Raw genomic sequence first — 71,456 nt, forward strand, 5'->3', positions numbered from 1 at the left:
GTGGCATGGACCCTGGGCTTTTTAAAGCCCATCGTTTCCACAAACTCGGAAAGTCATTAAAAGGCCCATCGCTCCATCTTCCCTCTTTACCTGCCTTCTGCTACCTATTATCACAACAGGGTTCAATAATCGGGTTTATGGGAGCTGAGCTCTGTAAGCAGGGAAGGGTCCTTGGGCACCTTTGAAGTCCCTGTATACCTGTAAGGGCCGAGAGTGCTGGACATCACTGTGGCCCCTGGTCCTAATCAGTGTTGTCTTTTGGCTTAGGAAATGAGGCCTTCTGCTGAGAGAAGTGACAAAACACGACTTGCTTAGAGCTGGCCCATTTCCTGCAGGCCTACAGACTGGTAAACGCTTTGTAAAGATCTAGTGCTAATCAGCTCACATAAGACCTTAGTCTTAGTAATGTCATCATCAGAATATTGTGGGATGGGAGATATGCCCGAGTTACAATGTGGGGTTATGTTGGGTTTACTGACTTCAATCCATTACTGCAAATGTGGTGTTGTGGATTAATTGAAACCCAACAGTATCCCATTGTATAGGTGTGGATTATAAATACCTCTCATTTAAAAGAGCAAAATAACATATTATTGCACCACTGAGATTGATTTTGTAATTTGGTGTTAAGGATCCTGGCTATCTCCATGGCAACAAAACGGGTTACACGAACACATTAACAGCACATTAACTCATGCCAAGAGGTTTGAGAGTTTAATCAAACAAATCAAGAGAAATTTTACAAAAGTAATGTGCAACATTTCATCTAGGTCCTGGTTCAGTCTGTTATCCTGACAGGATACTTTCCCTAACCAAACCTTTATTATAACTATTATAAGAGAAACCCAACAAGATCCACCAACATCTACCATGACAATCAGTGCAAACAGTGCAGTTGCTAACTGGACCCAATCTGTGGTGCTGACATATGCACCTCTACCTGTTAGCTTTTCCACAGAGGCAAGGGGTTTTGTGGATGATTTCACTCTCCTTAAGGGTCCTAAAGTCCCTCTTACCCATTTAATAGCACAATCCCCTACTGGTTCCTGGAACCCCATCAAACCAACCCAAAGACCCTAAAGTCCAATTAACCCACCAGGACACCCAACAAACCCAATCTCCCTATGCCTTGATCCTGGCGTTTGTAAAAAGGTGCTGTTTGCCATAAAATGGGGGTAATGTTCCAAGGCCCTGCTACTTCCTGAGTGCCCCGCTACTGTAAGGAAACCCTCATTGTGATTCTGACACGTGTCTGCTAACACGTATGTAAAGCCTCAAAGCACGCGTACACTCCACACATCTTCTCACAGTTAAAGTTTGCCTCTGTTATGTCTCTGCCACCATGACGTCTAATTACTAACCACAGTTCTACAGTGATGCAGAAATTTCTGCTTGTGGAGGGTATTGTGGATTTGGACACAGCCTTTGTACACCCTGATACATTATATGCAAGCCCAAAAAATTGGATGATTTGTTCAGAGTCTAAGGGGACTATCTGATCCGAGATCAGTCTGAAAGGGAAATCCAGGCAAGTATACTCAGCTCACAGTAGCTTAAGTACTTTGATTTATATCCTCACCAGATTAGATTCAGCAACCTCAATGGCAAATTCAGGACATCAACTTATAGTATCTCCAGGACACTGTGTGAAATCCACATCACCAAAGTGATGCTTTCAAATCTTTAAAACACATGTATATGCTGGGTCATTTACCGGTCATCAGGTACACCTTTGTGGGCTGAATTAAAATGCGGAGGGTGCTTGCAGCCAGTGGCGGAGCCAAAGGGGGGGCAGGGGTGGCAATCGCCACCCCCAACAGAGCCCTTGCCACCCCTAGTGCCACCCCACTGGAAATTGTCATTTTAAGAGAAAATATGTGTTTCCTTTCGTTCATCATGTGTATATGGACCCCTCTGATAAAGCCTTGGTCACCCATTGGCCACCCCTTGAAAAAAAGTCTAGCTCTGCTACTGCTTGCAGCAGGGAGCTATTAGCTGTCACTTTAGAAGGGTAAAGCTCCCAAGAATCAACAGAGACTGTTTGAAAGAGAGACACATTTGGCATAATGTTTTCCCATCAGGCCTCGGCCTCATGGAACCCTTCTGGAATGCTGAGGGAGGATTCACCGAAGCCAGCACCATCACAAACTAGGGCTCCTCTCCTCATAATAGCTGCAAATGCCCCTGCAGTCACCGTTCATCAGACAGATACAAATTTCAACGAGTGCTTCACACCTCCATTTTGTCATTTAGTTCACTGTCTTGTGAGAATGCTTCAAAAGTAAACTGTGATATTAATATGTTTTTATATTGATATTCTCTAAAATTACGAATATTTGTCTAATAGTTTGCCTTTTACTGATATCTTATTAATGAAATATTATGGTTGTGTGAATGCCAAGGTATTATAGAGTCTTCAATAATTTGTAATTGTGTAATAATTTGAATAGTTATCCTGTGGTATTATATGGTCTTTATAGCCAAATACTAAAAGAAAAATTCCTTGAAGAAAAGTCCAGCATCTCCATCATCCTGTAGCAGCTCCTCCCTCCTGATAGAGAAGACTTGGACGAGACTGAAGCATTTTTATTGGCCTGCACTTTTCAAAGTACAGAAGCTTCTGGAATCCTTTTAGATGGAAGTTGAGCGTTTAACCGGAGGGTCTCTGTCTTGAAATCCCTTTTTCCACCTTCTTCCCCTGGATCGAGCTCATCATTCATTTTGGGATGGTGGCGCTAGCTTCTCCCAGAGGCTGTGCTGAGGCGGGGCCATGTGGCAGACCCTCGTTCTGGTTGCTGAGGAAGGTGGGCCTGTCTGCTATTGTCGTCTGATCTGCGGGCTCGTCTGAGAGCCAGTGTCACTTTCTCATCACCTGATCTTACCTGACTGGGTGTTGCGCTGACCGATCTGAGGAAAGAGAGTTTTTGGCTTGTGGTTGTCAGAAGATGAGTCACAAGTTATTACCGATTTTATATTTATACAATTCTAACATGTCTGACCACCGCAAGATCTGAGAAGAATGTAGTTCATGTCAAGGTCCATAAAACTGCCCATTGAATTCAGTGCAAGTAAAAGCAACTTTTTATTTTAAAGACATTGCTATTATTTTGCCAAGATCTCAATTATATTTAGAAATCTTTGTCTATTCCAGATACTCTTCCATAGCTTACAATTTCCAAACAGAATATTAAAGGAAATAAGTTACTAGTAGAAGATGAAGCAATGTAGAGAAATAGTGAATTGTAGGAAAGGTGATTGATATTGGCTGAAAATGAACCAGATCAGTGGATAACAGTAAAGGAAGGATTGAAGAAAAATAACTGCTTGGTTTCAGTCCAAGAGAAAAAAAAACCCAGAAAAACGAAGAGTGGGTGTCAGAGGAATAAGAGGAGAGAAAATGGCAGCCTTTCTTTCTTTCTGGGGTAGTCTCTCTGTCTGATGGCAAAAACAGAGTACACTGCCCCAGTATAGTAGAATTTGATTTGGATCAATTCATTGTTAAACTGAGTTGGATTCGGGTTGGTTCATAACTTAAATACAAGAACAGTAATCGTGTCAGTTTTCAGTAAAAGCTAAACTTCACACATAAGGGTCAAAATTGCAGTTATTGAATAAAGTTATTGCATCGTCATTAGAACACTCTTTGTTGACCTCTTAAAAAATGTCAGTCTTTGAATGGTCCTGCAACTATGAGGAATTGTGCACTATTAATCTGCCAAAAAAATAACAATATTACATACTACACAAATATTTACAAAAACATGCCTAAACATTTTGGATGTAATTTTTAATGGTCTTTAATATAAAATTCATCAGCTCCTCTTTACCAAGTGTTTGTGGTCTGTATCATCACTTAAAGAGGTCCAACTCTTAGCCCAAAGGATTTGCTGAGTATTAGTTCAGAAAGTGCTGCCTAATATGTACAGTCTGAAGCTACTTTAAGACCTCTAAGATTTATGTTCAGAATCGTCTTCTCCAGGAAATACTCGTCTCCCTCTTCTCTTCCACTCTCCTCTCATCCTCATTTGTCTTTACCCTTCCTCTAGCTCTTCTTTCTTTCCTCTTTGGCTCTTAATCGTTTCTCTTCGTTGATTGCCAGGAAGAGAGAGAGAGAGAGAGAGAGAGAGAGAGAGAGAGAGAGAAAGAAAGTATGAGAGAGGGCGAGAGAAATAGAGAGAGGGGGGGAGAAATAGAGAGAGAGAGAAAGAAAGAAGGAGATAATATGAGAGAGGGGAGAGAAAGACAGAAGGAGAGAATAAAGGGGAGAGAAGTAGAAACAGATACAGAGGGAGGGGAAGACAGAAGGAGAAAATATGAGAGAGGGTGAGAGAGAGAAGGAGAGAATATGAGAGGGGGAGAGAAATAGAGACAGAAGGAGAATATGAAGGGGAAAGAGAGAAGGAGAGAATATGAGAAAGGGAAAGAGAGAGAGAGAAAAGAGCTCACAGGAGGCCCATGGTCAGAGCATTCTGGGCCGTTGGCCTATACTGTAATCTGTGTGAGGCTGAGAGGTGCAGTTGCGTGTGTAGCCTCTCATTTTGGTTTATTTTCAGCCCTTTATTGGGCGTCCTTTCCCTCTGCCAAGGCAAAGACAAGGCCCCTACCATTACATCGTGCTTGATTCTCTCTCAGGACCTTTGACAGGCACAGGCTACCAGCTACTTCAGTCCCCCAACTTCAAACAGCTTCGCTATTTTCTTGCCGTATGAGGTTAATGAGTTTTCAGAGTGCTTTTGAATTAGAGCCTAAATTTAGAGCAAGCACGCAGACAAAGGTTTGAGTTGTTTTCTGTAAAAGCCTTCAATTTCATTTGAGCCTTTGACATTTTGCTGGTATATATATATAAATTATGTATAGTGACATTCAATATCTTTATCTTAATGAAACTTAGTGAAACTTTCAAAAAGAGAAGTGGTGGAGACATAGTCAATATCTTTACACACTAGAAGTGTTGACCATAACTATAGTGCACATTCTTCATTGATTTAGTGAGTACTCTTGTGTCCATACCAGTGAAAAGCAAAATAAATCATGTTCAGTTGCATCAGCTCAGCCATTATAATAGTCATAGATTGTTAGTAACTCAAATGACTGTTTTACCATATACTAATCATAGCTGCACTGGAGCTTCTGCACTGAAACTTTGGAAGGAGGTGCAACATGGCGACACAGGACAGGAACATCTGAACATGTGCAGAACAACATGAGCATGACAGGGCAGAGGGGTGATTGGTCAATATGGTCCTGTGTGAAAGGTGAAAAATGGGCACATTTGAATCTATTGACACTAACAAACAAAACACAGAATATGGACTCATTTGAAGGTGTCATTCTACTAGCCTGTATGGCTATCAAATAGACATCCAAAAATAATTCCCCTCTGATGTCAATGTACTGTATGATCAAAGGACATGCCCTTGAGATTTCAACATCTTTCAGATAGTTATGCTTAAATCGCCTTCTCTCTGAAGGCTTTGAGGCCAAATATGTCACCTTTTAATGTTCATAATGTAGTGTAAACGGCCACTGATTTACGGTTCTCATATGGTTTCTGAGTGCCATGTGTGCAGTTAGAATAACTCGAAGCTTTAAAGGACGAATAGCAGGGGCAGATAATTGGAGCCAGTGAAGAAGTGTAGCTTCCTGTTTGAGGCAGATACCTGCACGTAATGACCACCTGTGGGCCACAGTCCAGGTGTGCTGTTGTAAAGAGAGGGGTTCACTCCTCAAGCCCCCGAAACCTTCACTTAACACAGGAATGTGCTAACAGTAGCAGCATTAAAACAAGGGGTACGGGAAAGGGGTTGTCAGGTTCGCGCCCCTATCTGGGTGGAGTTGCCATGTTCTCTTCTATGTCCATGTGGGTTTCCTTTGGGGTCTCCACTTTCCGTCCACAGTCCAAAAATATAGAGGTTAGGTTAAAAATGGCTTCCCTCACAAAACTGTCATAATATGTATATGAATGACTGCATACCTGCATGTCCAGTGATGGATTGCGCTGTGTCCTGGGAGTTGTCTTCTCTCCCGTTCCTGTGTTTTGTGCAGTCTCCCACGGGGCTGGGTTTCACACTTTGAGTGCCACTTCTCGCCAGTGTGTTGACTGCATGTAAACGTATGTTGTTTGTAAAACATCTATATCTATATACAAAAGGCAGAAACAAAGATTTTTCATTCAAATTAGGAGGTTATTATGTCTATTTATAGCTCCTTTAAAAGGTAGCACTCTACTCTTTAGTGTCCTTTCATTTGAGTGCAGTGCACCTGTTATGTCTCTCTGTGTCTTCAGGTATTTTTGAGAGGTCGTAGAAAAGTGCATGAGGCAGTTTGATTTAGGGCACGAGAATAAGTCCAGTTAGAACAGCTTCCAAATCCTAATGGGAAGACCTGCGAGTTTTCCACTGCGCTGGTGTCCGTGAGTGGGAGAACGGGTGGAGAAGCAGAATTTTACCTGAAAGCTGGCCTCTCTTTTCCGGTTGGCCTCAGGAGATCCAGTCCTGGATAAACACATCCTATTAATACTGTTCTCACATTAAATGTGTATGAATGCTGCAAACATTATCAAGATTTCCAAAGACAATGTCAGAGTGGGGATGACAGTCATGTTTTTGCAGTTTTTCCTTTAAAAAACAAGATTTCCTGTTCCCTTCCTGGCTATTGTTTAAGACCAGGCAAAAGAGTGCTTGATGATTTTATGCTGATTCACTCACTTTCTGGACCTCTTTGTTATTGTCCATTTTGATGCTTCTCTTCTGGACCTCTTGCTATAGCTGCTCTTCTGTAACCTGCACAAAGTTCCACGATGATGAGCTGTATGTCAGGGTACCATCTGCAACGATGGGCAGTGAGAGAGGGTAAATTCCTGCAGCTCTTCTGCCTGGCATACCCTGACACCTGGTGTGGCCTCTTCCTGTGCCTTGAATACACCTAGACCTCCCTGCAACATGCCTTGATGGGGTTCACAGCATTCAAGAGTATGCTAGGATTGCAAGTGCCACTGTGTTCTTGCCCTCACCGTCCTCAGAGCTACCTGTGCTGTAGTCCTGGCTCGGGGAGAGCCAATGATTCTGGGAGGGGACACATCGCTGTGTCTTTTCCACCATCAGTGCCTTGAAAAGACAGGTATAGATGTAGTAAAGAGAGGCCCTTACACTTGCCAGGAGATTGGGTGTCATCAAGGATGGCAGGGCAGGCCGTGGCAGCAAGCTACACCCCAAGTATGTTGGCCTACGCAACATCACATCAACAAAAGTCATGTATCACGTCAACCTGCCTTTGGGTCGCCGTGTTTACTCCTCCTTGTTTGTATGCTCAAGATTGTTATTCCAGGTCTCCTTGACTTCACTGACCTACCAACCAGCCCACTGATGTCACAGGACCCGCCTAGCTCTACGCCAGAAAGATCAGGGCAAGCTACAGGTAACGGTCAACTGGGAGGCGTATAGACCAGATTACAGTTACCTGAATTCCACCTTGAATCCATCTTAAGTCCACAAACAGATAAGGAAAAGATGTAATCAGCTGAAAATAGACTTAGAACAGAGTATAACAATAGAACAACACATCTGTGACCTAGGTCAGCACGGTTGTAACCTTACGTGTGTCCATATGTTAAAGAATCATGTACAAAGAGCCATTCAACATCTGGACTCAACTTCCTGGAGGGCAAACCTTCTTTGGTATGCCCCATCTCTACCTCTAACCTTTCTTCACCAATCGCGTGCCTGTTTCTCTGGAAAATGACAGGGTTCTCCATGGGTGTGTGCTAATAAAAATGTGCATTTCTGAATGCCCGAAATATCACATTAGGACAAAAACCAGACGTCCCCTCTAGTTGTGTAATTCCTTATACTGATGTATTTATATTGCCTGCCCGCAGACAATGTGAAGCAAAAAAAGGCTATGCATGAAATTTTATTTCCATAATATTAATTTATGTGTATCAGCCAGCATATAAACAGTAGATTACTTTCATTGTTTCTCTCTAAAAGTGGAATATATAACCTTTTCTAAAAATACATACATTTTTCTCCCCATTTTCCTCCTAGTTTTAGCCAGTTCCCAGTGGCATTACCTACTGCTGTTTATCTACCGTGACAGTAAAGTGTGTACTTTTGCTGTATACCCAAGCTCTATATTGAAGATAAAAAGGTAGGTAAAAGGCAATAGTCCATCCTTTTATTTATGTGTGGTTTTGTGCATGTGGGTTTAATCATTGTGGAATTTCATGTTGTTACAAGTGAGAGTCTGTTCAGAGTCAGTTTTACTGGTACCCTCAGGAAAAGGCATATCACAAATCACAAATGGCAATCAAACTTGATTGCCAAAAGTAGTATGCAGTTCTGCACTGTTATCGCCTTGAACCATCTTTGATAAACTCATGGGTCTGAGAAATATTAAGACACTCAATCTAAGTCAATTAGATTTTTTTGGGAAGTATATACGTTTGGTAAGTGTAAACCTACTGGTAAACAAAATGATAAATGTAATGCGAAATTTAGTTTTTTATATTTATTCTGAGATCATTGGTTCTTAAGGCATGTGCAGTTTGGCCCCTGTCTCTCCTAGCTGAGATGCCTAGCGAGCTCATCGTGCTCATGAAGAGAGAGAGGCTGCTGTAAAAGCAGCACTCTGTCACTTCCTCATATAAACAAAGTCCATGCAGTGACCCTTTTTACCCATGAGATCCTGCCAAATAAACAAGAAAGGGAGAGACAGAAAGACAGACAGACAGAGGAAGAGAGAGAGAGAGAGAGAGAGAGAGAGAGAGAGAGAGAGAGAGAGAGAGAGAGAGAGAGAGAGAGAGAGAAAGACAGAGACTAATTAAAACAGAAATATTATCAGAAATTAAATTAGTTCTGAATGGCCAGAGAGGATTCCTATAAAATAGCAATAGCTAATTATATATATAAGAGCAGGTAAGAGTTCAGATTGTGAAGTTTCAGGTTGAGTTCACATTGTGAGGTTGGCTTCCTGATTGGTTGGTTCTGAGAGAGGTTGGCGAGTTTATTGCACAGCCACCACAGAGCAGAGCTCCTTACATAAAGCCCTCCCACCTGCAGCTACCATCCAGCTGCCTGTGGTACACTCACCACTAATATTTCAAATCAATAACCCAAACAGTGTTGACATTAGTCTCCAAAAAGCTACTGCATTTCAACCCAAGTATGGATGAAAATATTAGCCTTTTTTTTCTTTTGGAAGAAATTATAATTTTTGAATTTGCATTAATACTGAGGTGTTTAGATTTAGAAAGACGGTTTTGCGCTTAAAAGTCTCCCCTGTCAAAGGCCTGAGTCCCCTGTCTAAAAGCACTGCAGCTCTGTCTCTCTCAGTTCAGACCTGGATGGCCATGTCTGCTCCGTGAAAGCATTATAGTGACAGAACTTGGTTTTTGAAGTCGTGTGGTTACTAGTTAGTGGAAATGAAATTTTACGTATGGACTTCTGCATGTTGACCGTGTGAGAGCAACGATGCATCAAGGCAAATGGTTTCAATTCACTAAACTCTTTGTTTATTTTCGATAGCCTGTCCATATAGCAAAGTGCTACCACATTGTCTGAGCTGACATCCGGAGCGAACTGCTGCAGTTTTCTTTGAGTTTCTTTACCTACCTCGAGAGAATGAAACAACCACATGAAAATGTGAAAGACGGGAGAGGACAGAGGATAGATAGGGATGGAGGAGGAGGAGTGTGTGAATGTGTGTTTGTTCAGAAATGGTGAGAGGGAGAGTCATTGGTATGGAGTGAGTGGGTGAGAGGGGTTCAGAGTGATGACGATACCCAGACATCTGCCTTTGTTTATGTTAGGATGTAGTGGGCTGGTCTGAAGCACAGATGACCACAGGGGCCGGGCTAAACACACAAGGCCCTCCTCCTGAGGTGGCTATACAAAGCAGCCGGTGCTGTTATCAGAGTCCTGCAACCCTCCAATCACATCCAGCTCCACTAATTTAATATCAGGCAGGGATTCCTCACGGGTCACTTCAAAATCAGGTTAAGATTTTCCCCTAAAATCAGCAGAGAAAATCCAAAATAATTCATATTTTCAGGTTTACCATTTTTTGATCATCTTTGGTATGAGCGAGCTGAATATGAGCGTTTCCAGCCTCTGTTTGCCACGCCCTGTTCACATTTCATGCAGTTTGCTATGAATGAAAACAGTCTGCAACCTACAAGCTCAGTGAGCCAAAGGCAGCATAACTTCCACAGCTTCAAAGATGTGACATATCAGTTAATAGCACTTAGTAAAATCCATTAAACATGGGTCATTGGTTCAAGGTTAAAACTAAGAAAAACTACAACAAAAATGACATTTAAAGTCCGTCTTTATGCAACTTCAATGTTTTCAATCTGCAAGACAACAGGCAACAGCAGAACCCTGATGACTGACGTCATCAGTGGTCTCCCCCCATTAAGTGGTCTTAATCCATATAATAATAATGTGTGATGGTTTATTAAATAAACTAGTTTATGTTTAAAGGTGCTTGAATTCAGTATTATGTCCTTTATAGTCTATAAGAATCTTGTTTAGTAAATTTAGTTCCATCAAGTTTTAGGATTTAAACACCATCAACTAAATCTCTGCTGCCATTGGAGATTCAACGTGTCATGCAAGTCCAGACTATTAGAAAGTCTTGTACTTGTGTAGGATACATACACATAAGCGTTGATTTGGTAACTTAAGTTGAATCTACTGGACTGCAGGCATTTTCAGTACTCAGCTCCCATGCTTGCTCTAGATCTGGAGCTGAAAATATATTCTGGTTCTCTATAGCATCTTCTACGCTGCACTCGCTGGGTGAATCTGCATAAAAACAAGCCATTTGGAACGTTCCAGACATCTCCCCAGGCTTCATGAATGATCAGCACAGTGATTAACTATGGCTAAATATACACAAAACTGAACCAGAGCTGATTTCTGGTAGCCTCCCTTCTACCGTAAGGGGGCTCGAAGGAGCTAAGAGCAGCAGGGCATCATGGGAAGGGTACAGCGTCAGTGACGGCGTCACGGAGAAGTAGCACAGCAGCTCAGATGTGGAAGGCTGCGTCTGCTTGTACCGAGCTCCCAGACTGCTCACATCAGGCAGTAAACGGTTGACCTCAATGGAAAAGAATTCAAAGCCTCTCTCCTCCCCTCTTCTCTGCTCTCTTTTAATTCAAGCAATATGTGTCTTCGGCAAAGCTTTTTCGCACTGTAATGAAGAAGAGTGCTCATTCGAACAGGAGCTTTGCTGTGATTTTGCTTCATCTCACTCTCAGTCCTCATCAGCACCCCCACACCCAGTCTCTCTTTCTGTGACCCGTGGTATCTTTCTCACCCTCTTCCTTTCTCCCCCTCTCTTCCTTCCTCCCTCTTTTTCCCCATCTCTTTCTCTTTCTTGAACTTTCTTGCTCTTTTTGGCTCTTTTTCTCTCCTTCCCTCCTTCTCTCTTCTCCTCATTTACCTTCTCTTTCTCCCTCGTGCACTCCTCCCTCTCTCTCCCTCCCTCCCTCTCTCTCCCTCCCTCTCCCTCACTCTCACCCATCTGTCTTGTCTGGATTTTCTCTTGGGCTCAGAACGTCACTGCGCCACGTTATCGGAAAGTCACATTTTTTAATGGTATTTTTTTACAGACGGAAATTCAGCATGAACAGACCAGATTTACACCATTTGGAAGAGCCAAGCCTTGTCTGGAAGGACTCTTCATTGAGTCAAATGTACTGAAATACATAGGAGATGCTCTTTCCTTTATTCTGTGTGCATGCATGAGTGTTGTAAAACATGTTTGTTTCTGACCCAGTTTTTAATGCTACAGAGATGTGTGCTGTATTTGAGTGGTAAAGACAGACAGAGTAAAGGTGGGGGTGGCTATTCAATTTGAGTGGTAGAGACAGAGAGACAGACAGAGAGTAAAAGGGGGGGGGGAGTGGCTATTCTAGAGGGATAAAGCGTTCCTTACATTTCTGCGGTATGGTCAACAGAAGGTTCTCCCTACTTAAGACACAATTTGAAAAGCCCAAACCTTTTTTTATCCTTAATTCACCATTTATTCCATGGCTCCTTGCTAAAATACAGGCATTTAATGGTCTGAAACTCTATTTATTCCTAGGTGCAGTAAGGATTTGTAAAGGACAGCTATGCTAACTTGTGAAATTATTTCTTCTTCTTCTCAAAATACAGCTTTGAAGTTATTAATTGTGTGAATGCAGAATCAAATACATGTTAAATATTGTTAAATAATGTTAAATACTGAAAACAAAAAAAATTATAGTTGGCTCCTAATGATCATGGCTTTATTCTGAATGAATTTGTATAAGTAGACTGTGAATGTTACCATTCAAAATAATTTACAAAATAACTGTATATGTTTAGTTTTGGACTGATATTAAGATGCCTACGTTGGCTTTGTTTTATTAAATGGACTCACAGAAGTTATATGTCTATGTTATATTTATTTTTTAGTCTGGTCAGTTCACTTGTGGTTATCCAATCCTCAGGTGTAATCACATGCTTTTCAGCTAAAACATTTACTCTAAGGCTATATATAGGGTTTAGTTTCTTTGATCATGGCACATAAAATACAAAAGCAATGCTTTACTGTGGCCAGGAGTGACCACATGGCCCTCTGTCAGTGAAGTCAGACCATAGAAGCTTAGACCTTGATTATATGACTCCTGTCGTGTGGAGGGTCATCAGATAGGTAGGAAGCGCTTTGCATTGGAAAACTAGCAGTCCTTTGGCACAAAATGTCTCAGAACAGAACTGCAGGCTGTTGTATGGCTCAGTGTTATGGTAGGGTTATGCTAGAAGAACAGGGATAATTTATACTTTAACATTTCATTTAGATTTTTTCTCTCTACAATGCTCATTCCCTCTGTTTGCATCTCTGGTTTGGAACCTTCCCCACCTACAATTAGCTTCGATGGTTGGCTCAGATTAAAGGAGGTGGCATTTCTACACACTTGAAAAACTCTGATGGCCATGCATGGCTCAGGAGATGATGGCCGCTCGCTTTGACCTTAAAGGTGATGAACTTTCACCAGTGCACCGTTGTAACCCAGTATCAGTGTCTCCCATCCCCCACTCCTTCCAGCTCAGTCTGCCAGTTCTCTCTGAGGCCTGTTTCCCATAATGCTTCGCTGCTTAAGACAGATGAGATATATTCTTGGCAGTGTGGAGCTAAGTGCTAGCAGATGTTAGTGGAAAATAGACAGAGAAAGAGGATCTAACTTGAGGCATTTGGATGCAATCTTAAGAGGCTGCATAGCCTGGAAAAGTACAAAGATGCATACAGATTGTAAAGACTCTCTATAAATTCCTAATCCTCGTGATGTCTGCATAGACGGTCGTGGCAATGAGAGCTGGATCCGACCTAACGGAGGAAGTCTAAGGTGCAGTTTAGCAAACTTCACCCTGCTATTGTCTCCCCGAAGCCCAGAAACGTCCAAGCAAGACGTGGCTGTGAAGGGAGTCGACTCCAGAGAGCTACTTCCTGTTGAGTACCTGCCAATGGGAGTGAGGCAGGGATGTGGGCTGGCCGTAAGCACAGTGAGTGGGCAGAACTAATCCTGGAGGGCGTTTCACTGGTTTGATCTTCTGAGTAAAAATTTAAGCTGGGGGGAAATAGGGGCTGATCCAGGGAATTCCACTGCAACACGTCTACTTCAACTTTTTCTTTTTCTGTCAATCTGTCCCTCTGTCTCAGGTGGAGGTCAGGTGGCTCCTTTTAAACTAGGGTTTCCTTTGTTTTCCTAACAGAATATAGCCAAGAACGATTGTGAGGTCAGGATGACCCGGCTCCAAAGTCCATATTCGATAGAAGGTTTTGGGACCACAGGCTACACCATCTACAATATTTTCATCTTAGATGGCATTAGCATTGGGAATAGAATAGAGTAGAGTAGAAAAAAGTAGAATAAAATAAAATGAGAGAAAGGAATTTTTAAAAGACAAGCTGCAGGCTCTCTCTCTCTCTCTCTCTCTCTCTCTCTCTCTCTTTCTCTCTCTCACACACACACACACACACACACACACACACAACCACACACTAGTGCTTGGAGCTTACTCAGTTGTCCCAGACTATCTGTGCCATCAAATCGTCATTGAGCAACAATTTGAAAGATGTGTGTATTTTCTGTTTACAAAAGGAAGCAAGGGATGCCAAAAGAGGCGGGGCTTGACGTGCTGAAGGAAGTCTAACCTGACAGCTTCCGTATGGGCAGCACTTGGGTAGCTGGTGTCACTGCTTCTTGCCTTACTGATTGGGCCTGTGTGTCTGTGTGTACAATGTAGCACCTCCTATCTACGATCATCTCCTTTTTGCTCAGTTATTTTGTTAATTTTCAGCAGGGTTTTCCATTTTCCATCTTTCAATTTCCTCCAGCAGAGCTCCTCAGTTCTTATGGTCTTGAAGCCAAAAGGTCAGTCAGGACCAAACAGGTGTCAGTGGAGCAGCATTGCCTAAGACACAACCAACTATTTTGGCAATAGGTGAAAATTATGCAGTTAGCAAACACTGCCTTCCTACCAGCTGCAAGCTGTCCATCTGTGCCCGTCTTAGTCCATTTACAGTCTGAAGGGACATAAATCAGATATAATAGAAAGTTTGCTTTCATGGACAGAGTATAGCAATTAACAAGGAAGAAAATGCAGAAAAAGAGAAACTTGTGATGATTTAACGATGTCTTCCTAAACACTATTGACCAGTGGTTACACATATCACAGATGTTCTCCATAACCATCGGTGACCTGAAGTCAGTAGTTATGACGATTAAGAGAGCTGTTTGCTTAAACAAGGCGCCTCAGAGACCTGAAGAGACCTTCCAGTGAAACGAAACAGTTGGACGAGCTAATTAAATGCACAGGAAACGGTGGTCTTCTTGGCTTTATGAGACATCATTATTGAGCCCTACCTACCAAGACACTTGACATGTTCCATAAATAAAACGGGCCAATGCAGATGGCGCCTTTGACACAAAGTCCATCTAGACAGCATCCTATTTTCTGAAGGATTTAAAGCATGAGTTTGTGACACAGGACCAGCAAATGTCTCTCACTGATAGTATATATATATATATATATATATATATATATATTAGTGGTGGGACTTTAACGCGTTAATTTCGATTAATTAATTACAGGAAAATTAACGCACTAAAAAAATTAACGCATTTTAACGCATTTAACGGACGAGACACTTTTGCACCGTGGAATGTTTCTCAGTGCGCGAGTTCCGGGCATACAGATTATGGACACACAATAAGATGATCATGATGGAGATGACTGAAGAGGCTACGCTGGTGGATGGGAAATTTAAATATAAGAAACTTTCAGATGGAAGTACAAACAAAAATAGTGTTATTTACACTTTATGTAGGAAGGAGTTCGCTTATCACAGGAGCACTTCCACCCTTCGTTACCACCTCAACGCAAAACATGTTGCGGCTAAAGCTGGGCGTACACTGTGCGATATTTTAAATCGTGTACTCAGCTCCAGCTCAAACTGTACGACTAAATCGCAGGGAGAGTCGGCTCGTGGAGCTGCTTCAACAGTGCGATACTCTCACGAGGAGCGATTTGAATTTCAAACATGTTTGATGTTCTTGCGACGCTGCGATTTCTGATCGGGAGTTGGTCGTGAGGTGTGAATCGTTCCTCGTTTACCTGTGTAAACTATACGATGCACGACACGCGACTGAGCCGAAACGAGTGAAAAATCGGCTGAAAATGGGCCAAAAATCGCACAGTGTACGCCCAGCTTAACGCGCAGGTCAGTAATGATAACTTAGCTGCTAAATGTATTCCTAGTACGATAGGGTGACCAAACGTCCGTAATTCACATCCTGTGAGGAAACGTCCTGGTTTTTAAATGACCTTCATTGGACCATTAAGACTGGATTAAACTTTCGCGAATGGCCGTAGCGCGCGACTCCGCACGCGTTTAAACATGATGCGTCACATTATTTGTGTTGTCCGCTCTCTGTGGTCGAAGATAAATGCTTACAAGAAGCGCTGCGAATTGCGTCAACTGATGCAAGTTACGAACTACCGTCCAGGGGTGAGTTTCCCAAAACGTTCTTAGCGCTAAGTACTTCTTAACCTCGTACGTAAGAACGAGGTGACGAAGTACTTGGCACTAAGAACGTTTTGGGAAACTCACCCCAGAAAGACAATGTCGAAGAAAATCCAGCAGCTGTATGATGAGGAAAGAATTAAAAAAGGTTATTGTGAAGAGTGCCACAAATGTGGCTCTGACTGGGGATCACTGGACCTCTGTTAGCAACAAGAATGATCTTGGTGTGACAGCTCATATTATAGATGATGAATGTATAGATGATGAAGATCCAGTCATTTGCTTTGAGCATGCAGAAGACCACTTCTAGGCACTATGAAGATGCCTATGGCAGAGGCCTGGGAAATTAAAGAAAGTCTACCATCTAAAATGGTATTAAAAAACATCTTCTGATTTACTTAAATTCTTCCAATAGCCTGAGCAAAACCTCCTTAAATTTAACAACATTTTTGGTCAGAATTTCCAATGTTCTGAACTGTTTTCTGCACACTACACATATATTGGTCTTCGTAGTAGACTGGTGGAAAAATAAACAAGATGTTGAAGTTTATGATTATGTTCATTGATTCATTCATCATTCAAACTTAAATTAATATTTCTCATGTTAAATACTGAAATGCGATTAAAATGCGATTAATTTCGATTAATTAATTACAAAGCTTCCAATTAATTCGATTAATTTTTTTAATCGCGTCCCACCCCTAATATATATATATATATATATATATATATATATATATATATATATATATATATATATATATATATATATATATATATATATATATATATATACACACAAAAGTGTAATACATTCATATAATAATCTATAGTAAACATTTTTAACAGTCTACTTTGCTAATGGTAACATAAAACATGCTAACATAACAGATTATGAAAGTTAAGTTAAATTTGCATTTCTGTAATTCAAATTAGATTCTACACCCTTCAATATTTTTTTTTTAACTTCAGCTTGTTTAGGTGAAGAATTTATTTAAGAGCTAAGAGAATATAAAGGAACGCTATGTCTTCCTACTCTTTATAGTAGTACCGCAAATGGTACTAATTGTGCCTAGATGACTTCAAATATCATTGATTTGCTTTCCCATATTACATTGGGGCTGATAATACATACTGGATACTGAAAGTGTGGGCAACATCAGAAACCCTGACTGCTGACACACGACTAGATAGCAGGTGCTACTCTTGTATTGCTGCCACTGTTCTCAATAATGGAGTTAAATTCTCTTGGCACGTCTGCGTGCATCTGCATTCCACCTCCTTTACTCTGCAGACTGTTAACACATGATCCATATTCCGGCCGTCGGCAGGGCTGAACAGACGGATCTGAGCAACTAGCCCTGCACAGCAGCACTGATGCTAATAGGAAGGCATGATTTGTGCTGGATGATGCAAATCAGGAACAGGACAATGGCAGAAATGGCCTGTCTCCCTTCACCTCCTCATTTGCATATTCATTCATCATTTCATGCCATTTCCCTTGCACAGCACTACAAGGTCCAGAGGGGTTGTGTGCATGGTCACATGGTCAATCATGCTGGACCCCCCCCAGGAGGACCTCAATGTTTACTAGATAAGCACGCCAAAAAGGAAAATAGTTTTGGGAAAGGATTCCTGCAGCAGCAAGGAAAGGACGCTAGCATCTGACGCCTAGCTCTCAGGACCCTTGGATGGCCATGAAGGCTTTGTCTGGTTGAGTCTGGTACCCCAGTTTGTGTAAAATTATAGTTTTCCCTTTTCTGTTAGAAACGTGACACTGCCCCGATTGTTGTATGATTGTCTCAGTGCCCTTGTGTGTACAGCATACATCCCCCTCTGACAGGAGAAAAAGAGAGGATGAATGTTTTGCTGTTAGTTCCTTTCTCCATTCTCCTTTTTCTCTTAGTCTATTTTCACTCATTTTCTTCTCTTACTCAGAAAACGTGGAAGCCCAGAACGAGAGAAAGAAGGAGAGAAAGGGATAGATGAGAGAGTAAGGGAGGGAGACAGAAAGAAAGAGTGAGAGAGAGAGAGAGAGGGAGGGAGAAAGGAAGGGCAGTAATGTGCTCTCCAGACGTGCGGCTGAGCTCACTCTCTAACTCTCTGACTAATTTTCCCAACTGGAACACCACAGACAGGGGGAAGGGATCACTCTGCTGTGAGAAGTTTTTCCAGCAGAGCACAGGTCTGGGCAAAAAATATTCTGCAGGCCAGAGAAATAAAATTGTGTGTGTGTGTGTGTGTGTGTGTGTGTGTGTGTGTGTGTGTGTGTGTGTGTGTGTGTGTGTGTGTCTCTTCTTCTTTATAAGAGAGAGAGAGAGAGAGCGGGGGAGGGAAAGAGAACAGTCACATTTATGCTTTGTGTAAGCCACAGATATTATACAAAGTACATTTTCATATTTCATATCTAGCTAAGATTTACGGTTACTTGCAAATATGTTTTTGCAAATATATACCAAATTTTACTATATGCCTTATGTTATATGTCTATTTGCATTAGATTTGACTACTACTGTGTTACGTCAACTGTGTTGGGATGCGTACAACAAATCAAACTGTAAACCAAAGAAAGAAATTGAATTACTGTTTCTGTAAAAAAAAATGTGATGCAAATAAGGCATTTCAGAATCAAAAATATTACAGACAGGAACTACAGTGATTGAAGTTAAAATATGTGATGACCTGACCAGGAATATTTGCAATTCTTTGGTCATAAGCCATGCTACTGCACCTGATATGGATGCTAGTATGGTCATATTCTAACTGTAGGTTTAGACTTTTTTCGAGCTTCGAGAAATGATTACCTGTTAAAACTGGAAAGCCCAAAGTCTGAAGCCTCATTCAGTGGGAACTTAGAAGGGATTGCAAGCCCATTTCAGTTCAGTCATGTGGTAAAGACATTTTGGTTCGTCCATTTGCTTGTATGCTGTGTGACGTTAACCATTGTCTCAAGAAGAAAACTGAAGGACGTTCAAGTGTCCCTGAACTCAAAGGCTGTGGATATTCTACCAGGATTGTTGTTACAAAAGATGGAGTCAATTATCAGTAAATAAGGGTGAATCAGTGAGGATTCAAGAGATTTTGGAAGCCTTGTCTGACTGCATGAAGACATGTGCTCTCAATAAAGGAATAACTCCTGTTGTATACCAGGGTTATTCACCTGCTTTCTTCATTTAGTCATGAGCATTCCATTACCCTCTCTGTGCTGTTCTTCTCTGTGCTGCTCCTCACTGTGCTGTTCCTCTCTGTGCTGTTCTTCTCTGTGCTGTTCCTCTCTGTGCTGCTCCTCTTTGTGCTGTTCTTCTCTGTGCTGCTCCTCACTGTGCTGTTCTTCTCTGTGCTGTTCCTCTCTGTGCTGCTCCTCACTGTGCTGTTCCTCTCTGTGCTGTTCTTCTCTGTGCTGTTCCTCTCTGTGCTGCTCCTCTCTGTGCTGTTCTTCTCTGTGCTGTTCCTCTCTGTGCTGTTGGTCTCTGTGCTGTTCCTCTCTGTGCTGCTCCTCTCTGTGCTGTTCTTCTCTGTGCTGTTCCTCTCTGTGCTGTTGGTCTCTGTGCTGTTCCTCTCTGTGCTGCTCCTCTCTGTGCTGCTCCTCTCTGTGCTGTTCTTCTCTGTGCTGTTGGTCTCTGTGCTGCTCCTCTCTGTGCTGTTCCTCTCTGTGCTGCTCCTCTCTGTGCTGCTCCTCACTGTGCTGTTCTTCTCTGTGCTGTTCCTCTTTGTGCTGTTCCTCTCTGTGCTGCTCCTCTCTGTGCTGTTCCTCTCTGTGCTGTTCCTCTCTGTGCTGCTCCTCTCTGTGCTGTTCTTCTCTGTGCTGTTGGTCTCTGTGCTGCTCCTCTCTGTGCTGCTTTTCTCTGTGCTGCTCCTCTCTGTGCTGCTCCTCACTGTGCTGTTCTTCTCTGTGCTGTTCTTCTCTGTGCTGCTCCTCTCTTTGCTGTTTGATTATAAGAAACCATTTTGATACATTAATAGTGTGAATGAACTCTAGCATTAGCATCTGAAAACATTTTATAACCATTACTGGTTGGACTGTGAGGTTCTAGATGCCCAGGATTCTTTACATTCTGAGATTTTATCTGCACTCTAACTGTAGTAGATGTAAGAGAACTGAACACAGTAATGTAGGTTTAAGAGAACTGAACACAGGTTTAAGAGAATTGAACACAGCACTGTAGGTTTATGAGAACTAAACACAGTACTGTAGGTTTATGAGAACTGAACACAATACTGTAGGTTTATGTACCCCATAGTGCCACATTCAGCTTGTGGCAGAACCAGGTTTATCTCACCACAGTTGGAACCTACTCATGTACAACCTAAATAAATACAACATGTTTCTACCAGGACATTTTATTTGACAGCATATATTCAAAGTATATAGAATTTTGGCATGATTACAGTGTCACAAATGACACTGAGATTACTTCCTGCATGTGTTAAAAGTTCTCGTGGACCTATTTCCATTTAAGAAGCCCCACTCGTTCCTTAGTCCTCCCCAACATTTTCATTTTTCACATCTCCACTTCTGTCAAGTCAGATTCTGCCTTTTCATGCTCCCTCCCTTCCCTTCTCCCTCCCTGCACTACTGCACTCTCTCAACGCTCTCGCAACGCTCTCTCCCTCTCCTCTCATTCCTCTCCTGCACTGTTGTTCGTGGCAGTTCAGGCACAGTCATATTTTCCATAAACTCCATTGCTCTTCTGCCTGCCTTCTAACGTTCACTGTGCACACTGGGTAAACGACTGCAAGGAGACCCAAGGGGTGTGTGTGTGTGTGTGTGTGTGTGTATGAGTGTGTGTGTGTGTGTGTGTGTGTGTGTGTGTGTGCTGCTTTCACGTGTTCAGCGTCAGCATAGGATCATGGGAAATACACGAATGCCATTAGAAGTACATGCATATGTGTGGGAGGGGCAGTGGTGGGAAAACAAGACCCAAAAAGCGTAGCATGTATTTTCCTACTCTGCCAGGCTTTAAAACAGCGTTGACCTTACTGTTCTGCCACTGTTCCTTTTTGCACTGGAAATATAACAAGAAGGTTCGTAATGGTGTGGCGCTGGCAGCTCGGTGCGTTAGACACATAACAGGCACTAACACAGCCATATGCCACTGTAATATTCCCCTCGGGAGTCATGGCTACACATCAGTGAGTGTGGAGAGGGGGCTGCTGGAGGGGGAGGGAGGGGCCTCGGTGAGAGGGGGCGCGGCTTTGGAGCTGTGACTGTACCTATAACACGTAATCAGACACAGTGGAAACTAAATGATTCTCTTTCCTCCTTTTCGAAGCCGCCTCAACAAATTACACCCTCTCCATCTCACCCATTCTCTCTCTGCTTCTCTCTTTCTCTCTCTCTCTCTCTGGTTCTCTCTCTCTCTTTCTGGTTCGCTCTCTCTCTCTCTCTCTCTCGCTCTGGTTCTCTCTCTGGTTCTCTCTTTTTCTCTCTTCTTCATTATTTGCTGAAGCACAGAAACACATATAAACATAGTACACTTACCTGAACACACTTGATCACGCATCTGGCCCAAATGCCACATGCTGCCACATGAATTAAGGTTCATCTGGTTCTGAATGCTTCACATTACAGGGGCCATCTGAGATCAGCTATAAGAGGCACCACTGACTGGAAGGTCACAGAGAGCCATTTTCTGTCCTCATGAATAACATGAGGGCTGAGTGTCCCAGTGATCTTGATGTGTTCATCAGTGCAGACTGGATGGGTTGAAAAGTGCTCTGTGCTGAGCAACAGAAACATGTCCCATACTGATCACAGCCCATTCCTGCTTCAAGGGGATGGAACCCCAAGGACCAGGAAGCACAACCTCCAAGCCATGCCAAATGTAAAAAAAAAAAGCACATTTAAAAAAACTCTAATTTCCTCTGTTCCGCCGGTGAACTGAGAAGACACCCTACAACCCTGTAATTGGGCCCCACCCAACCAGCTTACATTCCCCTCTCATTTCACCAAAAACACTGCTTTGGTTGGGCTGTGCTGGCATGGGAAGAGTCTCGCTTCTCACACACACACACACACACACACACACAAACGCACGCGCACACACATCTGCATGAGCATGGGGAGTTTCCATGGCTCGGGCTTGGGGTCCTCGTTGGCCTAATCATTAGAGCTGTCTGTGCTTGTGTTGGATAGCACAGTAGCAGGTATCTGGAGCAGCGTGTTAAACAGGTGTGTGCCAGGCTGGTGGGCACTGCCTACAGAGCACAGAGTGAGTGTGTCAAAGTCCAGTCAGACAGGAAACATCTTTAAATTTAATCACACATATAAGATGGAATCTGATAGGTAAGTTATCTGATATATCAATATCAAACCTTTAAACCTTTGTGTTCGTTGAGCTCACGTTGGTTTCATGTCACTGAGTCTTACACACGTGGCCGTCCAGACACTCCATGTCCATGTCTGCCACACCACTGTCTTCCAACCAACACAAACAATACGTGAGGCAGAGACACTCTGGAATTATCCCATACTCTGGGTATACTGGAAAGCCATACAATGGGTATACTGGAACTCCAGCATAGAGTCCTGGCTCGCAGACACTCTCTGAATGTTAATGTTGGGATGATTTGCTAGAAGAGTGAAGACTGCCATAACCATTTCCCAACACAAGGAGGTAAAGGGCAAGGGGCAAAGTCTTTTCCTGGAATTTCATCCCAGTTTTGATTTCAGTGGTAATATCAGTGGCATAATAACCAAAACTGTAGTTTGTAAACATTCTATTGTTGTGGCTTGAGTTAGCTGAACTAGATGCTTCTAATTCAGCATTTCAAAAGTCATCATCAAGCTAGCTAAAAAAATACAAAATGCGATAGTTCTGTTTGTTTTTTTATATGATCATAGACCAGTCATAAATCTTTTGTTGTTTGAATGTATTTTATTCAACATTACAAAGATAATATTGTGCCTTGTGTATAATATATTTTCTTCTTCTTGGTCTGCATCTGTGTGCAGCTCAGAGGTACGCCTTGCTGGGTACCTGTAATTGCTACAGCTGGTCTTACCCCAGCACTAATGACAGACGTTTCCAGTCGTCTCCAGAGCTGGGGTGGCTCTGAGAGAACGGTTTCTCCCCCCTACTCACCCTGTTATTTGTCTGAAACGTGAGGAGGTCATCAGAGTGGCCCTGTTGCATCCAGACATCCCTCCATGTCTGAACTCGGATTCATTTTTTTCTTATTTCCCATTTTCTGATTATGTCTGTAAATACATGTTTTTTTTGTCTTCCCCAAGGGGAATTTCAAATATGTACAGAATTTGGATAAAGTCACATGGAACTCTTACAACCATGTCCTCCGATTCCAACACACACGTTCACACAGAAGCAGTTCTGCCTCATTCAAACTGTGCCAACATCACTGTTCCTGATGTAGATCACGCCACAGTGCAGGACTGATAGGAGTACAAACTGTGAAACGGGTCTTACCACAAATGGTTTTCAATGGAATCCACAACTGTCCTTGGGTTTAATCTTACCCTGCATTGGACGAACTGAAAATAACACTAAAACGTCTGGGTGAAATCGTAGTATAGCAATGACATTATTCAGACACTCACTGAACACTTTGGTGTAGCAAGACAGCTTGCCATGAGTTTAAACTGTCCCACCTACTCCTCGTTTCTATGTCTACGCCGCTTAAAAATCTATCACCCAGTCTCCGTCTCCCTCACACACACTTACCCACACACCCAGCCACACACCCACCCAAACACCCACCCACACACCCACCCACACACTTACCCACACACCCACCCACACACCCAGCCACACACCCACCTAAACACCCACCCACACACCCACCCACACACTTACCCACACACCCACCCACACACCCAGCCACACACCCACCTAAACACCCACCCACACACCCACCCAAACACCCACCCACACACCCACCCAAACCCCCAGCCACACACCCACCCACACACCCACCCAAACACCCAGCCACACACACAGCCACACACCCACCTAAACACCCACCCACACACCCACCCAAACACCCACCCACACACCCACCCAAACCCCCAGCCACACACCCACCCACACACCCACCCAAACACCCAGCCACACACACAGCCACACACCCACCCAAACACCCACCCACACACCCACCCAAACCCCCAGCCACACACACACCCACCCAAACAAACACCCACCCACACACCCACCCAAACACCCAGCCACACACCCACCCAAACACCCACCCACACACCCACCCAAACTACCAACCCACACACCCACCCAAACCCCCACCCACACACCCAGCCACACACCCACCCAAACACCCACCCACCCACACACCCAGCCACACAACCACCCAAACACCCACCCACACACCCACCCACAGAGACCACTCAGCTGCAGGCGTCGTCTCGGCATGTCCAGCGACATGGCGTGCAAGTTTGAGCCTGCACACTGCAGCACCCTGTACTGGCCTCTTCCCTGCTCACCTGTGTGTCCTGTGGTAGAGGCTTCAGTCCTCTGCCTGAACCTTCCATGAATGCACATGAATGCAACGCAGACATAAATAAAACAAATATGCACTGTAGCCAAGGAATACAGCTTAAAACCTAATATCCATCCTATGTCATTAATAAAAGTATATCAAACAGACAGACCAGCAAAAGCTCGTTTTGCCACCACTCTTTGTACACTACGCCTGGAGGTTTATTCCCAAATTTTTGTCCTCTGTAGTGAAATACACTTTCATTAATTAGACAGCAATAGATTTTAATCTGGTCACTTTTGCAGCTCCTTACACAAGCACTCATGCTCCTTTAATCAAATGGTGCCTTCTGTGACATGTTGCTGAGCGTGATTCTGCAGGCTATGCATTGCACCGTGGTTCTGCAGTGAGGCCTGGTGCTGTGAAATCTGTATGTGTGTGCGTGTGCATGCAAGCATGTGTGTGAGTGTAAGTGCATGCATGAGGGTGTGAGTGTATGTGTGTGCACGCATGTGTGTGTGTGTGTGTGTGTGTGTGTGTGTGTGTGTGTGTGTGTGTGTGTGTGTGTGTGTGTGCGTGTTGTGTGTGTGTGCGTGTTGTGTGTGTGTGCGTGTTGTGTGTGTGTGCGTGTGTGTGCGTGTGCGTGTGTGTGCGTGTGCGTGTGTGTGTGTGTGTGTGTGTGTGTGTGTGTGTGTGTGTGTGTGTGTGTGTGTGTGTGTGTGTGTGTGGGTTCGTCTGCTCACCTGCTGGGCTACAGGAGTGCTGGGGGAAAACAGGCGCCAAGTGGCTGATCCTCCCCGTCCCTTACGTTCCAGCAGGAGCTTGTGAAGTGTGCCTCACAGCTTGGAGCTAACCGCTCAAACACACACACGTGTATACAAACTATCACCACACACAAACACTAGAAGTAGCTCTGCCCCATACAACCTGTGCCAACATCACTGTTCTCGATGCAGAGCACTTAGGAGCTGCAGGAAGGTCACACAGATCATGCCACGGTGCAGCACTGAAAAGTACTTTGCAGAATAATCGGACACCGGTATGTTATTTTCGTACACTTATCTTTTAGTTTTGGCTAATAGCGGTTCAGCTGCGCAATCTACGCATGGTTTTCTCCTCTTTGGATCCGATTGTACAGGAAATAGCATTCGTCTCACAGTGCTGATAAATGGAGCTGAATTCAGGGGCTGCCGAGAGAGAAAGGTACAGCTTTTTGAGTGTTGTTCTTTCAAAGAAAATCACACGTCCTTTCAAACCCACATGTGATTTTTTTTTTTTTGTTAATTTTAAATGTAAATTAAGAGTGGTAATATGGTTTTATTGGGGAAACATACATCTAAAGATGCACGATAGCATAGGGGAGTAGTGCTTTAACGTCACATACAGTAGCTTTACAGACCCCTGCTAATGAGGCGGCTACATGCTGCCCATCCTAAAGCTGTGCAGGAGCTTCAGGAGTGCCTTGGGCAAACGCCTCGTACTGAAACATCTGCACACAAGCTGCTGCAAGCAGGGAGCTGATTCTGCCAGCATCTGCCTGCAGATATGGGGCATCTGATGGTGAGGGGTTTAAATATGGGTCAGTGGAAGGTGTTAAACATCATGTCATGGCCACACTTAACATAATTCAATTAAAATGACTGATATTTGATGTTGATTTAAGCCTTTGCTTTGAATACTTTGTTTTCAAAATGTGTTTGTAGAAGGTACATTTGATCAAGAAAAATGTTTGAGGTGAACAATATGTGAATAAATGTTCATAATAATATCCAATTCATTAAAATTAATTTACAAGTTTTTGCGTACTACTGGTAGGTACATCTAACCTTGTAAAAAAATCTCCATCAGATTATCTCCTATGGTATCCTCAAGCACCAGCACCAATTAAAAGAATCTTATTCAAAGCATGCGAATGTCATTAAGATCACAAACTGTTATACACATTAGCATAATCAAAGGCTACAGGAAGCAGGTATTGATGATAAGTTATGCTGATTAAATATGACAAACTGGGAAACAAGGCCATACACTGGTCTACTGGTTACAACACTGGTCTAAAACCAACAGTAAGTCATAGCTAAAGAAGTAAAGATATGGGAGAATAAAGGATTCTGTTAAGTGAGGCTTTATTAAAAATGGCCTCTAAAGACAGACATACAAAATATCCAACTTATGGTTGTCCTGTTTCTTAGATGTGAATAAACTGTGCAGGGTGTCTGTGTCTCTGCGTTGTGTGTATGTGTGTGTGTGTGTGTGTGTGTGTGTGTGTGTAGTGTATGATTATTAGGCTTCAGTGTTATGTTTGCCCCTCCTACAATCTCACAGCTACTCAGCACTCTCAGCAAACACATATGGCTTCTGACAACACTTCAAACGACAGGCTTCCGTTCATAAAAGCAGGGTGCTTTTAAACAGCCACCTTTCAGGTCAGGCGGTTTGTGAGCACGGCTAAAAATTTACTCATTAGCCACTTCTTATTAAGAGTGATGAAAAAACAGCTGTCATACAGCCATCCGCATGTCGTATGTTATTCACACATGTCCACGTGCCTGTAGTCCACTGTTTTAGGTCATAGGTCAACTGTCATCCCAACCACACTTCATGACTTCTGTTTAAGCCAGATTAGAAAATAAATCCCTCCGTCACATCCTTACACCCACACCCTTCATCCTAATCTCAATCTGCCTCTACTGTTTCTTGTGTTACACATGAGAAAGTGAAAGACAGAGAGAGAGAGAGAGAGAGAGAGAGAGAGAGAGAGAGGATGAAGTAGAAACTTCCTTTTGGTAAAGTTCAGCTCCCACATGTCTCCGTCAACCTCGAGCCTGCTACACAGTCTAGCAGCACTCCACCCATAATCACCAGTCTGGACACTGGGAGGCACTGACCGCAGAACACGAGATCACAAAGACCAGGATCCGATGAGGAGGTTCTGTAAAATGGCAGTTTCTATTTCCACACAAAAGCCTTGTTGGCCTGCTCTGCTCCCAGCCTGGAACCTCAGTTAGCCAACGGGGAGGAGCCCAGGTACCAGGGCCAGGTGCACAAGTGGAGAAGAACCATCCTTACCATGTGGTTCATGTCATCACACCTGGATCACCTTGTTTAACACTTTTCATTAAATAGCTTCATCTCAGACGAACTCTAAATTGCAATGGCAAAACGCACCAGAGAAGTGGCAGGAGATGCCTGATCCATTCTTCAGATTCCCCACCTGACTTTCCAAGACGGCCACTGCTCCTGTTGCTGGCATGCCAGAACTCCAGCATGGAGCATTTCTTCATGCAGTCTGCACTGAGCCAACGTTTATTCCATAAATCCAGACTACTGTAACCTCGGGAGTGTTGCATGTCTCAGCAGAAAATCACACAAAGTAACTCATTAAAGCATATAGATCTCATTAGGACAGAGTTGAGGGGTCTGACACAACCAGCAAATATTGCACTGAAATATATAAAATATATTTTAGTGTGAAAACTAAAAGGGCCTCCTGAAACTAGATTTGGAACAAGGATCCATAGCACTAAGCCAGTGACATTCCTAATTAGCTATGGCCAAGATAAGTGAAAAGATTCATGAGCACTACTTGTTGAAATTCACACTGAAATGCAACATACAGAATCAGTAGCAAAGGTTTGAAAGGATCTGTGCAGGAATAACCTTAAATGTCATTCTCTTATGCCTTGCCCAATACAACAGCATTCTGCCAGAGTTTTTAAAGGATCCTATTTTCCAACCTATAGCACAGTTAGCATGGCAATGCAAGGTTAATCATACTGTTTGATGCTTTTTTTAGTAGCCATTTCATGCACAATGCAAAACACGAACTTTCACATATGTCAAAAAACATAACGCTATGAAAGCACAATAATTAAGAACATCCTAAATGTTTTCTGAATGTTTCTGATGCCAAAAACAAGCTATTTTGGAGGCTGGATGCTTGTCCTTTAATTGTTTTTTTGTGTTGGTTGGTTGTTTTGTCCAGGACATTGACCACTGTGTGTTTTTTTACTTACTTCTCAGACTAGGGAGTTGCAGCTGTGTGTTCTACATGCCGGTGCCTATGATTGTGCCGGTGCACAAGGGAAAACCAAATGTACCACATGAACTCACTGAAAATATCTACACAAACTGAGCAAAGATGAACACCGAAAGAGTGTCCAAATAAGGTGAGTTCTTGAGCTCCCTGCCCACCCAGACAACACCACTACTGATTCTGCATCTAATATTTCACATGCCATATGAGCCTCGTTTATTCGGGTTCCTGGACATTCTTCGCCATTCATTTTCTGGTGTGTGTATGTGTGTGTGTGTGTGTGTGTGTGTGTGAAGCAGACCCGCAGAGCACTGAGAGGATGAGAAACAGCTGCAGAAGCTCCTGAGCACAGTGAAGCTGGTATTTTTATCATGCTGGCCTTCTGCATCTTGAAAGTGCAGGGAGGGTGAGAACACCTGTTTGACAGCCGCCCGCTCATCAAACTCCAGAAGCCATGAAACCGAGCTGGCCATCTTAATGACATGATGGTGGGGGAACGCATACCTGCCAGCAGGTCCATCAAACCTACCTACCTACCTACCTACCTACCTATATACCTACCTATCTACCTACCTACATACCTACCTACCTATCTATCTACCTAGAAATCTACCTACCTACCTACCTACCTACCTATATACCTACCTATCTACCTACCTACATACCTACCTACCTATCTATCTACCTAGAAATCTACCTACCTACCTACCTACCTACCTACCTATCTACCTACCTACCTACCTACCTACCTACCTACCTATCTACCTACCTACCTATCTACCTACCTACCTACCTACCTATCTACCTACCTACCTACCTATCTATCTACCTAGAAATCTACCTACCTATCTACCTACCTATATTCCTACCTATCTACCTATATTCCTACCTATCTACCTATCTACCTACCTACATACCTACCTACCTATCTATCTACCTACCTACATACCTACCTACCTATCTATCTACCTACCTACATACCTACCTACCTATCTATCTACCTAGAAATCTACCTACCTACCTACCTATCTACCTATCTACCTACCTACCTACCTACCTATCTACCTACTTATCTACCTACCTACCTACCTACCTACCTACCTATCTACCTACCTACCTACTTATCTACCTACCTATCTACTTATCTACCTACCTACCTATCTACCTACTTATCTACCTACCTACCTACCTACCTACCTACCTACCTACCTACCTATCTACCTACCTACCTACCTACTTATCTACCTACCTAACTACTTATCTACCTACCTACCTACCTATCTACCTACTTATCTACCTACCTACCTACCTACCTACCTATCTACCTACCTACCTACTTATCTACCTACCTAACTACTTATCTACCTACCTACCTATCTATCTACCTACCTACCTACTTATCTACCTACCTAACTACTTATCTACCTACCTACCTATCTATCTACCTACCTACCTTCTTATCTACCTACCTAACTACTTATCTACCTACCTAACTACCTACCTATCTACCTATCTACCTACCTATCTACCTATCTACCTACCTACATACCTACCTACCTATCTATCTACCTAGAAATCTACCTACCTACCTACCTACCTACCTACTTATCTACCTACCTACCTACCTACCTACCTATCTACCTACCTATCTATCTACCTACCTACATACCTACTTATCTACCTACTTATCTACCTACCTACCTACCTACCTACCTATCTACCTACCTACCTACCTACCTACCTATCTACCTACCTACCTACCTACTTATCTACCTACCTAACTACTTATCTACCTACCCACCTACCTATCTACCTACCTACCTTCTTATATACCTACCTACCTTCTTATCTACCTACCTACCTACTTATCTACCTACCTACCTACCTACCTTCTTATCTACCTACCTAACTACTTATCTACCTACCTATCTATCTAGTAATCTACCTACCTACCAACCTATATACTTACCTACCTACCTATCTACATATCTACCTATCTACCTATCTACCTACCTACCTACCTTCTTATCTACCTACCTATCTACCTATATACTTACCTAACTACTTACCTAACTACTTACCTAACTACTTACCTACCTACCTACCTATCTACCTACCTATCTATCTAGTAATCTACCTACCTACCAACCTATCTACCAACCAGAGCCGGGAGATCGGGAGATTCGGGAGGATTCCCGATGGGCCGGTTCATGTTCATCTCTAGTTTGGGCCGATTGGGAGGGAAAAATAATTTTGGGCCGGATTTGGGCATAAAACTCCCGGGCTGAAAAAGTGTCCCACTCCGGCCCTGCTACCAACCTATATACTTATCTACATATCTATCTACCTATCTACCTACCTACCTACCTACCTACCTACCTACATACATACATACATACCTACCTATCTACCTATCTACTTACCTAACTACTTATCTACCTGCCTATCTACCTACCTACCTATCTACCTACTATGTAGTAATCTACCTACTATTGAAATTATTTTGCTAAATATTTATCTATATATTGCTGTATTCTGTGTTACCATATCTTGTTTAATAAACCCACATTGATGTCAAGAGGCTTTAAAATGATTTTGAAATGGCCGTTCATCAGTGATTTCGGATGGAAGTGCTGACATACTCTTTCCTGTTGATAGTGAGGAACTGGTCCATGCATTTATCACATGAAGGCTATATTATTGTGACGCTGTTTCATCTGTTCTCCCATAGAGCTCTATTTCACACCTACAGCAAGTTCAGAATGCTTCTGCAAGGAGACCCGCGGAGAAAGAGGGATCATATTACACCTGCTCTCCACTCACTGAACTGGTTACCTGCCAGTTTTATAAATGAATTTTAAGGTTCCAGTGATGGTTTTTACTGTAAATGTCTTCATGGCCTTGCTCCTCTTTACCTTAGTGAAATGATGGTTAGATATGTTCCAGTCAGGTCTCTCAGGTCCTCAAACAGCAATCTCCTGGTGATTCCTAAATCCTGGTTAAAGGTTGGAGAATGTGCTTTTAGCCACTCACGTCCTGAGGAGCTCAGAGACATTTCATCCTTGTACAGCTTCAAGAAGAGCCTCAAAACCTTCCTGTTTAGAGCTGCATTTAGTTAAGGAACTTTGATGGTTTATTATTTTATCACATTATTTTACACAATTACAGTTTATGTTGGTTTTTTTCTTTTCTTCTATTTATTATAGTAATGCCATTTTATTATTTTATTTCATTATTGTGTTTGTTTTCTTCTATTTATTCTGTAAAGCACTTTTGAGTTGCATGTATGTATGAAAAGTGCTATACAAATAAAGATTTTATACTATTATTAGTATAACACAGTCATGATGTGCAATGATAATAAAAGGTTTCTTATCTTATCTTATGGCAGAGCTCTGAGTAGATCTGGAGCATGTCTCACCCATGTGTCTCACCAATGTGTCTCACCCATGTGTCTCACCCATGTGTCTCATCCGTGTGTCTCACCCGTGTGTCTCATCCGTGTGTCTCACCCGTGTGTCTCACCCGTGTGTCTCACCCGTGTGTCTCATCCGTGTGTCTCACCCGTGTGTCTCATCCGTGTGTCTCACCCGTGTGTCTCACCCGTGTGTCTCACCCATGTGTCTCACCCACGTGTTTCACCCGTGTGTCTCACCCGTGTGTCTCATCCGTGTGTCTCACCCGTGTGTCTCACCCGTGTATCTCATCCAGGCCGGAGCCATCAGGCTCTCTGTGCTATATTGGTCTTACCCTCCTCTCTCTGCTCCTGGATATTGTGGGACCTTTGCTCACTCTGCTGAAACAACTAACACTCTAACAACTAACGCTAACTAAAACTAACTCACTTCTATTTTCTTTTATTTACACGTCCTCTCTAACTCTTTTAAAACAACACATTTTGTTACGCCCATAATATATGTCTGTAATTACAATATACGTCAGCTTACAACATCCTATTACACTGCCCTTAGTCAATGAGTTGTTCACTGTTCATTCCTTGATAGTAATTCCATGATTGTATTTAAACCGAAAATGCCATGCTTAAAAGTAACTGTGTTAAATGTAGACAATATCACCTTTTAAAACAAACATGACACCCCTAAACATTTTTGGTTTTGCGTTGTTTTTCTTTCTTTTTTGCAGTTGTTGTGGTTGCAGTCTTACACATAAATCTAGAGTTTGAGGACTACCCTAAACGCACCTGAAGGCGATGAGGTGGCGTTCTCGCAGTACTCACGCTGAACTTCACCTCCGCAGTTTCAAAGGAAAAAACGCAGGCAGACTTTTCTTGATGACGATGATAATGATGATGATGATACAAATACGTGAAGATACGCAAATGAGGCAGACAATGTGTGCTGTGATTGGATATTCGTTGAGGTGCGACGTGTCTGCGGAAGAGAAATGAATCGAGTTGCGATCCAATTTCTTTTCCTTTTTTTACATCACCTAAATACGCAGGCGCGCCCAATAGCAGCTCGTGCATCAACGTTGCAGCCTTTATTGAGCATGCATCCTCTTCAAAGTATTAGGCCTACATTTTGAAATCTGTATTTTTGAATAAGGTACCCTGTGTGTGACAGACTTTCAATTGCAATGAATTTAAAATATTATTAAGCTTAATAACTTAATTTCCAGTTGAATTCATAAGCATACAAATACCCGTTAAAATAAATGAGATTGTGAAATTGTATATATATATATATATATATATATATATATATATATATATCAAATCCCAGAGCAATGAAACTAAACTTTCTGCCAACATCACATCCGTTAAAGTCGAGTTTTATCCATGTACTTGCATGAGTAAAATCCAAAAAGGCAAAGAGCACAATTATCCAAGACAGAGGAAATCTTGGGGAAGAACAATAATTTAATGCAGGATATAGCGCACTAAAAATCAGAGTGAAAATTCACGGTAAGACCAATTTGCCCATCATCCATCACGAATAGGCCTACATACAAAACAATTACAGCTATATAAATTATAGAATAGCAGTCGCATTCACACAAGAACGGGAAACACATTAAGAACATTAACCTGGTCGGAGAATAAATGTCTTCAAATGTCTTTCCTTGTTTCTCCTGTGTTGTAAGTTTGTTAAACTTAAAAGCTGAGATAGACGCAGGCATCTTATAGGCCTGTCTTGGGAACCGCTACTTAATAATGGCATGATGTCCAGCTGAACCCAGAACTCTCACCTTTTCTTTAAAAGATCAAGTTTCTTTAGATGTTAGGGTAAAGAAAGAGTTCTTGAGACAGCCCCTTCGTCTGAAGGAGGGACTCTTTTTTCTTGTTAAATGGGAACATGTCTGAGTTATCTGGTGTACCCGGCACCTCCCCAAAAGTTTGGAGTATAAAAGCATGGGTAAAAAGTTCGCTTAGGCAGTAGGGAGTTTCTGCTGGGGTCTGGATTGGAGTCAGAACACCGGACCCTACTGTGTATGATTGGAGTCTAAAGGAAAAAAATAACTTCCCTCGCCTCAAAGAGTCTACATGTCTAATATTTAGACATGTTCAGCTTTGTGGATATTCGGCTGGCGCTGTTGCTCAGCGCAACAGTGCTTTTGGCAAGGGGACAAGGCGAGGACGATCGTAAGTATGAGTTTTCTAAAGGCTGACTTTTGAGATTTTTGTAGCGTGACTGATGGGAAAAGAACAACGCAGTGCCCGGGATGCGACAGGCAAAGCCATCAGTGGAAACCTGCGTGTTCTCTTGGCCAGGAAGGTTATTCAGTGTGTTCAGTCTTTACTTCTTTTTTATGGTGACTGATGCGGTGGTTGTGGACTTTTCCCATTTGAATGTGAGGGAGATACGGCTCCAGTTCTAAAGTGCACTAGCACTCAGTTATCCCTTGCATGCGCGAGCCTTTGGAGGCAAGTTGCCACAGGTTTCGACTGTCGTCTACACCCCCGCCCCCTCCCTGCGCGCTATGAGATGCCCTGCAGCTAAGTTTTAACAGCTGCAGAATCATGGACAAAGAGCCAGGAAAGAGATGTGGCAAAATACGTCTGAGCTACGTATAAGTTGCAGTGTTTGGCTTAACATTTACATTCTAAGATGATTCATTGCCCGGGCTTATGGCGAGAAATATCAGAAGTTTAATTAATTATGTCGACATGTAGCTTAAGGTGAATCCCATCAGAATAATTTATTAAGTTGACGACATGTAATGTTTATAAACAAAACGATGGGTTATACTTTTGGAAAAAAGATGATCTCATTTTTGGACTGGTACACGGAGCATCTTACCTAGTTGAAAAGAGGTCCAAACCAACGCCAAAGGAGGTCTGCTACACGTATTAGCAGGCCAATAACAGAAGTAGTTCAGTAAGCTTTGAGTTAAATATGCTTTTTAAATTGAAAATAGATTTATTAGATTTTTTTTATATTTCTCACTATCGCAAGCGTTTTGTTGGCTATTACCATAATGCTCCAGCGCCATCAAGTGGTCATTATTGAAATTCCCCAAAGCCCCCCACCCCACCTCTTTATTTTTATGATAATTTAAAACACGTGTAGTCTTTGCAGGCCTTCTACAAAGGCAATCTTAGGTCATTGTCATCCCTGCGGTTTTTAATTATTTCATGGCAGACACTGAAGCACTGAAGACACAATTTATTCCGAACTCTTCTATTGCTAGCACAACACTGTGTATTGCAGCGCCACCTGGAGGCACGTACAGATCATTAATGAAGCATTCTTCAGTTACGAGGCCGTGTGCTTAAATGCAATTTGTTCACTATTCCTTTCCCGAGCTTCTGTGGTTTGCCGTTCAGACATAATTTTATTATCAGCCTTGTCATGGCTACTTGAAAACACGTGGCAATATAATTTAGCCCAATATGTCGCTAAAACTTGTTGTAGAAGGCTAAACGAAACAACTAATAATTTAGACTGATTCTTACGCTACTTTTCCCATTTCTGTTGAAGGCCCGACGATTTGTTAACATTTCTATTAGGAGTGCTACTACCACTACTACTAACAACAACAACAATAACAATAATAAACAATAATAAAAATTGTTTAGGCCGGATACATCGCACTTATTAGGCTACGATCAAATAATAAACCGAAATGAGATCAAACGAGGGAGTAAGAACAATGTGCTTCTAGCATATCCGACTGTTAAATCAGACTGTTCCGCCTGTCCGCTTCGCCTTCAGGCACGGGCAGCAGCTGCACGTTGGACGGCCAGGTCTACAATGACAGGGACGTGTGGAAACCTGAGCCATGCCAGATCTGCGTGTGCGACAGCGGCACGGTCATGTGTGACGAGGTTATCTGCGAGGACACGAGCGACTGCGCCAACCCCGTGATCCCACCCGACGAGTGCTGCCCCGTTTGCCCCGACGACGGTACGCGGGCCTTGATTTTACCGTGGGGAATTTACACAACGACCGACATTTTTTTAATGCTTGGACCTCAACATTTTGAGTTTGGATAAATGTAGGCCTATAAGCCAAAGTGTCAACAGTTTTCTCCGGATTTAAGATTTTCCAGATTTCGTATTTTCATCTCGTTCTTCCCTCACTGGAATAAACACTGACCTCCCATACCAGATTTTGTGCAGTAACCTATTACACTTAGGACTAACCTTTGACCTTTGACCCTTTGAGTAACTGGAGAGCAAGGTTATAGACATGCTGTTAATTGTTGTGTCATTAAATATAATGGACTGACTGTGGCTATATTTTTTATGTGATTTCGAAAAAGAACATTTGTTTGATTTTTCCATGATTTTAATTGTTACATTTTCTTAATTTTGTAGAATACCAAGAGCCCAGAGTTGAGGTAATGATTTTATTATTATTTTACAATTATTTTATTAACATTTTTTATGGATTAAAATGAATAAAGCTCCTTAAGGGAGAAAACTACACTGATATTCTTTCTTTCATATTGCTCAATTGTTTCCTAGGGACCCAAAGGTGAGCGTGGCGCAAAGGGAGACAGGGTAAGCTTCTCCTTACATCGTCCCGAGTGGTGTTGTCATTTTTGTATTGATCCATGGTTTCTATATAGGCAGTTCTTGGTGCAGTTAGAGGAAGTTCTTGGTTGCATCTTCAGTAAGCCCACAGAGGCCTGTGCTCTGTAGATTTGGGGAGGGTCGTGTGTTTGGGCAGTTACTGGCAAATGAAGCGTGCTTGCGTTCTAACACCTACTAGGCCCTCATATCAGTCACCTGCAGAGGTACATTTTCAGCAGCAAAACTGGCTTTCTCTTGGAATGTTAATTAATTAATTAATTATTAATTTGCCTTAATATGTTGCTTAAAACATTATTATTTCACTGTTGAAAAAACACTGATTCTCAAGTAGGATACATTTTTATATAATTTGGTATCAAGGAGTTTTTTTTTATTGTTTATGCACTGATGGAATAAAGGTTAAATACCTTTTAGGAAAGGAATTTTTCCAGTGTAGCTATTGTAAATAGGCTGAATGCCCAAATAATTAAACTTTAAAGGTTTCTATAGGTATGAACTGATATAGAGGTTGATATGTGTAATGTATATGTATATGTAAATGCATAAATAAGCACCATGGGACCTGACTTAGTAGTTGGTGGCATGCATCATCATTTAGACCAGGGCCACCTCTCTACCAAAGCTTAATGTTTTCACACACTCACAGTTTTTCCCTCTTCCTCCCTCAGGGTCTACCCGGTCCTCCCGGCAACGATGGAATTCCTGGACAGCCTGGACATCCTGGGCCCCCAGGCCCCCCTGGACCCCCTGGCCTTGGCGGAGTAAGTGGCTCTTCTGAAGAAGAAAAATACAAAAAATGAAAGAGAGAGAGAGAAGAAGAAAAATACCAAACATGAAAGAGAGAGAGATAGAGATAGGGAAGAGCAGCTTCTACCCTTATGGTTCAGGTATACCATGCATTACCATTGAAACACTAAATTATCATGTCAGGCTCCAAAGAAATCCAGAGGGGCAAGATTCCTACATCACAGCAAACTCATGGAACCTTAGACAGTAGAGTGCAGAAGCATTTCAGCACCAGTGGAGTGGACAGCGTCTGTCCACAGTGAGCCACAGACAGACCATGTCCACATTAAACATCCATTAAATCTTGAGCTATGTGCTGTTCAGAGGCATCTCAATACCACTAAACTACTCTCTCATCAGCTTTGCTCATATGTCAGTGAGACTTAAGAGATCCTTTTGACCTGTTTATGTATGCATCAAGAATATCACACTCCTTCACCTTCAGAGTGTCTCTCTCTCCCTGCCTGTGTAGTAGCATTTGATAGCATTAATTAGTTTTTATTTGGGACATTAAGCAGACCCATCTTCTATCAATTCTGTTGCTTGACATCAGGGGCGCAGATGGCACTGGGGACGGGGGGGACATGTCCCCCCCAGATTTATATTGACCCCATCCGAAATCTAGCATCTAGATTTCGTGTCCCCCCCAGATTAATATTGGTCCCCCTCACTTCAGAATTTCCATCTGCGCCCATGCTTGACATTAATGTTCATCTTTTTTTTTCCAAGTACAAAAATGGCTCTGTTTTGCTTTCTCCACAGAACTTTGCTCCTCAGATGTCTGGAGGTTTCGATGAGAAGTCTGGTGGTATGCCCATCCCAGGCCCCATGGTAAGGACACACACACACATGCACGCACACACAGACACACACACACACACACACACACACACACACACACACACACACACACACACGTGCACACAAACATACACATTTTCACACACTTGCATTTAGCCAAAACAAGTGCTGACCATTTCATGAAATGCGTTTGCTCTTTAAAGTACACGTAAAGCCACAGTTAGTGTGGATCCTCACCACCTTAGCCTGGAAGCTTTGATAATGAGCTGTTTTAGTTATGCTAAAGTAGAGGGCTTACTGAGCTATGCAGTGCTGAGGCCTACAGGAACTTTGACACCACTGGTCTAGAACCACCTGTTTCATTTCCTGTTCCTGTTTGGAAACATTTTGGACCTTAACATCAAATCCACACTACTGTTTACACTATAATCACAGAGAAATGTTCACGCAGCATGAAGGATCCTTTTACATTTACATGTATATCTGGCATTAGCCGATTTAGAATCCCACAAAATAACTCTCACACATCCATTGTTGGATTATCACATACACTAGACTTTGATTATACAATGTGAAATGATCTTACTGCCCCATGCATTATGAATAGTGGATGGGGAAGTCATTACTGACTGTTGTTCTCTGTCCTGCCTGACAGGGACCCATGGGCCCCCGTGGTCCCCCTGGACCTCCAGGCACATCTGTAAGTGTTCTCTACCTCTTTTATTGATTTCACTCAGTGTTCTTGGTTAAGAGGCATAGCAGAAATCAAGATAATTGATTTGACAAGATAACTTCATATTCTTTTCCATGAATCAATGCTTTGGTCATGATTTTTATCTTCGGCTGATCTCTGCCCTCGCAGGGACCCCAAGGATTCACTGGCCCTCCTGGTGAGCCTGGTGAGGCTGGTGCCCCTGTAAGTGTCTTCAACACTCTAACAAATAATAACATATACACAGACTCTCCTCTCAGAGAGTCATATTTCCTCAACTGAACTGAGATTAACAAAGGTCAAAAAAGTGATTTGTTTTATGAGAGTTGGCAAAATGGAGTAAGAATTCTTTCAAAGTAATTTATGAACTTTAAAGTCTGTTCTCATAACTATGGAGTTCTTTTCTGAATTATGCTGCCAGTTTATGTATCGGAAACACACAGCACATACACACCCACCCACACACACACACACACACACACACACACACACACACACACACACACACACACACACACACACACACACACACACACACACAAATGGCTAACCTGGATTCTCCTGTTTGGTTTCTGTAGGGTTCCATGGGCCCCCGTGGTCCTGCTGGTCCTCCTGGAAAGAATGGAGAAGATGTGAGTAGTCAAGATAATTTAAGATCTGCAGTTCCACTCTCCAAAGAAATATAACCTCATGAATATCTGTTTTACATGGACATCTCCAGCTATCTGACCCTGCTGAGTTTTCTTAATTCACGTTTAGAATGACATCACTACTGATGACTACAGTTTAAAAATGTGATGCATTGATAGAAATGCAAGGTGAGATAATGATAGTTCAGCTGAGATTTTACACGGTCACAGTCAGTCTAAACTGCAAAATGTATTTCTGCTTTCAACATCGTTAATTAGGTGTGTTCCTTTGCAGAACAGTCATGGTTCTTTCATGGTTCTGTCTTTAACCTTTAACCTTTCTCTGTGCCTCTGTCTCTTCTGTAGGGGGAGTCAGGTAAGCCTGGTCGCCCAGGTGAGCGTGGACCCTCTGGCCCTCAGGTGGGTGTCCTTGCATCTAACCTCATTCTTCAGAATAGCACAGTGAAACGGTGCCACCTTACATACACCTGTGTGATGGCCTTCCAATGTAGATTCTTCTCCTTACCTCTCGCTCCTTCTACAGGGCGCTCGTGGCTTCCCTGGAACCCCTGGACTTCCTGGCATCAAGGGACACAGAGTGAGTGATCATGCCAGTGGAAAGGCCTTTCATTGGCTTAGGTGATGCCAGATTCATTCCAGATCTCTCATTTCCTTCTCTATTACAGGGCTTCAGTGGTCTAGATGGAGCTAAGGGAGACGCCGGCCCTGCTGGACCTAAGGTCAGTGTCAATCTCTACATTTTCATCACACTTGTTTTAGAAATGGCGATTTTCATCGCACACTGCTTTAATAACTTCCGGATTTGTTTCACAGGGAGAGGCTGGTGCATCTGGAGAGAATGGAGTTCCTGGCGCTATGGTAGGTGTTACCTGGCTTTCTAGAATATTCTAAAACTGCATCAGATAGAAATGCAAGAAGATATGAGGAATTAGGAAAGAAGGAGTAATGATGGTTGCCATGTTGATACCACATGCTGACACTCTCTCTCTCTCTCTCTCTCTCTCTCTCTTTCCCAGGGTCCTCGTGGTCTGCCTGGCGAGAGAGGCCGTGCTGGTCCCCCAGGCGCCGCTGTAAGTAAAGGTCCATCATCCCCCGTGCTCAGCATGAACCCGACCGCACATGCACATGCATAAGCGTCTCTGTAATCCCTGCGGTCTGAGGTAACTGAGGTTACTCCACTGAAGAGTGCAGGAGAGTTCTGGTCCAGTCGTGCATCACAACACCTGATTTCACACATTATGCATTTGATTGTTTATTGTTTTTAATCTAATGGACTCAATCAAATAGGCAGGTGGAGTTGTGTATGGTTAGAGCAAATATCCCTAGGCACTATAGGCCTTGAAGCCCATCTAGGATTGGTGATTTGTCCTGGTGAGGTGTGAATCTCATGGCATTCTGGACCTCGACCCTCCGTGACCTTTGCTCCTTTGCTTTGTTCCTCAGGGTGCTCGTGGTAATGACGGTGCTGCCGGAGCTGCTGGTCCTCCTGTGAGTGTCCACACTGTCTTAGACGACGTCTCATTATGTCTCGTCGTTAACGCTGATTATTTCGGCCTTCCTTCAGTCGTGTGTCGTATGGGACGAGATCTGTGTGTGGCTGAACACAGTTTTCCACCCCTGTGTTTTATAGGGCCCAACTGGCCCCGCCGGTCCTCCTGGCTTCCCTGGTGGCCCTGGAGCTAAGGTACGATTCTTCTGTCACGCTGGGCTTATGTGAAGGTGAAGAGGTCAATTTAGGGTCAATTTTTCTGAACAAACTATCATGTACTTAATAAACAGTAATAAAATGATTCATTTATATAGCGCCATTCTCACAGTCAGAGTCACTTTACAACAATACATTTATATATATATATATATATATATATATATATATATATATATATATATATATATATATATATATATATATTTGTATATATTTACATAAAATTATGTAGATTTAAGAAATATTTATAAATTCACAATATAATAATAATATAATTATTTATTTATTTGTTTTATTACTTTTTGTTTAGTTAAGGTCTGTTATAAGTGTTTGTCTCACAGTGTACTTGTCCGAGGTTCACTTTTTATTTCATTGTGATATACTACGGTCACAATGTACAGATAGCGTTAATATCAGTGGGTCCTCGCTGTAGTTTGGGTTTTTGGCCTAAGCATTTGGTCATGACATAGCCATTCTGTCCTCAGTAAATATCACTGACATCATATTGCTGTTTTCTTCACTTTAGGGAGAGGTTGGTCCTCAGGGAGCCCGTGGTGGTGAGGGACCTCAAGGATCTCGTGGTGAGCCTGGTAACCCTGGACCTGCTGGTGCTGCTGGACCCGCTGTGAGTGGAAGATCTTTTTTTTAATGAAAGATGACTTTTCGGGGAAGCTGAAACATCTTGATGACCTGTGTATTTTGTTCTTCTACTCCAGGGTAACAATGGCGCTGATGGCACTCCTGGCCTTAAGGGCGCCCCTGTAAGTTTGATCTTAGTAATATTTTTTTAGTAGTGTACATTTGCAATTCCTTAGAACCAGCAAAGGTATCCAGTGCTGACCCTCTTCTGCCCTCTGCAGGGTGCTCCTGGTATTGCTGGTGCTCCAGGCTTCCCTGGACCCCGTGGTCCTCCTGGGGCTGCTGGTACTCCTGGTGCCCCTGGTCCTAAGGGTAACACTGTAAGTACTTTTATTTTTAAAATACTTTTTTATCCAAAAATATTTTTTTTGGAACTTTTTTTTCTGGACTTGTAAAATGAAGAAAATAAGCAAGATTATGATGAAGTATTGATGGTCCTGTCATCTGGGTAGCCATTTGGTCACCTCAAAGGAATTCATTTTTTTTGTTTCTTGTGTCAAAGGGTGAGGCTGGTGCTAATGGACCTAAGGGAGAGTCTGGTGCCAAAGGAGAGGCTGTAAGTACATCATTATCAACTCCATTTACAGTCCTAATAAAACTGCTTGCCTGTTTTGCTGCCAAAGAAGTGGAATCGGTGTTCTCTATCCTCAATGCCAGACAGTGCGAGTGACCATCTCACCTTCCTCTGATTATCTAGGGTGTACCTGGAGTTCAGGGACCCCCTGGCCCCCCTGGTGAAGAGGGCAAGAGAGGTGCGCGTGGAGAGCCCGGTGCTGCAGGTGGACGTGGACCCCCTGGCGAGCGTGTACGTACCCTGATTACTGCACTCTCCTTTCCCATCATTGAGTTCGGTGGGCCATTTAGTGCTGTTGTGATTTCCCTGCCCTGAGACGGATAGTGCCACAGTGATGCCACGGCAGCTTGCTGTCATCCCTGATATCATTTTATTTGAATGTTTACTGGTTTTCACTGGTTCTGTATGTAGCTGCACTATTCAGTCATTTTTTAGTTCAGACAGTAAGCAGTCATGTAAGCACACACTGCACACCAATACACCCGAAGCTATGGGACACAACTGAATGTAGATGTGGATGTAGGTGTGGATGTAGGTATAACCTTGCTCCACCTGTCCTCTTATAGGGTGCTCCTGGTGCTCGTGGTTTCCCTGGTGCTGATGGAGGTGCAGGACCCAAGGTGAGTCTGCCGTTTCAAATATTTCAGATCATTTCGGTTTGTTTGGGTGAGTGTCAAGCCTGCTGTCCTGAGCCCATTCCTAACATTGTAGAACTAATCTTGTTGACCTGATGACGGTTAGTTCTCATGTCACACCCACTTGGCCTTTGTGATAGGGTGTCCCTGGTGAGCGCGGAGGCCCTGGAGCTGTTGGACCCAAGGGCGCCACTGGTGAGCCTGGCCGCAACGGTGAACCTGGCATGCCCGGGTCAAAGGTGAGAAATCACATGAGTCTTCTCTTTGTGTCCTGCCACACAGAAACAGAAACAAACACATTGAACACTCACAGAGCACCTTGTCATTTGGAGCTTGGGCATTCAAGATGGCTGCCTGGAGCACTATAATTAATGTAAACAAGATGACCAAGACATTGCTATTTATTCATAAGCAATTCATACATTGTATGTTGCTGGAGTCTTTTAATTTGCTTATCTGTTGTAGCTTATATTGGCTCAAGCATTTCTTGACCCTGTCTGACCTTTTATACCCTCTTTTCACTGCAGGGAATGACTGGTAGCCCTGGCAGTCCTGGCCCTGATGGAAAAACTGGACCCTCTGTACGTATCCACTACCTTAGACCTCCATTAGGTGCAAATGATCAGCATTAACGTATATCCAACTCTCCAAATGGGGCTCACTGCCCATTTAATTCAGTTATGCAACGTACACATTTTACATAAGTGGAAATAGAGAAATCATCTTGGAGTAAATCTCTATATTTGATAGCCAATAGTGCTATTAACAACTTGAGAATGATATTAAAAGAGTGACCAGCTGATTAGATGGCACAGAAAGAGTTAAAGCAGAAATATATGTTGCTGGATTGCTTAGATGTCTGTAATGAATATGAACTTTAATCCCATAATAAGCAAGACACTGGATGTCTTTCCTATGTTTCTGGTAGGGTCCTGCTGGACAAGATGGCCGCCCTGGACCCCCAGGCCCTGTTGGTGCCAGAGGTCAGCCTGGTGTCATGGGATTCCCCGGACCCAAGGGTGCTGCTGTAAGAATTCTCTCTTCATCACCATACTTTGTCCAGTGAAAAACCTCCGATGTGATACATTAGGATAAGTCAATTTTAAGAACAGATGATGACCAGTGTTAAATCAGTACATAATAAAGATTAAAACATATAACTCATTGATGATAAATGAATAAAAGATGACGTTTTCCTGCAGGGTGAGGCAGGCAAGCCTGGTGAGAGAGGTGTGATGGGAGCTCTTGGTCTTACTGTGAGTATATCCCTGATTTTCAAGCTGACAACACAGACACTTTTGCAACGTGCAGTAATGTTTTTCTTGCTATGTCTCTTTAATCCTGCTCAGAGTGAGCCATAATATGTGTCTGTTCACATGGGCAGGGTGCTCCTGGAAAAGATGGTGATGTGGGTGCACCTGGTGCCCCTGGCCCTGCTGTGAGTATCTCCCACACTGCCCTCATCATCATGTTCAATATCAGTCTTAATACCTAATAGAACTGAACTCTGACTTCTCCACATCAAATGTTTCATTGTAGCTAATAATAAACATATTACTTGCCCTTCAGTCTTGGAGTCTAGATCCTATGAACCTTATACAAACTTGCACATAACTATTAATCCCACTACTTCTGATATAGATGCAGTACATGGCCAGTGTCACTGAATCTAATATATATCACTATATGTCACTTCCTTCATATACCTTCAGCCTATTATTTGCCATAATCTTCTTCCTTTTGTCTGTAGGGACCTTCTGGTGAGAGAGGTGAGCAAGGACCTGCTGGACCTCCTGGATTCCAGGTAAGTGTCCACTAGACAGGACTTTGGAAGTCTCCTTTAATAAGACTACTTCTAAGATCAATGACCTTATCATATCGCTTTGTCCTGCTGTAACAGGGACTGCCCGGACCTCAGGGTGCCACTGGTGAGTCCGGCAAGCCCGGCGAACAGGTGAGGCGCAAGCCTAGAGAAACCTTTTGAATCCAAACTCTGTCGATCTACGATTATCTCTGAGCAGTTGTGTTCGGAGGTACCTGACAATTAGCATTACAAAGTAGGTTAGCATATGTAAAATCAGTTAAACAATTTGCGTGACTGGATTGCCCCGTGTGTTTTTAGGAACAGGTTGTGTTTCAAGTTGATTAACTGCTGTCTTTTTGACCATTGCAATATGTTTTAATATTTTTGGTCGTTGGTGTGTGAGGAAAGACAGAACAGCAGGTCTCCAGCTGCCTGTGTTTCTCAACATTAAAATGACATGAAAATGGCAGTGGTGGTAATCAGTGGTCAGCATCGGTACAACAAAACATGAAGTAAATCAGACAATCGTTTCTCTTTCAGGGTTTGCCTGGTGAGGCTGGACCTACTGGCCCAGCTGGATCCAGAGTGAGTATCCACAGCGTTCAACCGCTTAAAACACAGGATTCCCTACCGCCAAAATGTGTAGCACTAAACTAATCACAATCAAAGGCTCGATCTTCACCCTGCCACTCTCACTCCTCTCTGCCCAGGGTGACAGAGGTTTCCCTGGTGAGCGAGGTGCCCCTGGAATTGCTGGTCCCGCAGGACCCCGTGGTTCTCCTGGTGCAGCTGGTAATGATGGTGCCAAGGTAAGTCACTGATGACCCCAGTGTGAGAGCAGATGAATGCCATCTATATAACCACATTCACAGCTCTGTTTTTAACATGGTTAACACAGTTTAACACAATCAAACCAAGTTCATTCAAGTTTTATTGACAGTGCCAGGAAGTGAAATCAAAGCAAATAGATCTGTGACACTCATGCAACTAGTTGCTCTTTTAATTCAACTCCAGAATATGTTGTTAGCATGACCACAATAATGCACAATAATGCCGACACTCTTTTCTGGTGGTGTCCAGGGTGAGTCTGGAGCCGCGGGTGCTCCCGGTGCCCAGGGCCCTCCTGGTCTTCAGGGCATGCCTGGTGAGCGTGGAGCTGCTGGCCTTCCAGGTCTCAAGGGTGACAGAGTGAGTTCCACCAGCAACGCATTTCATTCAGCTTTCACAAACAGATTTTTTTATTTCAGCAGCACACTCAGTAATCATGCATCATTTTCCCAGTGATGGTTTTGCTGGTAAAGGCATTCCTAATGGTTTAGGATTATATGATATGTAGGATTCCCAATACTTGAATAAAAACTTTTATTGTTCCACTTGTAGTGGATTATAACTTCATCTACCCATAATGCAGTATAAAATATTACTATAATATTGTCAACTCCCAGATCAGTGATATTATGATGTATAATGATGTAAACTGTTGTAAAAAGCGCTATATAAATAAAATTTGATTGATTGATTGATTGATATAAAGGACAAACCAGATTGATTGCCTTTTAATAGCGGATGGCAATAAACAGTAGCAAAATTAATACCATAATCTAATACTGGTAATAAAGTTGTGGCAAAATGGATTAGATCATTTATAAAATGTGGTGGATTATCAAAGTGTTTACTACATGTGACATGGAGACGAGATGGGAGCTGTTAGATATTTAATGTCCCATAACGACAGAAAACAACAAGCAGCAAACAGCTACCAGCAAACAGCATGGAGCAATAGCCGCTGTAATAACGGCTCAAGGCATGTAATCGCTAAATAGTCAGAAACTTTAGCAAAGAAAAGAGAGTCCTTAAAAGATGCATTCAGGGCGTGTAGTAGACTGGCTCTCTCTCAGGGCAGGCTCAAGAATACACAGCACTGAACAGCAGGACCTGTGAGTATTTAAGGAAGAACGTAAATGAACAACAGGTGCAGGTGGTAATGAGGGGCGTGTCGGTATGTGAGTGACGGAGAATGGGGGAGTGGCACTGTGGAGGTGTGTCAGTGAGTGGGCGTGTCCCCTGTGCTCTGGGAGTGGCCTGCTGTGCCAGTACAGTCAAGCAGGTTTTCATGTGGCCCAGAGTATTTAGTATTTGAAAAGACTAAGAAGTAAAAATACTATATAATATATTCATAAATAAAATGCCGTCATTATTAATGCTGTTTGTAGTGAACCTGAAGTCTGATTTTTAAAACAAGTAGGCAAACAATAAGGCACATCTTTGAGAAAGGCACATCTTTGCCAATTTGTTTATTGATAAATCACTAAAATCATTATATAGATATATGAGTACTGTCATCTGTCATCAACATAGAGTCATGCATTTCTGTTCATGTCCATGTTAATGTTTGACCTCTTGAGAACAAGGATGGTCCACATTAAACCCAAATTGCAAATGTTCTCAAATAAGGATGCTGTGCTTCATACACCCTGAACAACAGGTTTTTGAGGATTGCATTTTTGATGAATCATGTTATGATCATCCATTTTTTGGCATACCATCAACATGCAGGTTCAAGCTGATGTCATGTTTTCCTTCCTCATAGGGTGACCAAGGTGCAAAGGGCGCTGAAGGTGCCCATGGTAAGGATGGCATCCGTGGTATGACTGGACCTATTGGACCTCCTGGACCAGCTGGTGCTCAGGGTGATAAGGTAGGTCTCTTTTTGCTCTTGCTTCAGTGCCTCTATCCATCATGCATTATTGCTTATTACTGAAACATCACACTTCTTTGAGGCCAACTGTATTTGTTCTGTCTTTTACCAAGGGAGAGCCTGGTGCTGCTGGCCCTCTTGGACCTACTGGAGCCCGTGGACCCCCTGTAAGTTCTTCTCCCAACATTTAACACACACACACATTGGACAGGGATCAAGCATTACCATTGCTTCCTTAAAGAAATATATGCACTGCACACACATGGATTAGTGTACTTATTCTCTAAATAACATACATTGATGATAGACGTATTATCCCATAGGAAAAACTGAAATTTCCACTGTCTGCCTAGTCAAGAAGCAAGTTTTCCTGTCTTAGATCCTGTGAATGACCAATATGTGCACTTTTAGGGTGAGCGTGGTGAGAATGGTGCCCCAGGACCCGCTGGATTTGCTGGACCACCTGTGAGTACCTGCATAAGTTCACCCACCCACCCACACACACACACACACACACACACATTTTCCTAGAAATGTAATGTCAAAGTAATCATACCAGAATAAAATACAATCTGTGATCCATAATTGCACCGGCTTTATACAGTCACTGTTAAATTAAAAACCAAACAAAAAGTCAGTGGGATACAGTTTATGCCCCCAAGATAACTGGCATAGTACGATGGTGTGTTAGCAAGCTGGCTAATCAACACTGTGTTCTTTTATAGGGTGCTGATGGTCAGCCTGGTGCTAAGGGAGAGCCTGGAGATACCGGTGCTAAGGGTGATGCTGGTACCCCTGGACCTGCTGGAGCTACTGGAGCCCCTGGGCCTCAGGTAAACACGACAGCCAGCCTGGCTCAAGCACATTCCGCAGTATACAGATGAAGAAATGATGCTGTACTGAAGTCTTCGGTTTGGTTCATTTTTATCTTAAACATTAAAAATATGTATCTATTAGACATTACTCTGAATACACTGACCACATAGCTTCTATTGTTTAATAATGGCACAACTACAAAAATGGAGACTGAATGGTCCCTATGAATTTTAAATACAACAAATGTTGCAACCTCTCCTACAGGGCCCTGTTGGTTCTACTGGACCCAAGGGTGCTCGTGGTGCTGCTGGTCCACCTGTGAGTATCGTTTCTGAATTTCTAGATATAGTAATTACATCCAGATGTGTCATCATCGCTGCAGACACTATGTTTTGACAAATCAAATCTCTTGTTCTTCTGTTAAGGGCGCTACTGGTTTCCCTGGTGCTGCAGGCAGAGTTGGACCTCCTGGCCCCGCTGTAAGTTCTTCATTACAGCTCCAAATCAAATTTGTTTAACTGGATACGATGTTCAAAACATTCTGTGAGAACCTTCAGTCATGACTGCGTAGCTCATCAATCGACTGATATTTCACTTCTGCTTTGTTGCTCGTAGGGTAACTCCGGCCCCCCTGGACCTCCTGGACCTGCCGGAAAGGAAGGTGCAAAGGGTGTCCGTGGTGAGACTGGACCTGCTGGTCGCCCTGGTGAGATTGGTGCCTCTGGCCCTCCTGGTCCACCTGGTGAGAAGGGAAATCCTGGAGCTGAAGGTTCCACCGTAAGTCTCACATGTGGTCATGAACAACACCACGAGTCTCTTTGAATTTCAGGCTCTCTTTGAATCTTAGCCATACAAAATGCTCAAGTGATTCCTTGAATCCAACAAATAGCATATTTTTTGGATCCAAAAAATAAAGCCAAGAAATAAACACAATGTCAAGAACCTTGTCTTCAGCATGTTTTTAGCATGTTTTTTCCATTGCAGGGACCCTCGGGTATCCCCGGACCTCAAGGTATTGCTGGACAGCGTGGTATCGTTGGTCTTCCTGGTCAGAGGGGTGAGCGTGGATTCCCTGGTCTCTCTGGACCATCTGTGAGTGTTCCAAGTAACTCAAATGTCCAGACATACCTACAGAGCTGATCGAATTTCAATTTTTTCACCTAGTCAAGCCCACTGACAAAAAAAAACATGCATGTTGTACTCACATGACAAATTTAGGTCACAGATGTCCCTCTAAATTGCATTACACGTCCACATTTGCAATTTATGATTATACTTTAACTGTATTTTGCTGACTTGACTCTTGTACTTTGCTATGCTAATCTAATAAAATAATAATCATTTATTTAGATGCCATATAGATACTAGAATATAGATGCTTCTCCAGATAGTGTATATATTGTGGAATTGATCAGCTTGATCAATAATCTAGCCAAATGTTCTTGATCTTCTAGGGAGAGCCTGGCAAGCAGGGACCTGGTGGCCCCTCTGGCGAGCGTGGACCTCCTGGACCCATGGGACCTCCTGGACTGGGTGGACCTCCTGGCGAGCCTGGTCGTGAGGTAAGGACATTCACCTGTGCATCCACACTTGCTCACCTGTTTCAGAGAATGACTGAACATCACACTGTCTTCAAGATTTGATTTGGTCCACAAAGATAGAACAGACATAACCGCTGAAGGTTTTCCTCACAGGGAACTCCTGGTAACGAGGGTTCTGCTGGCCGTGATGGTGCTGCTGGTGCTAAGGTGAGATGAACTCATCACATCCTGCCTTCTTGGTCCACCTCAACACATGCAGTAGCAGCATCTCCCAGCGCTGTCTTCAGTAATTCAGCAAAACCACTGTATTTGTTTCCAGTGATTTTTGACCAAATCGTCTCTCTGTTCTACAGGGCGACCGTGGTGAGACTGGTGCTGCAGGTGCACCTGGTGCCCCTGGACCCCCTGGTGCTCCTGGTCCAATTGGCCCTGCTGGAAAGACTGGCGATCGTGGAGAGAGTGTGAGTGTTCATTCCAAAGCAGATGGCAACTCCAGTTCTCATGTCATGAAAATCTCCCAAATTGATTTTACTCAGCGTTGTTTGTTTCTTTACTCTCTTAGGGTCCCTCTGGACCTGCTGGTGCCGCTGGACCTGCTGGACCCCGTGGGCCTGCTGTAAGCTCGTTTTAATAATTTTGTTATTGTCTGACCGGTTAAAGCCCAGCTGGGGCATACATTGTACTTGACAACCTACCTGCAGCAAAACCAAACGCTGGAGGATCTAAGCAAAGTCTGGATTTTTTGCTAAAACATTTATGCAAGCAAAAAATTACTGAGCTGCCACATTACAGTTTATAAACAAACACAAGTCCACAAGTGAATTTGACCTATCACACATACAACAATGGCTTGAACATAATTTATTTACTTTTGCTAGTCCAGCAATTAAATCTATGTTTGTGTGACCAGGCAAAAACCCACTACATGAACACCTTTACCAGTGTCATACCTAAGAAATATCAATGAGACCACAGGCTTAGAACTAATTTCCTTGTGCAGGGACCTGCTGGAGCCCGTGGAGACAAGGGTGAGACTGGAGAGGCTGGTGAGAGAGGCATGAAGGGACACAGAGGATTCACTGGAATGCAAGGACCCCCTGGACCTCCTGTAAGTGGCTCCCGATTTGCCTGTTGAAAATGCACCACCTGTCAAGCAATATATGATGCTAGTTATAGTCTTGAATGTGCTTGCATGCCTGAAAGTACAAAGTAAGAAGTTAACAGAATATGTGCTACCTGACTATACCAGCCAAGACCTTGCAAAATGAAGGGCTCTCATAATTCGCTTCATTTTTACTATAGGGACCTTCTGGTGAGGCCGGACCTGCTGGATCTTCTGGCCCCGCTGGACCTAGAGTGAGTAATTTCTATTTAATTCCTTCACCTTTTTATAGGTAGTAGGTAAGAAACTTCACCAAGAATTTGCACTGATATTATCCTCTTCTTTGAATACTTGTGTTTTGCAATGTTCATAGTTTATTTTCTATAATATTAGGGACCTGCTGGATCTGCTGGATCTGCTGGTAAGGATGGCATGAGCGGACTTCCTGGACCCATTGGACCCCCTGGACCTCGTGGTCGCACTGGTGAAATTGGACCTTCTGTGAGATGCTCTCTTTTTACCTTCAAGTTGCAAGCCTTCAAGTTTCATGCATCTGAAATCCACTTGACACTCCTGTTTTCTGTCATCCTTTGGTTTTAGGGACCTCCTGGACCACCTGGACCTCCCGGACCCCCTGGACCCTCTGGAGGCGGATTTGACATTGGCTTCATTGCTGCACCCCAGGAGAAGGCCCCTGATCCTTTCCGTCACTTCCGCGCCGATGATGCCAATGTGATGCGCGACCGTGACCTGGAGGTTGACACCACACTCAAGTCCCTGAGCCAGCAGATCGAAAGCATCCGCAGCCCTGATGGCACCAAGAAGAACCCCGCACGCACCTGCCGTGACCTGAAGATGTGCCATCCTGACTGGAAGAGCGGTATGTAAACTGCATTGTATTTAACGTTTAAATACATACTTGGTTTTCAGAGTTCCTTGTACCTCATCGTTGTTGAATGAAAATCGCACACGTTGGAGATGAAAGAAATCTGGTTATTTGTGTTAAACACTCAATAGTTATATTAGTACTTCTGTTGTTTACAAATAGGTGAGTACTGGATTGACCCTGACCAGGGCTGCAACCAGGATTCCATCAAGGTCTACTGCAACATGGAGACTGGGGAGACCTGTGTCTACCCAACACAGGCTGATATTCCCAAGAAGAACTGGTACACAAGCAAGAACATCAAGGAGAAGAAGCATGTGTGGTTCGGTGAGGCCATGACCGATGGCTTCCAGGTGAGCACTCTCTTCACCTGTGCATTGACTCAAACACTACTAACCCAGAAGTGAGCACTAAAGTGTGTTCCTCCCTCACGTTTTGACTCTCCCTCCTCTGCCCTTCAGTTCGAGTATGGAGGCGAGGGTTCCAAGGTCGAGGATGTCAACATCCAACTCACCTTCCTGCGTCTCATGTCCACCGAGTCCTCCCAGAACATCACATACCACTGCAAGAACAGCATTGCCTACATGGACCAGGCCACAGGCAACCTTAAGAAGGCTCTGCTGCTGCAGGGCTCCAATGAGATCGAGATCAGAGCAGAAGGCAACAGCCGCTTCACATACAGCGTCACTGAAGATGGCTGCACGGTGAGTCCTCGCTCACTTTACTGACAGCGCTCGGCTGTTTATGATCTAGATCGGATATATACATGTGTTCTAATACACATCTGGTGATGGGTTCCAATATAAATCTGAAGGACTGTGTTCACATCAGCACAGTGAAACTCATGGCGTATGATTAGTGATAGCTGACCAACTTAAACTGACAGGAATTACAAAGTCATTTAAAAGTACAAAAAGCATTAAGAAGGTTTTACTTGTAAATGCTTAAATGTGCTGGTCTTCTTGACAAACAAAACTGCATATACAAGACAGCATCTTGAAAAGTGGCAATTTGACAATTTGATATTGTTTCCATTGTCACTGATTTGACCTTTTTTTGTTTAATCCTTATAGTCGCACACTGGTGCATGGGGCAAGACAGTCATCGACTACAAAACAACGAAAACATCTCGGCTGCCGATTATTGACATCGCTCCTATGGATGTTGGTGCACCTGATCAGGAATTTGGCATTGAAGTTGGCCCTGTCTGCTTCTTGTAAAAAAGAAATCTGGACTTGAAATTGTTTGTGTGTTTTGTGTGTGTGTTTTTCTAGCAGTCATCTCTCTAAAAATCTTTTCTATGCATTAAAAAAAAAACCCTAGACTTCGATTTGGCTGTCCAAATGGTCCACTTGCTTAGAACTGCACTTCAGAAGACAGTGGTTGTGTGTTATAAAACTTTTTTTGGGACCACTATTTTACCATCACCTACATGGAGGATACTTTAGAAGACTCATTTGTTTCACTGGCAACAAGAAAATAATATATACTTCTAAAGCATAAAATCCCCCTGGACTAAAAAAAAAGGAAAACATATAAAAACATCACAGAAACAGGTGACTTTTTTACCACTGCGGAAGGACAATGAAAAGAGAAACCAAATGCTTTGTACCATGTTCGGGTGTTAAATAAATCTGTAAAATGACATTTAAGTGTCTTTGTGTTCTACCCATCAGAACAAGTGACCGACCAGCATGAAACACCATTGTTCCTTTTCCAACTGTCGCAGAAACATCTGAACTAATAAGAGACAGGGGTTCGACTTAATTTCGATATCTTACGGCTACCTCAGAAAAGTAACCTACATTGTTGTCCATTGTTGACCAACACCAGGTTAGGATTTTAGACGGCAGAAGTATAAACTAGCAAGTAACAGCTGCAAAAGGTGCTATTTCATGAGGTCCTGTTAGCGGGATGTGTTTTGGAGTTGTGCTTTTTTTAAAAGAAAAAAAGCTATGTATTGTTTGTCATTCATGCTTACTGGGCCTTTGGTGCTAACAGCCATATTCTCTTGCTGTCCAGTTCTAACAGATGCCTCTCTTGCTGAAAAGTGTTTTGCTGCAGTCTTTGCAGCAGCCCTTTGGGGAATAACAGGTTTTGATGCACATAGTCTTTTTAAGTGTAGAAATAAGCAGGTGGAGTCTGATCTTTTTATTTTTATTTTATTTTATTATTTTATTTTCCAGCACCTTTTGACACTTTTTGGTTGTTGTCTTTTGGTTTGTTTTCAAGAAATGCCCCAAAATGTTCTTCAGTGGTTATTTGCAGTGCCCCTACTTCAGACTTTATCAGACTTTTTTCTTTCGTTTTTTGTCTTTTTTTGCCCAAGGGTTTGGAAAAGATGATAGCAAGAGAAATAGAGAATCCCCCCCAAAGTAGAGAGAAGCAGACACACAATAAGGGGATAAAACAAGAGGATCTGTACCTATTTTGTATATGTATAATAATTTGAGATGTTTTTAATTATTTTGAGTGCTGAAATAAAGCATGTCAAGTGGTCGACCTTATGTTTGTCAGAAGTGATCTTGACTCATCCCTGTTTGCCCCAATGGACTTGAATGAAGCACAGCTTGCACCTGTTACAGTTGTTGTGACTGAAAGGAAGATTAAAGGAAATATCAGAAATGTCTGTCAAACAATTGTTTTTTTTAAATATGTATGCAAGTTTTGAAGTGTACAGCGGTCATTCACAGACCGTAATCTTGTGTAAAGGTTTTTTGAAGATTAGCACAGGATATGCTTACCGTTCCTCCCCTGCAGGTTTGCGCATACCTGCCTGAACTACGGAATGATTCTCCATTAAATCCAGTCGTGCGTAATCCAAACCATAATCCACTGTTAATCCCATCCAGTGAGGAAAACAGTGTATTAATCTCGCAGACAGAATTCCTCACTCACAGATAAAAACGTCGAGAACGGAAAGAGGAAGCTCCATTCAAAGTCACTTGGAAGACAACGCTATGAATCCAGGGAATAAATTCGGATTCGTTCGGACAAGTATTCCAGCACTGGCTATTTCTTTTTCGGACCTTCGTAATCTGTATCCCTCGGTACACTGTCGAATGATTCTCTTGGTAGAGTGAAGTTGGTACTGGTTTTGCTAGACACAAGAGAGCCATTGTCTGTAAAGGTATGCGAAGTCTTCCGTAGTGGGGGGCTTGCTGAAACGAGACCCATATCCTCCACTTTCATTTAAAAGCGTGAGGTATTCTGGTATTCTGGAACTTGAATTACATGAATAAGTATTTCATTTTTTTCCTTGTGAACTAGTTTGTAAAATACGTACAGTAATAGGGTTACTACGCTTACACACGTCGCATTTCTCATTACTTTTCAGTGAAGCTTCATCGGGAAAGCCGTGACTACTAGTGGTTCTTGAGACGACTGAATTGGCTTCAAGTCTGGTGACTCTACTTTGAAATTTCAATATTAACATCGGCATTTCTATGAATGTTGATAAAGTTGGTGATGATTCTTCGAATAGTGATTCAAATGAATTAGTTCAGCACACTAAAATAACTCGAATCTTTGGCTAGATGATTCCATCAGTTGCGAGCCAGTTCACACGCATAGCAATACGATAGGATAAACTTAAACCAAAAATTACACAATTAGGCTACTATACACCCTTCAAATATTAAATCAATTGATAGCATTATATGCCGCAAAATACCACAAATATAGGCAAAACGGCAGGCCTTCTTATAAAGTTGTGCTCAACTATCTCTGGAGATTGTAAAAACAGCCTGCTTTACTCTCAATCAACAGGGTAATTTTCACGTGACAGATAAATATCGACATCTAGTGGTCATAAAGTGTCAGCAAATTAAGTGATTTAGAAACAATTCTCTCTCTGGGCATGCCAGTGCTGAATCAGCTTTGATACAATCTAGCTTTTATAACCAATCTTATACACATTTTTTATACACACTATCTTAACCTCAAAATTGTAACTTTTGTTACCTTTTGTAGAATAGAAAATAAACGTTGCTATACCCCTTCAGATAACACTAAATACCGATAACATTAATACATGCTGTCGGTTGATTATAAAAATATACATATTTTAACTATTTATTTCTGATTTTATGGTTACAACTATGTTTTTAGCCTTTTCTAGCCCTTTACTTTGATAACTAGACCTTTAATATGAACATGAATAAATATTTTTAAGATAAATATATTTTATATACACTACTACTGTTATGTATATTAATATTTCTTCTCGATGCATATTGCTTAAAATGAAATAGGAAAAATAGTCTATTAAACTGAAAGATTTAACAGTATTATTACTAAATGTTATTGACTCTAAATTATATTTCTATACTGATGTGTACAGATTGTTTTTTATGATCATATTTATGCATGATCATGTTTAACATGATTACGTTTCAAATAGATTTCTTCTACTTTTGATAGTTCAGAAAATTTCCTGATACCTAAAGCAAGAAGCATAACCGCAGACATTATCCACAGAACTCTTCGATTTATTCATTACGATCAATGGTGTGTTCTGAAAGCCTTTTGAGAAGGAATAACAGAGTTTCTGAGATTCTGCAGGCATTAGCTCATCGTAGCTCATCAGAAGACCCGTGTTTCAGTGTAGGGCATAGACACAACGGAACAACACATACAGGAAATTTGGGTCACCAAGGCAGCAGTGCAGAGGAGGTGTTGCTATGGCAACTGTACATCTGTGCAAGGAGGGTTTGTGCAGTTTTCAGCTGTGTCTGCATTCTCAGAAGAATTGTGAAGCACAGTGTGAACAGATCCCCTGTATGCAGGCAATGTATATGTCTATATGTCAATGTATATGTCTATATATGCCTATTTTGGGCTGTAAATGTCTATGTAGTCTGTATTTTTATTTATTTATTTGTCTTTTTGTTGTTTTGCTATATTTACACTGTTAATGTTTTGACTGAGAGAAAGCATTTCCCCCCTTTAATTCATTCATCCATACATGTAAAAGTAAACAGACGTGTTCTGAATCCTGAACTTGTCCAAGAAGGCCATTAGCTAGCTCCCATCAGTACATCAGACACCCTCGTACAACTTAATGTCACAGTGCAGCTTAATAGGACACGTTTCTTACATACAAAATGATCCTTAGTCTTTATATGCTGGCCTATATAGATTATTTCAAGTAGCTGGTTAAATAGGACAGTCGAGTTCTTGCAACAAAAGTTCTTCTAAAGATATTGAGAAATTAATTTGTGTGTGTGTGTGTGTGTGTGTGTGTGTGTGTGTGTGTGTGTGTGTGTGTGTGTGTGTGTGTGTGTGTGTGTGTGTTTCAGTAGGCCTACTAGAGTTCTCATTAGCCTGTCAACAATTAACAGTCTGGTGTGTTCTATAAGAAGGCATATCCGTTCGCCTTTTGATAATTATGTTGAGAAGGCCTACCAAACTGTATCAAACTTATCTGCAAACACTGCTGTAGGTCAGCAATAGGTTAATGTTAAAGTCGTCTGGGTTTTTGTACCACAGAATAAACTAGGAAACTGAACAATCACCAATGGTGGACTCCAGTGGTGAAAATACGCCACTTGGCGGAGTTAATTTCCCTGAAAAATTCCCTAAAACGCCGCGTGGCGTCGCCATTCTCACGTTACACGAACACACCCTACAAATAAGGTTGCGGATGTTGCGAAAACGGGTCAGTGTGTCTTGTACGGTCAGAAGGTGTCAGGCTTTGGATTCTGATTTTACCGATGAACTAAATATAATTTAAGTATTCAAAATCGAAATGTTTGTAGACTTTAAAGGTCACGAATATAAACAGCATACTAAATGACCTTCTGAGAGACTGGTCAATTCTTGGCGTCTTGGAGAAATGTAACATTTCTGTGTGAAGTGTAACGAAGACTGCAGTCGTTATGTGCAGACGTTAATATACAGAGAATGACCAGTTTACTTTAATTGCTCTAGTTTACTTAGAATAAATTACTTAATCAAATTTATGATAATACGCCTAGATCATTAATGCCCTTTATAAGGACAAGTAAACCGCATGTGTACTACGCTGTGAGCGAGTGTATGCTTTGTTTTGTGGATATGCCAGCAAGCCGGTCTCGTGTCCGAAGTTCTTGGACGTTGATACTAAAAATTAGGAAGAAAGTCAACCGGATCGCTTCTCCTCTTTAGTCTAACTCGCCATTTCAAAAAACGAATGAAGACGTACTATGCAATTATGCTGCAACCGCTAATTGATCGTTAAAGCAATGTACCATTTCGAAAAAATAATTCTATTTTAATATAATTGTAATAATATAATAATTATTATTTTCTTGTTGCATTATTGATATTATCTATCTATCTATCTATCTATCTATCTATCTATCTATCTATCTATCTATCTATCTATCTATCTATCTATCTATCTATCTATCTATCTATCTATCTATCTATCTATCTATCTATCTATCTATCTATCTATCTATCTATACTTCAATGTAAATGTTGAGACCAACGCTTATTGCTCGGGAATAAGAGTGTATCTGTGGTGGAGGCAGTGCTGCCATGTGGGAGGGGGGGGGCGAGCCTAAGCAGCGGCCACCGCACGAGCGAGCTCGAGACAGGGCACGCGCGTCACTTCTGTACGCTCGTGGGGAAATCAGGAGGCTCAAAACCAATAGTGGACACAATGGACTCGCAAAGCGACGGAGTTTACTTTGATTAACGCGCCGAACCTTTGATGAACACAAGAAACAAGGTAATGCCCTGCAGAGTGAAACGTTTTTTCGGTGATTTGGTGTATTTTCCTTGCCATCTTTGATTCAGAAAGAGAACAGTTATTTTGGACGGCATAAGATGCAGGAAGCGACGTAACCGAGCCTCGGCATCGGGCAGGCAGGGCCTGGCGGTTCCGCTGGGTCCTACTGTCGTGCTTTGACAAACCGCTGTTTGATAGCTGACACTCACACACCGCCACTGTTTAGTGCAGTATATCATTGTTATTACATTTCCGTTTTGCTATGTTTGTCGTGGCAGTCTTATATTTTGGGCACGAAAGAATAACCGGATAGTGAATGTCGTTTCGAAGTGGAAAAACCTTAGCTTCCCTAGACAAATAAGTGGCATCAGTAGCAGACTTGGCTCATAACAAAGCCTCCCATGTCAGTGTGTAAGCGGGCGCGTATTATTCTGTTATTGAATCGTGCAGACGCGTTTTGAATGAAGTCAAATGTAATCACGGCGCTCGCGCGTATTAGAGCGTTTGGAATCGCACCGCGTTTGAGTTGAACACAATTGTAGGAAATTTTGTAGCAGCCTATACGTGTGACACGTTAGAATTCTCAACAAATTTATTAATTTCCACAGTGAGTGTCTTAAAATGCTTATAAAATGGTTTTTTTTTTAATATTAACATATATTGTGCTTATTTGCTAAAATAAAAAAAATATTTATAAAAGGATTAGACGGACCATAACCGGTGCTGTGACTGTAAAGCGTGTCAGCGTGGTTAGCTGTCGGTAGCTCTCAAAAAAGCTGGTGCACGTAGGTGTATATGGCCTATAAAAATTATGAATAACAAAAGTGCCATTTTGAGGGCAGTTCAGAAGTACGTGCTTTCTTTGAATGTTTTCATTAAATTTTTGCAATGATTTTTGTCATTGCATGTTGACACTCGCCATACACCTTAGAGAAAATCCTAATTTTCGTGTTTGTAAAAGGTTGCTCAGGTTCTCACTATAGTTTCTATAGTTTATTTCTTCTATTATTTCTTTATTTATATAAATATTCAGTGTTGTGACTGACAGTGACCCCTGGTTTGTTTCTGCCTCCTGTATGTCTCTGCCACCGTGGGTGGGGGTTCTCTCAGGGGGTGAGGCAGGGGGCTATGTCGTTTAAGCTCCTCTCCACTACTGTTTGATTAACCATGATGAAGACCGAACCCCCATCCGGCGCCAACAGCAATGCTGGTGCACCAATCGGATCACGGAGCGCGTCCCCGCACCGAAACGCTTACGAGGCGGGAATCCAGGCCCTACAGCCAGCCAAAGATGGCAGCACCACCAACGGGGAGGACAGCAAGGAGGGGAAATCGCGAGTCCTGGGTCGCGGCCGCCGGTACGGTTCCAACGTCCACCGCATCAAGAACATGTTCATGCAGATGGGCTCTCCCGGGGACGAAGAGGAGTCGTTGAAGGTGAAGGACCAGGCTGTGCGGCTGTCCCTGCCCCGAGCGAGCAGCCTGAATGAGAACGTGGACCACAGCGCGCTGCTCAAGCTCGGCGCTACCGTCTCTGAGCGCGTCAGCCGCTTCGACGGCAGGGGCGAGGGCAGTTCGATCCGCGGACCCTCCACCGGCTACTCCAAGCTGCAGGAGACACGGAAGATCTTTGAGCAGCGCACCTTGCAAGAGAAGCAGGCCGCCACCAACCGCATCTTGCTGAAGAAGGAACGCGCCTCGGGCTTCCAGGACAGCCGTCTGGATGTGGTGGCAAGGTTCAACGGCAGCACGGAGGCCCTGGACAGGCTGGACGCCGAGGCCGGTCCTGCGGAGGCCGTGTCCCCTACTGTCAGTCAGCTGAGCGCCGTCTTCGAGAAGGCCGAGCTGCGCAACAGTTTCGGCCGGCCGTCGTCGACCTCGCCGCTGCCCTCTCGTGGTGCTGGTTCCACCCCAGGGAGGGTGGGTGGTGCCAGCTCGAAATTCATCCCCAAAAAGGTGCGAACTCTCCCCCAGGCGGGGAGCCAAGAGAAACCTGATGGACAGGAGGCTGCTCCGGGAAGTCCCAGGAGGACGGGTTGCCAAGCCGATGCCCCCGGGAACAAACCACCGGTGGGCGCCTCATCCGGTCCCCCTACGGAGCTGGAGAAAGAGTGGCCAAAGGAGCCTTGGGAGACCTCTGACCCCAACGAGGCGGAGGAGCCCAAACCAGGAGAATGTGACGCCTCCGGCCCTGGTGGCCAGGATGCAGGCAGCAGGCTGGTGCGCGCGGAGGTCCACGCCTCGCTGGAGAACGGGGACACGGACGGCGGCTGTGAGGATGTCAAGCAGAAGGACGAGGGCAGGTCAGCCTCGGGAGACGCCTGCCTCCAAGGGGAGGAAGCAGCCGAGGAAGACTCCCATAAGGAGGATTACTCCGAGGCCGACCTTGTGGACATCAGCGCCTACAGTGGCATCGGCGAGGATTCCGGCGGGAGTCAGCTGGACGAGGATGAGGAGGCAGACGATGACGAAGCCTACGAACCCGAGTCCAGCTGTACAGAAATCCCGGGGCTGCCAAACGAGGACGAGACTCCGCCCAGCCGGAAGATTCGCTTCAGCACGGGGCCCATAAAGGTGAGCGCCTGAAACCAAATCACAGCTTGAACGAAGAACACTTTAACCAAAGGTTTACTGCAGCGATTCATTTGATAGTAGTAATAGTAATAGTAGGAGTTTACCCTCTGGGTTAATGAAAGCACACAGTGCAGCCTATCAACCAGCAGGAAAGACTTTCAGGTAATAAGTTGTGCAGACCAGAAAATCTGTGCTCACATTTAATGCTAGATTTTTGTGCTGACTGATCGCAAATATTTCTGCATTTCAAACTAGTGTTCCTGCTTCTTGATTCATCAGAGGCGTTTCCAGGGTGTTCCATGGTGTGTTGAAATCTGAGCTGAAACAGTTTTGTCAAGATCAGCCCAAATGCTTTGTGTATCAGTCATTTAGTATTTTAAGCCTGCATCATAACCGTGTCATACATGAACTACATTGTTGTTAACATCTGTGCCGTCTGTGACAGTTTTAAGGTTCAAAGGACAGTGTGTGGATAAAATTCCATTGCTGCAATGTACACCAAAGCAGCCCTGTACCAGCCCTGTACATAAGGTACATCAGAGCCAATATGCCCATTAGTGACTGACAGCATGTGGTGTCTGTAGCTGGCAGGTGTGAGCTGCATGTGTTTGTGTGGCCCAGCTCTGCTACTACCAGCCCTGTTTCTTGGGGTTCCAGAGCACTGCTTCCTCCTCCGCTTCCTTTGAGGATCACATGGTTGCGCCCTGTGCCCTCTTACCAGGACTACAACCCCGCCATCTGGGTGCTCAAAAAGATTCAGCTCTTTTTTTCCTCTGCCAGTAGTTTACCGCAGTGACAGGATATGAAATCGTCGAAGCCAATAATAGATCCACTTTTGTTTTCTGTAAAAGAACAGTCTCGGTCTTAAGTAATCGTTTCATATCTCTCTTTTCAGAGGGTGTGGGAGAGGGCAGGGTGTAACCTGGCCCCAGAGTGCCCGGGGGCCTGTGCCTCTGGATGCTTCTCTGGCTAGCACTTCTGTCAAACCAGTACAGTAGCATCTGGCATTAGCGCACCCATCGGTGTAATGGGCGTGCCATGACTGAGCTGTCACAGTGCAGTGAGCTCTTGTGGTGTCCTGGGGCAGCAGTCAGACCTGTGCACAGAGGTTTGTCATGAATAGCTCCTCGCTAGCTCACCACCGATACTGCTAATCACAACTTGTGCAGCCTGTTTTCAAGCCATGGCAGGGCAGCATAGCCTAAACGACCAGTGCTGCCTTTGGAGGGTGAAACCCCTATTGCACAAAGGGGTTCAGTTTGGGAAGGCAGAGTAACCGTGAGAGGGTTGAGGATTCCGCCTCATGTGTAGAATGTTTGTGGTATGATGTTCTGTATTGTTGGAGCACAATGAAGAGATTTTTATGTATGGCATTTGTATATGTAATTTGTAGTGACATTACAAAAGTCTTCAAAATGTTGGCACATGAAAACTGAGAGTTACAGACCAAGGAAATGAAACAAATCCACGTGTGTGTGTTGACAATGTGTGTCCTATTCTGACCAAGCCTTACACACAGAAACAGAAACAGCAAGCCGGTCTCAGATCCTCAGTCTGAGGCCAGTGCCATGGTGCCCTGGGGCAACTGAAGTGCCCCGAAGGCAGCTCAAGTGCCCTGATTTGCTGATTCTTTTCGTTGTCAGAGCTCAGACTGGGTCCTGCTGGGTCCTGCTCAGACTGGGTCCTGCTAGGTGTGTTCCCATAGCGTTGCAGGCACAGGCTGCTTAAGACCACGCTGCGAAATGTGATATTGCAATGTGTAGATAACTTGTTTGATGCGTGTGCCAGAGGACTTCTTGCTTCATAATCATTTCAGAAATTCTCTGTAAACGAAAATACATGGGTCAGTTAAATGCTCGAGGATCCTCCGGTCACATCTCGTGTTATTGTGGAGAAAGTTGGTAGGGATGCTAATGTTGTGGTCTGCTCCTTTCATGGACTGTTAGGCTATTTCCATGGATACATCAGTGCTGGCATTCTGCTGTTGACGTGTGTTGGGCTGAGTCTTGTGCCCGGGGCTGTGTGAATGGCACAGAGACTCATAGCCTGGAAGCAGGCGGCTTTACTGGGTGCACAGTGAATGTGCCACTGCAAACGCACCTCCAGGAATCCCACTGACAGGGGCACTACTCTCCAAAGGCTGTTCACTGTGGGCCATCTACACACCCGCAGTTCTCCTTGTGACTTTCATGTCACGTCACAGAATAATTAAAGGGTACCAGATCCCTGTTCACACGCTGAGCTAAGACCTGCTTTCACTACACACGTCATAACCACGAGTTTCGAGAGACAAATGAGAAAGTTGAACGGCCATCTTCCAGTGGTTCTATCGTTTGGTGCCCTCTGTCTTTCATTAGAGCTGCCGGTTGGCTTCTCCTCCGTCCCTCTGGTATTGTGCTCTGTCCCAGGCTCATCTGTGAGCTCTTATCTCCCAGCTGTAAAGAGCAGCAGGATTGTGGGCCTGCCTCTCCGAGAAAACACCTCCACAGCCCCGCAGAACCACTGCAGACATGTCCCGCACGGACGAGGACGAGAGGGAGGGAGCTGGCGTGCTCTCTGCCCCGTTGGTACTTGTGGTTTGCGCGTTTGCTGCCTCGAACGTGTCCGTGCGGAGTTCTTGCCTGTGTGCTCAGCTCAGGGGCCAAGTTCCCTTTTAACTGCTTCCTGATTACACCCAGCCCTGGGCGATCCCTCTCAAAGACAGGAAAAGCTCTGACTGGCAAAGGGAAGGAGCTAGCTTAGCAGCTCTGCTGGAAGGCGAGCTTTCTGCACAGGTCTGAGAACAGAGCGACGCTTTTTTTGTCCGGCTGTTCGGTTTAAGGCGAGGGGCCGAGGTAGAGGAGTCTGATTCTGTAGCTGGCAGGCTGGACAGTCTGGAGGATGGACTTGTAATGGGGCAGGAGATGTACCTCACATTTCTGAGAGTGTACAGATAAAGGGCCTGATGATGACTCCTGAGACTCTAGAATCTGTGTCTGTGCATAAGATTTAGTTCTACCGGGCCGAGATTCAATGAGTTTGTGTGAGCTTCCATTGGTATGTAGCACTCACTAATATTACTGCTAGTGTCACATTCTTCACACAAGCGACAACAGCTACAGGCAATTCTTTATTCTGTGTTATATATGAGTGACAGTTGTCCTGTTGTGACTCAATTCTGGTGTTATATAAGGGAAAGTGGGAGCAAGTGATTGGTGTTAAGTAGTAGCTCTGTTACTGCTCGAGTGCCAACGTTTAACCTGTAGGCAGTGTAATGTAACATGAATATGTAGCGTCTTCTAAACTTTGTAATGTAATGTAATGGAGTCTTTGTCTGGCAAAGGTAATGTTCACACACACGTGTGAACCCTTCTCTTCAGCATGCCATCAGATGGCAGGTGTGCACAAACGCTGCATCCTGTAAACAGATTAAGAGCATACCTACTGTTAAAAATAGCACACATTTAATCATGAGAGAAAGCCTTAGTCTGTGCTACACATGCAGGTTCAGGAACGTCCCGATTGACCCTGAGTAGAACACTGAATTAGAGTGGCTTGTGTAGTAATGGTCTTGTGATTGTGTGTACGAGTAACTGCAGTTATTTCCAATCTCAGATTATCTTCTGGAATATGGAGACGCAAATGCACTATATTTTTACTAGACTGGTTTTGTCAGCAGGATGTTCACTGATTGTTGTCAGAACTGTTCTGCAGTCTTTTTGAGGGAGTGAAGGCCAAATGCCCCATGTACCTTAACCCTGAAGACACCAGCCCAGTAACCCTGCTGATCTTCAGATGCTGCATAACCACGCCATGCACCGCAGAAATGGTCAGATCTTGTAAGATGGTTTTTTTTTTTTGCTTTCTGAGGTTTTGTATTTTACATTGTAGCATACTGCATACATGGAATAATTCACATTACAGAACATCATATCGAAGTGATGTAGCGTGAATAATCGTATGTAAATTGAAATAAGGTTAGTGTTGCAATTATTGAAATTATTTGTGGTTATCTTTCACTCTGAACTTTACTCTGCATTTCCTTAGTATGTATAAAGATTACATAGACGCCTCTGAAATTTTAAACTGTGAAGTGCAGTTATGTCAGTAAAGCAGTGAAATAAATGTGGGAGAATTTCCTTTCCATCTCTACCTCAAACTGAGTCACACTTAGTCATGAGCGTTACGGTTCAAAATTAGTTTTTTCATTATGTTTCTCACTTGTAATGAGAAACTCACTTTTTTCATTCTCGTTTCACTCTTCCTGGGTTGCTTTTTCTTTCTTATTTTATCCCAGTGTGAATGTTTAGCAGAGTGTGTGACACTAGCCACTAGTGAAATCTCAGTGCCCGCCATTTGAGGAAAAGAACATGTGTGTTTTGCAGTGGAACAAATGAGGGAGCCCAGTAATGATCTCAGCGCTTTCGTGAGAACTGGGCAGTCTGGCTCCAGCCTCGACTACAGACCTCTCAATGGTGTCCTGATCTGGCCTCAGCCTGAAGCCATCAAGGGCAGAAGAGTCATGCCCATTGAATCAGTGACCTCTTTTTCCACAGAAGTGCTGTCAAGATCAAAACCACCGAAACCTTCGCATACATACACATTTTTTCGACTTGGCTTGGTAGGCTTGAGCTGATGGGTAGCATCATGCTTCAGCACTGTGTCAGTTTTGGCTCAGCAGTTAGCAGTGCCGTTTGTGGTGGAGATGACTACGCATATCTTGCTAGCCAACGCGTTTGCTTCATATCTATGGGAGTGTTGAACCTAGTTAGAGACTTTGGCTTTGAGTAGTGATAGATGGGGAGCATTTTAGAGTCCTAAATGTTAGATGAATTATTGGACAAAACAACACTGAGGATTGACTATCTTAGTTTTGTAGGCCTGGGTAGTTTCAGGTGTTACCATTGATTGATATATGACCATATTTTGATAAATAGCTCTGTCCAACCTTTTAATAAGTGGCTGACTTCAGAAGCACAAACTATAGCTGTTATCCTTACGAAAGAGCAGGTAAAATGAATTAATGTGTTATGTGGTTTACTCTAAATGGCTTTAGTCTTAGTCACTGACAACCAGACGTCCTTGCTTGCTTGCAAGTGCTGGACACTTTACCAAAGACCTTTTTTAATGAAATCTTAACTGTTTTTAATTTTCTCTCTCTCTCTGTGTTTGAGCCGCTATTTTAGATGGTCGTGTCTGATCCGCTAAAAGGCTGCAGGTCTAATGACCACTGCACTAGCCCTTCAGAGCGTGATTTATCTTTCTCACATTTCCAGTTGTGTGTGATTGTATGACTAGAGGACTGGAGGTCTCACAGAGCCTATTTTGCATCCTCTTGTGTTGCTATTTGTAAGTGCAAATCAGAATTATTAAGAACACTGCAGCAGACTTATTTGGTACTTCATAAGTCTTGGTACTTAAGAGTTATGTTTATATTGCAACAAGAAATTGTTGTGTTATGTGAATCATATTTCTCAACATTTTCATCATTTGCCATCATTTGACTTTTTATACCCTAATTTCATTTGGCATGTGGGCTGAAAGGGTTGATTGACATGCCTGGAATTGAATTACCTTGTGTCATTTGTGTTGGTTACACCGCTGCGTTTTCAAATGTGGCCTCGGTACCCTGACGTGGTTCCTCTGGTGTCCAGATTCAGCCCATGTGTTTTTTTTTTCTCTTGTCAATTATGGAGTGAGGAGATATAAAAGAAGGTCACAGAAGAAATAGATGATGGCTACAGGCAGGAAGACATGGCAGCCACCAGACCACAGGCTCCTTCTCTTATCTCCCTCTTCTGATAAGGTCCCTACACATTTTTTGCTGTCTTCCTCACATGGATGTTTAGCAAGGGCACTGGGAGCGACACAGTTCAACTTTGGTCTTTTACAGGAAGTGACGGAGAAATACCACACCGTGCCAAGAATTTTGCTGCAGCGTGCGTTCTCTCTAGGCTTTAACAGCATCTTTTATCTCTGAAGTGCGAGAGAACTCCAGTTCATTTTACCGAACCGTGCGATGGCTTTCGGAGCATGACAGCTGCATCTGGTGTGATGGCTGAATACAAACGGCTTCCAAGGTGCTGTGTGTGCATGTGTGTGATGACTTCGGGTTTTGTAAGGAGAGGTTGATTAGGTACGAGACCTCAGATCTTAGCGGCCCACTCCCATCCTCCTGTGATCTTGCTGGACCCCATCCTGTGCTGCGGTGCTCGTCCACAATGCTGGCATCATCGTGGAGTTTGATCTGGGCGGAAGACGCACTTCCTTCCAAAGATGCCCTTTTGATTTCCACCATATGCGCATGTGTGTGTTTTACATTGTGCTGTTACATCGGCCCATTTATTTTTTGTCTGCCTGCCATTACAGGGTTCTCTGTAATGCAATAAACATGTGCATCTTTGCATTACTTTATATTTTATACAGTCCATTGGCTAATTCTGTTTCTTCATTACAGTGGGTTTTGTGAGTCTACGAACTAAATGAGCCATCTTTATAAAATATTTTATGTGTTTCCATATTCAGGCTGCCAAAATAATGTTTGAAGGTACTGGAGATGATAGTGTATTTTTGAGCGTTTTTGTGTGTGCTAAACTCCCATTGTATTATTTCATTGAGCATGTGTACATTACCCTTGTGGGTCTGTTTTTAACTGTTGGATCTGGCTTGCTCTCTGGGAACATTCAGGCCTTGACAAAGCTGCTTTGTGACCATATTGGCCATAAAAAAGTGCTACAAAATATAATTTAACTAAACTGAATTGGTTTGTCAGTGCAGCATAAGAACTAAGGTACATTGTCCATAACTAGGCCTTTGGCATGAGCACATTGTTTTCATGCAAAGTTGGCAAAATGAGCAACTTCACTGGGATGAACATAACCCAGAGTGGGATGGTGGATTTCTTTATTCCTTCAGAGCAGCTTTTGATCATTTTCCTTCTGCTGAAATGGAAACAGTTGTGAACTTAATGCCAAGTGTCCCAAGGTCACCAGCAGAGGACAGACACAGTGAAACAAATGTATGAATGTGTGAGTTCTCTCTCTCTCTCTCTCTCTCTCTCTCTCTCTCTCTCTCTCTCTCTCTCTCTCTCTCTCTCTCTCTCTCTCTCTCTCTCTCTCTCTCTCCTTGCTGTTATATAAGCATGTAAAGAGCCAGGCGACGCACACATGCCAGTCAAAATTTTTGCATTGTCATTGGCTGCTGTCCTAATGCATTGGACACAACTTGCCAGAAGCGTCGGAGTGATTCTTCTGTTCACTGTCTGGAGTCTCTAATCTCATCTGCCTAGCACAACCAAACCTGAATCATGCTTAATTGTTTTTGCCTCATAGTCCACTTTGATGGAGGGTTCTTATGCATAAAGCGCACTTGTATGGCCGGGGAGCCACACATCCGCAGGGCAGCCGCACTAGTTTTGAGGTTATCACTCGTGTTTTAGCTGCACTGCTAGCTGTTGTTCTTTCACACAAGAGATTTGGTAAGGGCTGGCAAGATACCGTTGTTGTGAAGGTCAGACACACACAAACACACATTGAGACAGAAACAGGAAGTTATGGGATGCCACCCACTCAGCAACTCTGACCTGCTTGCTTTCACTTTACATGATGGTAAAAATGCAAAACCAGGAACGTTTTTCCCAGACAAAGATTTATCTTCGTAATGGGGTGCCTACTCAACCAGACTACATCGTTCTCTTTGTTCTCTTAGATTATTGTGTCATGTAATTGACAGCCAAGCTACTAGCTCTGTTCCCCATGAGATCCTTCTGGGTGTAGCTGAATGCTAAGGGCAGTTTGGCTGTTGCATGGGCTGGACTGGCTCTTGGTTTTATACTTGTTCTCTAAATGCTTTAAGCCATGCTCTCTGACAGCTTGCTCTTTCTTGCCTTGGCTCATGCTGTTCTAGGGTGGAAAGGCACCCTTTGACCCCACCCCCATTAAAGACAGTAAGCACACTGTAGCCTCTGTTCTCACACACTTCCCCTCCTCTGATGCCCTTTCCACTGCACACTCTCTCTTTCACTCTCTCTTACGCCTCCACTACGCCCCCTTGCAGATATGGTCACTGTAATCTTGTGCTTCTAAATATATCTCCCCATTCTGAGTTATTAGCCCCAGTCTCCCAATCTCTCCCTCCAGTCTCCCAGTCTCTCTCTCCAGTCTCCCAGTCTCTCCCTCCAGTCTCCCAGTCTCTCCCTCCAGTCTCCCAGTCTCTCCCTCCAGTCTCCCAATCTCTCCCTCCAGTCTCCCAGTCTCTCCCTCCAGTCTCCCAGTCTCTCCCTCCAGTCTCCCAGTCTCTCTCTCCAGTCTCCCAGTCTCTCCCTCAAGTCTCCCAGTCTCTCCCTCCAGTCTCCCAGTCTCTCCCTCCAGTCTCCCAGTCTCTCTCTCCAGTCTCCCAGTCTCTCCCTCCAGTCTCCCAGTCTCTCCCTCCAGTCTCCCAGTCTCTCCCTCCAGTCTCCCAATCTCTCCCTCCAGTCTCCCAGTCTCTCCCTCCAGTCTCCCAGTCTCTCCCTCCAGTCTCCCAGTCTCTCTCTCCAGTCTCCCAGTCTCTCTCTCCAGTCTCCCAGTCTCTCTCTCCAGTCTCGCAGTCTCTCTCTCCAGTCTCCCAGTCTCTCCCTCAAGTCTCCCAGTCTCTCCCTCCAGTCTCCCAGTCTCTCTCTCCAGTCTCGCAGTCTCTCTCTCCAGTCTCCCAGTCTCTCCCTCAAGTCTCCCAATCTCTCCCTCCAGTCTCCCAGTCTCTCCCTCCAGTCTCCCAGTCTCTCCCTCCAGTCTCCCAGTCTCTCTCTCCAGTCTCCCAGTCTCTCCCTCCAGTCTCCCAGTCTCTCCCTCCAGTCTCCCAGTCTCTCCCTCCAGTCTCCCAATCTCTCCCTCCAGTCTCCCAGTCTCTCCCTCCAGTCTCCCAGTCTCTCCCTCCAGTCTCCCAGTCTCTCTCTCCAGTCTCCCAGTCTCTCTCTCCAGTCTCCCAGTCTCTCTCTCCAGTCTCGCAGTCTCTCTCTCCAGTCTCCCAGTCTCTCCCTCAAGTCTCCCAGTCTCTCCCTCCAGTCTCCCAGTCTCTCTCTCCAGTCTCGCAGTCTCTCTCTCCAGTCTCCCAGTCTCTCCCTCAAGTCTCCCAATCTCTCCCTCCAGTCTCCCAGTCTCTCCCTCCAGTCTCCCAGTCTCTCCCTCCAGTCTCCCAGTCTCTCTCTCCAGTCTCCCAGTCTCTCTCTCCAGTCTCCCAGTCTCTCTCTCCAGTCTCGCAGTCTCTCCCTCCAGTCTCCCAGTCTCTCTCTCCAGTCTCTCCCTCCAGTCTCTTCCACCTACTCCTGTCTTCGTGTTGCCCCTCCATGACCTTTCTTGCCCCCAGTGGAACAGCCTGCTTGCCCCTGTGAGTCTCTTTGTGTCTGTACACCTACAGTGTACAGCACACGTGACACAACAAGAGTGCACACAGGTCCAGCTGCAGGCTCAGGAGTTTAGTGAGGTCCATACGGGAGAAACGTCACGTACTGAACCACACTACTGAACCTGAGTAGGCCTACTCTCCTGCTCTCTACTCACAGTTACTCTTCATTATATCCAAAATGTCGGTTAAATTCTTCAAACCACATCCTCCATCCTTTACCTTTCACCATCTGAACATTGAACGCAAAATTATATAGACCGGTGTATTTCTGTTTACACTTTTTTTTTCTGTTTACACAACTATTACTAGTTGTTACATTATTGTTATTGCGCTTCTATGCAAACTGTTATTGCATTACTATAACTATAATCACACTAGGTTTTATTTAGTTAATTATTTAACGTTTAAATAATTTGTTGTTTAACTTTAATAAATACATTATCAATGTATGAATCAATTTACAATTCCAGGTGAAAATATAAACAGAGCTACACTACACAGATGTACAGCTTCGGTTGTGATGTTTATCGGCTGTAGATGTATGAACAAAAATCTTTTATGTTCATGGATTTTAACACATTGTCGCTTACAATTCATGATTTGATTATACTGGCAATGATGAGAGTAAAAATGTCATGTGCCTTTGGGCAGTTCTAGTTTACCACTTAAGTATGAATGACAAATACATGACAATTACAGGTTTTGGAATGCAATTTTTTATGTGGCTTAGGATACTCCTAAGTACTTCACCAAAATGTCGGAATGGCACTGTTTCCATATTCAGTTATATGAGATAATTACAGATGTAGGGGTGAAATGATTCTGAAACCACCAGACCTCAGTGTCATCATAGCTAGTTATGGCCGTGAGAATGCATATGTGCAACATAAACCGAGGATACAGACTTAGAAGAGGATAC

At 43.4% G+C, this 71,456-nt stretch overlaps 3 protein-coding genes and 1 long non-coding RNA gene across 6 annotated transcripts in view; 3 read left to right on the forward strand and 1 right to left on the reverse strand.

The window, feature by feature from the left end:
- Positions 1-6,135: 6,135 nt before the first annotated feature.
- On the reverse strand, positions 6,136-33,733 carry LOC143508403 (uncharacterized). 2 transcript variants are annotated; one of them, XR_013129343.1, is made up of 6 exons: positions 33,585-33,733; positions 32,739-32,928; positions 31,453-31,532; positions 18,858-19,978; positions 6,708-6,826; positions 6,136-6,494 (listed from the first exon to the last, which is right to left on the reverse strand). XR_013129343.1 is itself a non-coding variant. In XM_076996870.1 (4 exons), the coding sequence occupies exons 1-4, from the start codon at positions 33,674-33,676 to the stop codon at positions 19,231-19,233; spliced, it is 1,110 nt and encodes a 369-aa protein (XP_076852985.1). In that variant the 5' UTR covers positions 33,677-33,733; the 3' UTR covers positions 18,705-19,230. The 2 variants fall into 2 exon arrangements, 1 of the variants encoding a protein (XP_076852985.1); XM_076996870.1 differs by lacking the exons at positions 6,136-6,494; positions 6,708-6,826 and having other exon boundaries at positions 18,705-19,978.
- Positions 28,535-31,579, forward strand: LOC143508404 (uncharacterized). The gene is made up of 3 exons (XR_013129344.1): positions 28,535-28,670; positions 28,837-29,051; positions 31,269-31,579. It is a non-coding gene; the product is annotated as an uncharacterized LOC143508404 (long non-coding RNA).
- Positions 33,734-33,918: 185 nt separating the features above from the next.
- col1a1a (collagen, type I, alpha 1a) lies at positions 33,919-54,395 on the forward strand. Of its 2 annotated transcripts, XM_076996865.1 has the most exons (51): positions 33,919-34,139; positions 35,713-35,904; positions 36,318-36,340; positions 36,468-36,503; positions 37,205-37,297; positions 38,085-38,153; positions 38,779-38,823; positions 38,986-39,039; positions 39,414-39,467; positions 39,831-39,884; positions 40,009-40,062; positions 40,151-40,204; positions 40,299-40,343; positions 40,502-40,555; positions 40,929-40,973; positions 41,116-41,169; positions 41,720-41,818; positions 41,910-41,954; positions 42,054-42,152; positions 42,335-42,388; positions 42,530-42,637; positions 42,973-43,026; positions 43,182-43,280; positions 43,569-43,622; positions 43,970-44,068; positions 44,244-44,297; positions 44,426-44,479; positions 44,792-44,845; positions 44,942-44,995; positions 45,386-45,430; positions 45,556-45,654; positions 45,926-46,033; positions 47,436-47,543; positions 47,657-47,710; positions 47,955-48,008; positions 48,269-48,376; positions 48,624-48,677; positions 48,785-48,838; positions 48,975-49,136; positions 49,344-49,451; positions 49,814-49,921; positions 50,054-50,107; positions 50,254-50,361; positions 50,463-50,516; positions 50,901-51,008; positions 51,203-51,256; positions 51,396-51,503; positions 51,603-51,882; positions 52,051-52,241; positions 52,350-52,592; positions 52,962-54,395. In XM_076996865.1, the coding sequence occupies exons 1-51, from the start codon at positions 34,058-34,060 to the stop codon at positions 53,106-53,108; spliced, it is 4,344 nt and encodes a 1,447-aa protein (XP_076852980.1). In that variant the 5' UTR covers positions 33,919-34,057; the 3' UTR covers positions 53,109-54,395. The 2 variants fall into 2 exon arrangements, with proteins under 2 accessions (XP_076852980.1, XP_076852981.1); XM_076996866.1 differs by lacking the exon at positions 35,713-35,904.
- A 4,052-nt stretch (positions 54,396-58,447) lies between these two features.
- Positions 58,448-71,456, forward strand: part of ppp1r9ba (protein phosphatase 1, regulatory subunit 9Ba) — a 36,932-nt gene continuing 23,923 nt past the window's right edge. The window contains exons 1-2 of the mRNA XM_076996871.1: positions 58,448-58,603; positions 59,714-61,177. Of these exons, the coding sequence (XP_076852986.1) occupies positions 59,771-61,177 (1,407 nt within the window). The 5' untranslated portion in view covers positions 58,448-58,603; positions 59,714-59,770. The remainder of the gene's footprint in view (positions 58,604-59,713; positions 61,178-71,456) is intronic.

This window comes from Brachyhypopomus gauderio, chromosome 2, assembly GCF_052324685.1.
Source record: "Brachyhypopomus gauderio isolate BG-103 chromosome 2, BGAUD_0.2, whole genome shotgun sequence".
NCBI classification, from domain to species: domain Eukaryota; kingdom Metazoa; phylum Chordata; class Actinopteri; order Gymnotiformes; family Hypopomidae; genus Brachyhypopomus; species Brachyhypopomus gauderio.

Coding starts and splice junctions, on each gene's coding strand:
- LOC143508403 (XM_076996870.1), bottom strand. CDS start 33,676: ATGCCTGCGTCTATCTCAGCTTTTAAGTTTAACAAACTTACAACACAG. Junction 32,929..33,584: donor GACATTTATTCTCCGACCAG/GTTAATGTTCTT, acceptor TCTCTTCCGCAG/ACACGTCGCACCTCAACGAA. Junction 31,533..32,738: donor CGCCACCTCATCGCCTTCAG/GTGCGTTTAGGG, acceptor ACCTTTAACCAG/GATTTAGGAATCACCAGGAG.
- col1a1a (XM_076996865.1), top strand. CDS start 34,058: ATGTTCAGCTTTGTGGATATTCGGCTGGCGCTGTTGCTCAGCGCAACA. Junction 42,389..42,529: donor CTGGTGCCAAAGGAGAGGCT/GTAAGTACATCA, acceptor CTGATTATCTAG/GGTGTACCTGGAGTTCAGGG. Junction 42,638..42,972: donor GTGGACCCCCTGGCGAGCGT/GTACGTACCCTG, acceptor GTCCTCTTATAG/GGTGCTCCTGGTGCTCGTGG.